We start from the raw sequence: 60,948 nt of genomic DNA on the forward strand, positions 1-60,948 counted from the left end.
TCTACAAGTTCTTCGCTCGAAGAACTCGCCTTTTCTTCACCATCAGAAGGTTTATATTCCTCATCATCTTCTTCTCCTTTCTTTTCTTTCCCTTTTCTATTCTTCTTCTCTACACTTCCCATTAAAGAAGTAGCCAAACTAGGCAACCTTAATGCTTCTAATCTCGCTTTGTTTTCTTTTATTCTTTCAATTCTCTTCTTCTCATACTCAGATACACCATTTTTCACTTTTTTTACCTCGTCTGAACTCGAATTTTCACTGCTTTCGGATTGATGTTTTTTACCCATTTTGAAGAATTAGAGGTGGGTTTGTTGAGAAACCTCAGATAGAAATAATAAAAATCGGGAATGGTTTGCTTTTCTTGTTTTCTGACCTTTATAGTTACGAACAAATGGGTAAAGTCCAAGCCCATTAAGGCCTATAATTTGGGCTTTGATTCTGGATTTTCAATATTCCCTAGGCCCAATATCAGTGACGACCAGTCGACCAGTTATGATTTATGACTTATGATTATGCTATTGAAACATGACTATTGCCCCACATATGCATTCACATCTTTTCTTCTTTTTCTAGCCGGCCAAAAGGCTAGTAATATGTTTTTTTAACTGAAGATGATTGGCTACAAATTAAAAAACAAATGTGTTACTGTACATGTTAGTCACTACTCGCCTGTTTCATATCATAATTTAACATTATCAAGCCAGTAACTTGGGAGAAAAGAGATTGAACACGACCTGTGTACAGTCTTTGTTTGTTTCTGAAGAGTACGTGGAAGGCAATGCCTTCAAAAATAAGGTGAACTATTTATTTGAGATGTCGGTAATCCTAGGATTATTTGATTCGATTAGTTTGGTGAAGTTATAAAAAGGTCATAATGGTGTTGCGGAAAGCATAATACACAGTATCATGTGGTTCATAAACAATTAAAACTTACGGTTTTCCAATATCATTCTCGTACGTACCATACCGAAATTAATAAACAAACAAAAATGGTATGTAAAAGAACAAAAAAATGACCATATCAGGAACCTTTCAAGAGCTTATTAAGATACAAAAATCCAAATCCATAAAGCAGGTAAGACAGCGAGGGAAAGCACAACGAAACTTCAATTGACGTCCCGACAATGCTTTTGAAATTTTTGTGAAACGCACAAGCGTTCAAATTAGAACCAAGACTCTAATTGCCACGCATTTCCAAAAAGGACACCATTGGTTGATCTTCAGTTCTCCACATAATTATATGTTCAGTGAGAAAGTGAAACTACGTTGAAATTCCTTTTTATTTTGCAATTGCAAGTTGCAGAAGATCATTTGATGATGCCTCCCTAAGTCCCTAGCTAGTGCTTGCGTAGTCAGTTTGTCTTATGTCTTATGGAATTAGTATCCTTTCCTCTCTTTTCCTTTCCATTTTGGCAAACTTTCCTATCACTTTTTCGATGCCACTAACCAAGTTGGATGGGGTCACTGAGCCACTCTGATAGAACAAAATGCTGCCAAAAGTTTCGATTTCTTGTGCAACTTCAACAAGCCGATAACTGAAATAAGTTAATTTCATTGATTTAGCAACTCTATTATAAGGGAGTAATATTCTCATTGAAGAATATTAAGCACGCGTTAAATTGAAGAATATTAAGCACACGTTAAACATAATCAGAGATCGTAGCGAACTCATGACACCGACCTCCAAGATCGATTCGTGAGCAGCTCGCTTCATGTAGGTAGTACACTTCAGCTCGCTCAAGAATACCTCAAGGCGAATGAGCGACCTAAAGCAGAACGCTTCGAATAAAGACACCATCTCTTATCCAGATGCAATCATCACAGTAGTCATACATGTACTTCCAATCACTATGATATATGAACTACTGCACCCACTCCCAATCATCGCACAATTCCAACCAAAACCAACCTAACACTCATACTCGATCTCCACCCTACATATATACAGGACAATACACGTGTCTCGGGGATCTAGACCTTCCAATGCCTATAAATACCACCTATATGAACTACGTGAAACCTTATTCTTCTCTCCCCCCAGAATTTAGAGAAAATACATAAGCAGTTAGCTCAACAACGAACTCGGTCTAAACCTTTTCCTAAATCCAATTCCATTCTCCTTCCACCCTTGTATGTAAAGGAAACCAAAACACTCATTTACATTGGCGTCGTCTGTGGTCTCGATTACTTGATAAACCACTTTCACACAAATCAAAAACCAAAAACCAAAAATCTCAAGCCCATGAAGCATGGCAAGCCTCGAAGCTCAAGTTCAAAGCCTCGCAAACCAGCTAGGTTTAACGAATAAGAGCATTTCCTTGCTCAGGCAGGAAAATACTGCTCTACGTGCACAAATAGACACACAACAACAACCAGTTGGGAACGTCACTGAGAATGGCATCAACGAAGTTAATCAACATATTAACGAGTCGCCGCAGAAAAGATTGGCGAGCAAAGAAGAAAAGACGCAACCCAGATCGTTCAGAAAATGCTCAAGACATATCGCGCATCGCCGTTCACTACTGAGGTACTCAGTAAACCCTCTCCTCAAGATTTCGTTCAGCCACGTTTTCCGATGTACGATGGCAACACGTGCCCTGGTCAACACGTGGCTCGTTATATTCAAAGACTGGCACTATATAGTGCACCAGAGTTCGATCATCTCCACTGTCATTTGTTTCCCGCCAGTCTCAAAGATGGCGCACTTGATTGGTTTTTCTCACTCGAGCCAGACTCGATAAAGACCTTCGAGCAGCTCACCGATTCATTTGCTAGTCAGTACATCCATAACAGGCGTAAAAAAGTTGATCTGGATTCGCTGTTCCAACTCTCACTTGGCGAAGACGAAACAATTCGTGAATTTCTAGGTCAGTTCAAAGCCGAACTACTGTGTATGGAAATAGGTCTGAAAGAGTCCTTCGCCACCCTGGCATTCTCCAACGCTTGTCGTGTGTGCAACACGACACTCGCCAGATCGCTGATGAAAGAACGCCCTGAGACTTTATCTGAGTTATACGCTCGAGTCGACAAGTACATTAAGCTACAAGAAAGCCTGAAGCGCCAAGGCCTACCAAAAAAAGAGGAGGTCGCAGCATATCCGAGGACCCCTCAGTCTCCAAAAAACGACCCCGACAGCAAGAACAGAAGCTGGCAAACAAAATGAACAATGACCATGAGTTCGCTATTCTCACACGATCTCCCAGTTACATACTGGAGAAAATCAAGAAAACTACCTATTACCGACCTACAGTACGACAACCTGAAGATCGATCAGGCAGACCTTATTGTGCCTTTCACAAAGCCAAATGTCACGAGACCGATGCGTGCTGGGGGCTAAAGCATTACCTTCAGGACCTCATCGAGGCAGGACATATCTAGCAGTACACTAACATTGCTGATGGCGATCTGCATCATAAGCTCATGGCTCGCAGAGTGCGCAGTCGATCTCCACCTCGCCATGAACGTCACAATGTCCAAGCTCGCTCCCGCAGCAGAGGGCGGTCCAAAGATCGCTCCCGCCACGAGCGTCATCAGCACTCATCAGATCGAGACAATGATAGAACCATTCACATGATAACGTTTCCTGATGATTCAGTAACATCATCCAGAGAGAAAAGACGGCGTGTAGGCACCCTTCAAGAAGTTTATCATTTTTCTTCTCAGGCTGCACCTGCCCCACGCAGTTTCGGTCACAGTTCAGGTGAGATCACTTTTACGGAGGCTGACCTCAACAAGGTCTGCCTCCCCCACACAGATACGCTAGTAGTCCACATCAAAATCAGCGACTGGACCGTCAAGCGCGTTTTGGTTGACCCCGGTAGTTCATATAACATTCTGTTCTACCATACCATTCAAGAGATGAATTTGCCCAAGTTAATCTTCATAGACCTCATCGCTCCTCTTTACGGGTTCAATAGCTCCAGAGCCGACCCAATTGGTGATATTATACTCCCAGTCTCGGTGGGGTCACGAGAAGACAAAGTCAGCTTCAATATGCGGTTTAGCGTTCTAGACATCAAGTCATCTTACAATGCCATCCTAGGACGACAGTGGATTCATCAAATGCAGGCTGTACCATCCACATTATATCAAGTTCTCCGCTTCCCAGGCCCAAGGGGTATGATGGAGCTTCGAAGCAATCAGCTCGAGGCTTATCATTATAATCAAATCCTCTCAGCGAACAAGACCGCCAACTTACATACCCACACAAGGAACGAGCCCACCAGCTACACAATGGCCAAAGACCTAGTCACTGAGGTCAGAGCCAAAGTACCAACATAGAACGCTGGGGGTTCCAGCAAGAAGGTCTATTCGTCTGTTCAAACCCCAGAAGTCACTCAATCCATTGTTGCTCCACCAGCCAGGACCCCAGAGGTCGCTTCAGTTGTTGTTGCTCCACCAGCCCGGACCCTAAAGGTCGCGTCAGTTGTTGTTGATCCAACAGTCAGGACCCCAGAGGTCGCTTCAGTTGTTGTTGCTCCACCAGCCCGGACCCTAAAGGTCACGTCAGTTGTTGTTGATCCAACAGTCAGGACCCCAGAGGTCGCTTCACTTGTTGTTGCCCCACCAGTCAGGACCCCAAAGGTCGCCCCATCATGTGTCGCACAACCAGCACTGATTCCAAAGGTCACTCCAGCCCCTGTTGTCATGACCACAGAAGTCATCCCTGATAGGGTTATATACTAAAAGCATTACTTTTGTATTAACTCTAATTCTTTATTTTTTGAATGAGAATCATATGGGTAAATGTTATGCATATTAGTTATATCCATGTGTCTAATACTTTATGTTGTAGATGATATGGTGTGGACACACAGAAGATCATATCATCAGTACCTTATAAAGTATAAATAATCGTTCACAACCTAGATGGATTTGGACAAACCATTGGTACGGTTGTAGTATAATCTAGTATTAGTCTATCTTGAATATAGGATTACACTAGTACACTTTGTGTGTATTGAACAGGACCAAGTGAGGTTGTTTCTCTTTATACTGATTATATAAGAGAACAAACGCCTCTGTTATTATGGATGTTTGTCCTCTTAATCCGGATATAATAACGGGTACTTACGTGCATTGTACATTGCTTTAAATCATCAATGAGTGAGATTCATTTGTGAATCAACAAACTCAATGGATTGGGTAATGACATTGTATGTAAGGTGTGATGTTGATTATATAAGGAATCTGTGACCCGCAGGAAGTCGGGTTAATGATGTCCCCTTGAGGAGCTCAAAAAGATTGTCATGTAAACCCTGCAGGTGGATTTATTTCGATATAACAATGAGGTTGAGTGGTACTACTCAAGGACATAAAAAGTTGATTAATGTAGTTGTCAGTAACTTGACTTAATCAACGGATATTCGATATCTTAAACACGGGGAGATTAACGAGCATATAATATGGAGCCCATAAACGTTGACACGTAATTTGGGATTAGGGCGGTAGTGCAATAATGGCCTTTAGTGGAATAAGCCATTTGTTGACGGACTTGGGTCGTGTGTTCTGGGCGAACATGGGAAGCCCAAGCCCGTCAGGAGGCCCAACCCTAATTTCTCCTCATGGTCCCTGTTGTAGCTTATAAATAGAATACTATTCACCTAGTTTAGAAAAAGGCAAGGAAAGATAGATCCAAAATTGGATCTAGCTTTGTGAGAAAGAAGGGGATTGGTAGATCGTTGTCCACACAACGTCCAATCTATTCTAAAGGAATACAACAGAAGATCAAGGGGTTGATTTCGGATTTCATAAAGATTCTCAGAGATTACATCTAAACTGATTCTCAAAGGTATGCTTTCTATCCAAAACCGTGAACCCCATTAATTCCGCTGTGCATGGGTTTTCGCGGTTTGTACAAATATTTGTTTTGAAAATAATGATTCTACAATCCCAGCTCCTGTTGTCGTCGCCACAAAGGTCGCTCCAGCTCCTGCTGCCAACTCAACTCCTCCTCAGGTCGACAAAGCATCTCCACAGCTCAATTCACCTGAGGACGCATCAGCGTCAAAAACAGCACCCCACCTACAGAAAAAGAGCGAGTGAACTTAGGAACAGAAGAAGACCCTAAATTTGTCTATGTAGGGGGCCAATATGGACCCTACACTTATGGCCCATCTTGTAAATTTTTTATCCATGAATAAAGATATTTTCACTTGGTCGTATGTCGATGTGCCTGGAATCGATCCTAATGTTGCATGTCACAGATTAAATGTAAACCCTAATGCTAGACCAGTTTGTCAACGACCTCACCGATTATCCCTGCAATTTTAGAAAGCTATCAATGATGAGGTCGACAAGCTCAAACAAGTCAGTTTCATCATAAAAGTAGAATATCTAGACTGGATCGCTAACATTATCGCAGTTCCAAAAAAGAATGGCACAGTTTGCCTTTGCGTCGACTTCACGAACGTCAATCAGGAAACGCCAAAGGATAGCTTCCCTTTACCTCGGATTGACCGACTTGTGGACCAAACCTGTGGCCATGAGCTCCTCTCCTTTATGGATGTATACAGTGGATACAACAATATCCCACTCACTGAAGAAGACCAGGAGAAAACATCATTCATCACTGAATAAGGAATTTACTGCCACAACGTCCTCCCGTTTGGCCTTAAGAACGCTGGAGCGACGTATCAACGGCTAGTCACCGACATGTTCCAGGACATGTTAGGAGATACCATGGAAGTCTATATTGACGACATAGTCGACAAAAGCAAGAAAGCAGGTGACCACCTCACTCACCTTGAGCAAGCGTTCTCTAGGTTACGCCGAACTCGAATGAAGCTGAATCCGGAGAAGTGCCTTTTTGGAGCATCCTCCGGGAAGTTCCTAGGGTACCAAGTATCACAGCGTGGGATCGAGGCTAATCCAGACCAAATCGGAGCGTTCTTGGACATGCCCGACCCTCAGACAAAGAAGCAAATACATAAGCTATTAGGAATGGTGGCAGCACTAAATCGATTTATATCCAAGGCGTCAGACAAATGCCGACCATTCTTGCAACTTCTTAAAAATGGTGAGCAGTTCTAGTGGAACGACCAATGCCACCAAGCGTTCTCCACCCTCAAGGAGTACCTGACTACACCTCCTGTCCTAGCAAAACCAACAGATGGTGAAACGTTGGGGCTATATCTAGCAATATCAGACTTCGCCATCAGCTCGGTTCTCTTCAAAGAGGAAAACAACTCAGAGAAGCCGATCTATTTTACAAGTAAGACGCTTACTCCAGCTGAAAAGAATTACTCTTATATTGAAAGAGCAGTACTAGCATTGTTATATTCTACACGAAAGTTCAGACCTTACTTTCAAGCACATCCAATCAAAGTACTCACTGACCTCCCGTTGAAGAAAATCCTCCACAAGGAGAACAAAACAACTCGCATGGTAGTATGGGCCGAAGAGCTCGGGGAGCACCACATCGAGTCCGTCCCATGTACCTCACAGAAAGGACTAGTTGTTGCAGATTTCCCTGTCGATGACATAAATTGGGAACCAGAAACTTATATTCCATCCACAAAAAAGAATGACAATACCGTCTGGTCTCTCTTTGTAGATGGATTAAGCAATCCTAGAGGAAGTGGAATCGGAGTTGTCCTAGTATCGCCAGATGGAACAATGATGGAGAAATCAGTTCGCATCGACTTCGCGACCTCCAACAACAAAGCAGAGTACGAGGCGTTAATTATGGGGCTTCGCATGGCGCTGCAACTCGGTGTAACGAAACTTCAGGTCTTTAGTGACTCGCAACTGGTTGTTCGCCAGATTGCAAAAGAGTACACTACCCATAAAGGTAACCTTTCTAAATACCTTCAAGTCGTTAATCAGTTACTTCCTTCTTTCAAGAAAGCCATTATACACCACTTCTTGCGTGATGAGAACCGTCACGTAGACAGTTTACCTTACTTTGCTACTCAAACACCGAACTGCGCCCCTAGACAATTACTCATTGAGGTAGTTGAGTGACCTGCTTACCAAGTGGAGCACATCTTAGAAATCAACGACCTATGCCCACTCTCTGGAAATCAGATGAGTCAAACATGGATGCAGCCCATCATAGAGTACATCCAACACGGCACGCTCCTAGAAGAGCGTACTAAAGCCAGGCAAATCCCATATCAGGCGCGCCGTTACTGCATGGTCAATAACAAGTTGTTTAGAAAGTCCGCTGGCGGCCCTCACTTGAGGTGCATAAGCCTAGAACAAGATCAATTGATTTTTGTTGAGACTCATGAGGGAGAATGTGGAAACCATGCGGGAGGTCGCTCTTTGGCCCACAAAGCGATTTCCCAAGGATACTTTTGGCCTTGCATATAAATTGATGCTAAAGCATATGTCCTCAAGTGTATAAAATGCCAAACATTTGGCCACAACATCATCCAACCAGCTCGCGAGTTTATCAACATCGCGAGCCCATGGCCATTTCACATGTGGGGCATGGACATCATGGGACCGTTCATCCCATAGAAAAGCACCGGTTTCCACTTCGTCCTAGCTGCAACTGACTATTTCACTAAGTGGGTCGAAGCAATTCCACTAGCACATGTCAAGGAGTCACATATCAGAAATTTCATATGGACTCATATCATCACCAGATTTGGTTTGCCACACACACTGGTGATGGACAATGGCTCCTAGTTCAAAGGCAAAACAATCAAAGAATTTCTGGCCAAGTGGAAGATCGTTCATGCATTTTCCACTTCCCAGTACGCCCAGAGTAATGGTCAAGCTGAAGCCAACAACAAAGCAATCTTAGAAAATTTGAAGAAAAAGATTGAAAAGAACAAAAGTCAATGGCCAAATCAGTTAGAGAACATTTTGTGGGCTCATTGCACTCTGACTTCTAATGCGGTGAATCTCCATTCTCCTTGTGTTGCGGGCACGTAAAACCGTTATTCCCCCGGCCCGACAAATACTACGACTCGGTCAAAACTCGTAAAGTCGGGGCACAATGACTCCGTCCTAGCACGAGAGGTCGACTTGTTAGAAGAACGGCATGACCTAGCCACCATCAGAGTCGCAACTTATCAACAAATTCTGAAGAAATCCTACAGCAAGCGCGTGCATCCTCGATCTTTTCAACACGGCGATCTAGTTCTGAAAAAGACTCAAGATGACTCCAAACTATCACCAACATGGGAAGGCCCATACATAGTGGAATGTGTTGTAGGCAATGGAGCGTACTGGATCAAAACCCAAGAGGGGAAATTATTGTCACGCCCTTGGAACACTTACTTGTTGAAGAAGTTTTATCAATAAAACTACATTGTTGTATATTCCATGTTTTCATTTGCTGTAAATTCAAGTTTAATTTACTTATGTTTGTTATTACAATCTACCCCATTCACTTGCATCGACAAGTCATGTAATTCGCACAGCAAGCACGACCAGTACACTTGCACTGTCTGAAGTTTCAACGCTCTTAGTGAGCAATACGCTTTAATAAGCTAACACACTCTCCGCGAGCAGCACGCTCTCTTGAGCTTACAGGCTCCATAGCCTCTCCGAGTCTCGCTAGTTGAGGACCTATACTTCTAGGATCGACTCAGCGAGAACGCTCTCAATGAGCAATACGCTTTCATAAGCTACCACGCTCTCTTGAGTTTACAGGCTCTATAGCCTCTCCGAGTCTCGCTAGTTGAGGACCTATACTTCTAGGATCGACTCAGCGAGAACACTCTTAGTGAGCAATACGCTTTCATAAGCTACTACGCTCTCCGTGAGCAGCACACTCTCTTGAGCTTACAAGCTCCATACTCCGAGTCTCGCTAGTTGAGGACCTATACTTCTAGGATCGACTCAGCGAGAACTCTCTCAGTGAGCAATATGCTTTCATAAGCTACCACGCTCTCCGTGAGCAGCACGCTTTCTTGAGTTTACAGGCTCCATAGCCTCTCCAAGTCTCAGTAGTTGAGGACCTATACTTCTAGGATCGACTCAGCGAGAACGCTCTCAGTGAGTAATATGCTTTCTTAAGCTAACACGCTCTCCGTAAGCAGCACACTCTCTCGAGCTCACAGGCTCCAGCGCCTCCCCAATTCACCCAGTTGAAAACCCTTAATTTCAGGGTCAGATCAACGAGAATGCTCTCAACGAGTCTTACACCATAACGCACTGGTACGCTCACCTAAGCTACCAGGCTTCACAATCTATAAGATTATTATAGGTGAGCAGCTCACATATCAAAACGTTGCTAACCTCCCTGTACTATCTTTAGTGTGGTCAGCCCACAAAACAGAACGATATTTACGAGCCAAACGCTTCCTTAAGCTAAGTCTCAGGCTCTTTAGCCACTTCACACCATAAGCATAATAAACAGAATACTGGCTACAAGCAATCAAGCAAAAACATGCATTCCATACAACTTACCAATGGAACTGCCCGACTAACGCCAGGAAACCAGTTCAAAAATCCACCGATTTGCTGGGTCTACCCAGGAAATCCAGATCGGTAGCTCGTACAATATTAGCAAATTATCGAACTGCCTCTTTCGTGGAAACCAGTTCTCTGTATTAAAGTGGTGAACTGCTCAGGCAAGCCTGAAAACACAGCTCTATTGTTTAACTTTCACACGGAGAGGAGAATAGACAAAATGCTCATAAATTTTCGACAATTACAAAGACAAGAGTAGAAATCACCATCAAGGACCAGCCATAACATGCTTATCTTTCGGGGCAGCACTAGTCGAGGGAGTGTGCCTGGCAGCTCTCAGCACCACATGTATACATGTACCCTGCTCCCCGCCATCACTCACCTTTTTCAGCTGGTGATATTTCTTATCCAGTTCGGCATATTGGGCACAAACCATGGTATACGCATCATGCGCTTTGCGTGCCACCCCCTGACATTGTTTGGCATACTCGGTCACTTCAGCTAGCTTCCCCTGCAGATCAGTCATAGTGTTAACTAGCACAACGTTCTCGTCAGCAGCATCCCAATACTTATTGGTCATCACCTCCAGTTTCTTCTTGTCAACTCCCCACACAGCTCGCATACATCCCAGCTCGACGTGCGAGTTAACATCAGTCCCAGCGTGTTGCATAGCATTCTTCAATTTATCATACCCATCAAGAAACTACAAGTACAATACCAAAGTTAAAGTCGCCCAATAAACAAATATAAACATATAACAAATGAGCGCTTACCAAAGCAAGTAGCCATATCCATAGTCCCCAACAGCGTCTCCATATCTTCATCTTCAACTTCGGCCTTACACCATCCAGCACAATCCTTTTCAGAAGACTGGTCGCTATGGGTGCTGAGTGGAAGCTGCAGTCAGAACGTTTCATAGCACACTTCTTCCCCGTCTTCCCCACATAGAAGAATTCGCTCCCCACTTCCCCGTGACGCTGTGGCGAATTCTCACTAGCGACGTGATGGCCTTGATCTTGGTTGCTGCGTTCCTCATAAGCCAAATCGGTCTCATTCATCCGCCAAGGATACCTGAATACAATGCCACCAGTCGAGCGACCTGAACTCCTGGGTCGCTTAGTGCCCTTACCTACTGAATCAACAGCTTTTCTCTTCCCACGGTCACCATGCACATGAGGGCGGAACTCCATCTCCTCCATTATCAGAGGGGATGTTTCCCTCAAACTCCCTTCCCCCTTAGTGCATTTGCGACACTTGGCCATAGGAAAATCTACAAGCAAGGCTAACATTACGTGAGTTATAAACCAAGACACAGGTTTTTGTTCAAAAGGTATAGCCAAAAATGGAAACAGACGTACCTGAGTAAGCAGCAAAGGAAATGGCGCACAAGAGTTTGGAGAAGACGAGAGGCAACAAGAAGAAGAGCAAATGTTTTTGGTCTTCTAGGAACAGTTCTACTCACTCCCAAATAACGTATCTTCCCTAGGCATGCCATAATTGTATCGAGACGCCAAACGTCAGGCCACATGGCAGCCATCATTACATATCTCTAACCGCTCATTTTCCTACATGTGTCACACACGTGCATAAATACTCCAGCTCTCTAGATTAAAGGGCACAACATACGTCCTACTGTATCCGTAGTTTATAACAGGTCACTAACCCTCGTCACACGCGACCCACAACGATAAGGACAAATTAAAGGCAAGACGTTCACTCAAGACCATAGGTTACTTAAAATCAACTACTTTCACAAAGAGTCGTCTACGCAACCACACAGATATAGCAATATCGCTACTCATACATTCAACCATGCAAGAGTTATACAAAGCAGAGCAGCAAGTAGCAAACATAGCATATAAGCAAAAGATGAACTAGTCGGACAAACCCAGACCACAGTTCGAATTTTAGCTGAGCTGCTGAGTCTACTCAGGAAATCCAGCTTGGCTAATGACCATTCATCATCATATTGGCACCCCAGACCAATACGAGGCACCAAGTCGTTCAACATGTTAACAAACAGAAACAAGAAAAACGAATTGCCCAGGTTACCCCGGGAAACTAGCTCTATTGTATCACAACTTACAGACATTAAAATCAAAAAACCAATCTCACAGATCGCCAACTTCAGGTAGCACAACCAAATCTCCAGCCACTAGCGAGTCTTCAACTTTAGCATCCCTCCCCTCGACCACAATGACACACCATCCACATCTAGACTCACAAGTACATCAGACAAAGCAGCTTCAGTTCGAGGTGCAGCAACCTCTTGCACAACAACCGCAGAAGTAGGAGCCTCACTCGCACCTCCCTATACCTGTACCACTGAGGTACAAGGAGCCCCGCATTCATGCTCCTCTCTCAAAGCATTGTAAGCGACCTCCAAATCAACAAACTCAGCATCCAAAACGTCATAAGCTTTTGTAGCTTCTTGAGCAACTCCCTTGCAGTGCAGGGCGTACTTATTCAGCCTACCAATTTCCACAGTCGCTACAACAGAGTTCTCTTCAACAGCCTGTAGTTTCAGCTTCAGTTCATCCACCTTAGTATCCTTCAGCATCTTCGCCAAACTAAGAGCTTGATGCGTTTTCTTCAGCTCCTCAAGCTCCTCGCGTTCCATACCGGTGGCGCCCACGAACATTCTTCATTTCGTCATTAACTTTACCACGGTCCTACTATCCGATTCAAATACGGGGCAATCTCCTTCGACCACGGAATCCACTCACAAGCTGCAATCGCACACATATATTAACAATCAGTTCGCAGCAATTTTCATAAGCGAACAAGTAACCAAAGCGGGACAATTTCACGTACTAGACATTGTGCGATCTCCATCCGCCTCAGGTTATCAGCGAGCCCCTTGGCATCCAGCTCCTTACGGTTGCCATCCAGAGCTATATGTTCAAGCAAACAAGCCGATACCTTACTCGACCTGAAGCTGCAATCAGTTTGCCTCACAGTCAGCTGCACCCCCTAGTCATCCAAGTACACTAGCTGCGACTCCAAGTCATCAGCAGTCATAGGCGACTTCCTACTAGCCTTACTTGGACCCTTTGCCTTTGCCAGCGGGCTAGGCTCTCGCAACACAGGGGACGAGCTCGGTCTAGCCCCAAAAGTTGCCAGGTCCAAAACCTATTCCGATCTCGACCGAGTACTGCGAGTGGATGTACTGCCAACTCGACCACCACAGAACCGCCCCCAGTGCTGGAACTGTCCCCAAGCGCATGCCGCAGCTTTGGCAACCTTTGCAGCATCTTGCTCGGACGCATCTGCTTTCCTCTTCATCGAATTGCTTTGCGCGCGAGGGTTGAAGACCACCCTTTCCAGCTCTACAGGCGCGTCCATCGACCCCCCTTCAGGTCGCCAGCCCGACCCACCAGCCCCCGAGGCACCAGCACATCCGGAGGGTCATCTAGAACTACCACGACCTCGGTTCCTATCCTCTCGGGTTACCAAGTCGCTTGTCCGTTTCTCCATCACTCCTCCCCTAGCTTAACCTCGAGCCCGGTCCTTCTGAACTCTTCTTTTCTCTCTGATTGTTGGACCCCCTTTTCTACAAAGAAATGAGCTACGCCAGGCGCTTTTCGCCGCTTCTCAAGCTCGAGTCAACAGCGAACCTCTCTATCTCCTGTCGATTCGGTCGTGTCTTTACAGAGAAATCTGCAAACAGAATAAAAGTACGGGTTAGCTAAAATAACAATAGCCCACCCATTAAAGCAACATGAGCAAAGTGCTCCCACCCACCGGAGATATTGCAAATCCTAGTTTGCAACCTTATATCCGCTAGCACAGTAATTGCCAACTAGCAGCAACGGCCTATTTTTCCAAGCCTCGTTGCTTACACCGTCCATCACACTGGAACGCTTCGTCATAGTTTGCAAGCTGAAATTGAAATTACCAGATCGCCTTACAACGAAGTGCTCAGTAATGTCAGATACCCCTATGTGGTATTCACCACTCGCATTCAGTAGGTCGAACACCTTGAACAGCCGCCAAGTGTTACCAACAAACTGACAAGGGGATTTCCAACATTCAACTAAAAAATCACAAACCAGCTTCGAGAACGGTATTTGCATATACGCTCTCAGCTGACCCTCGCAGATTATAATCCCACCGTTTGGAGGATTATATTCCTCGCTCCGCACATTTTCATGCGGCTCTAGTTCGTATATCTCCAGGTCGGGTACATCTATCCCGTAAGCTGCCCTCAGTTTGGGGAACGCACTCGCCACGAGCCGATCCACCGTTCTAGGTAGGGCTGTCAATGGATCGGTTTGGGTCGGGTTTTGGAAAATCCAAACCCGAACCGATAAGAAAGTTAGGAACCCGAAACCAAACCGACCCGATAAGAAAATTGAGAATCCGAAACCGAACCGAACTGATAAAAAATATTGCAAACCAAATCCAAACCGACCCGAGCCGAAAACTATAAAATCAATTAAATCTTAAATTAAATCAATTAATTTCAATCACATAATTGATAAACATATACAAAATTAATCATAAATATTACTAAAATGTCATCTTATCGGTTCGGTGGAGGGCAAACCCAAAACCAAACAAATATCTTATTGGTTCGGTTTAGTTTCGGGTCGGTAGAAAATAAATCAAATTATCCTAACCCAAACCGTTTTTTATCGATTTGGTTCGGATCGGTTATCGGGTTATCGAAACCCATTGACAACCCTAGTTCTAGGGGGCAACCCACTTGAAGACGACCCCTCGTCACGACCTGACGTGCTAGCCACAGCACCAACAGAGCCAGATCGTATACTACCTTCATTTTACCTAACTTCAACCTCACCATGCTCTGACCGATCGCCAAGACTCACCGACTCTTCCTTATCTTCTTCATACTCACCACAACTTAACGAGACCTCTCGAACCTTTTCAGATCGAGTATCGTCAGAGTTAGACATTTTTACGTTTTCTTCTTCTCAAATACCCAAGCTTAAACAATAAAACTTAACACCGACCTACCTAATAGACACACTGCACTTGAACAAGAAGAAAGAAAACTGAAAATGGAAAGGCAGCAGCAGCAGAAACACTCACCTGAGAAACCCTAGCTTGCGGTTTTGCTGAAGAAGAAAACAGAAAATAACTTTTCAGGTCTCCCAAATTTGATTTTGTGCAACTGCCCGTTCAGTTACCAAGGAGTCATGATTACAGCCTACGCCCTAGCCCATACACGTGTCTCAAGGACCTGTCTTTTCAAGATTCCGAAAAATGCGACAACACGTTTCCTTGCCAACTGCTATAATTCTGTCACGTGCCAACCGCGTTCCAACCTCCACTTCACATTAACTTGTTATACAACACGACTCGACCCTTATGGCAAAGCAGTTAGTTCCCTTCACACCAGCCCGCTCTTCCACTCATGCTCAACACGTACGACTGTTTTCTCTCAGCAGATCCCTTTAATGTACAACACAATCTACTGAGAGAGGGCTGTGTAAGGGAGTAATATTCTCATTGAAGAATATTAAGCATGCGGTAAGCATAAGCAGAGATCGTAGAGAACTCATGACACTGACCTCCAAGATCGATTCGTGAGCAGCTCGCTTCATGTAGGTGGTACACTTCAGCTCGCTCAAAAATACCTCAAGGCGAATGAGCGACCTAAAGCAGAACACTTCGAATAAGGACACCATCCCTTATCCAGATGCAATCATCACAGTAGCCATACCTGTACTTCCAATCACCGTGATATATGAACTACTGCACCCACTCCCAATCATCACACAATTCTAACCAAAACCAACCTAACACTCATACTCGATCTCCACCCTACATATGTACATGACAGTACACGTGTCTCGGGGATCTAGACCTTCCAATGCCTATAAATACCACCTATATGAACTACGTGAGACCTGATTCTTCTCCTCCCCCCCCCCCCCAAGAATCTAGAGAAGATACGTAGGCAGTTCGCTCAACAACGAACTCGGTCTAAACCTTTTCCTAAATCCAATTCCATTCTCCTTCCACCCTTGTATGTAAAGGAAACCAAAATGCTCCTTTACATCTATCATATAAGAACATTTCCATTACATGCAGCAAAATATTAAATCTTTATTGTGCCTTGACTCCTTAAGTCAGGCATTTTGTTCTGTGGAATTAAGTAATTTGGTTATAAATTTTAAAGGATCAACTAGTATTACCTTCCACTAGATGAGCCAATTAGGATTTCTTTCTACTAGATGAGCCAATTAGGATTTCTTTCCACTAGATGGCCAATTAGGGTCTTCTCTCTAAACACATGGTCAATTTGGATTGACTGTTAAATTTCAAGTCAAACAACTGAAAATTACACAAATGTCCTCATTATTTTCAAAAAATAAATGTTCAATTTTAATTAGGTGGGGGCAATTGTGTCATTTTTAGCCATTTAACTTAAAAGTTAACAATCAAACCAAATTAACTGCGTATTTGGGGGATCCTAATTTACCATATAGTGGAGGGAAAATCCTAATTGACTCATATAGTTGGGGATAATACTACTTAACCCTTCCATTACCCAATTTTAAATCCAATCAACTCAGTGACTTGAAAGCTATGTCATGGCTGCCTGTGACTTAAAACCGGAGTGAAATTCAACATCGTGATACTCAAACTCCAATATTTCTCATTTCTTTTACTTCCCGCAAAAGCCAATGACTTTGCCACTCTTCTCTCTGTGTAACCCCTTACATCACCTATAGGAAAATTCAGTTTACTTTCATTTTCAATTATGACCTCATGAAAAATCAATAATTTTATGTGTGTGGATGATTTAAATGACAATTGTCAATACCGACAGTACTCAATAGATGATCAAATAGGACACATATCATTTGCCTGGTGTAACCCATGCATTGACAATGGCAACAATTCAATGATAGCGCAAAATTCAATGACGCGGTGTGATTGTTTGCTTGACACCTGCTTTTGTTTGTTTAATTAATTGACGTTTACTTATCCACACAATCAGTTTGTTATACCAAAGGGGGGCCAAATATATTCCAATATCGTATAGTTTTGGCATCAGTGAGATTTGAGTTCCCATGCTTCCAATATCTTCTATTTCCGTTTGTCGAAAAAATAAAAAGATAGTCTTCTATTTCCGAAAGGAAGAAAAATAAAATGAAACTATTGATCATCATTACGTGTTATCCCAAAATTAGTCAATAGTATGTCGCAACAAAACCTCTTGCTCCATTTTCTTTAGACGTGATAGTGCACTAACGAATGCTATATGAAACCCCCGAATAGCAACTAGAAAAAATGTGTACGTAGTAACAAAATAACATGAGGTCTCGATGCTTAAACCATCGAACCAACGATAATAAATAACCAAAAAAATGTGAGGAAAGAACAAAAAAAAATTAGTTAACTTGAGGAATGAGGACCATTAGAATTTTGATGGTATATTCTTTCACATTTATTAAAATTCTAAATTTAGAATATTCTCACAGGATATCCAGAACGCCTTGGTAAAGTACAAGTTTCCCCACGTGTAACTGCTTTGGAACCAAAGGGTAAAACAGTAATCTACACATTCGAAAAAATGCATGGTGTCTTCCTCTTATTGTTAACATCATCACTCCTTTGACAAATATAAGAAAAAGAATCACCCACCCTCTTTTAGCTCAAAAAACGAGACCACCCCTCAAATTTACATTTCGTTAAGCAACCGAAATAACCAACAAACACACAGAGAGAAAGAAGGTAGTTAAAGGTATGCTCTTACATAATTACTTTACACTCATTCTGTTTTGTTTCATTTCTTTCTTATGGTATATTGCATTCTTCTTGTTCTTGTTTCTGTTTATCTCTTTCACTTTAAGAATGTTCCTTTTAGAATATGAAACAGTTGGTATGTCTTGGAATTTTGAATGGTTCATTATATAATGAGTAATATTGTTTGTTTCTTGTTGAAATATGGTTTTGTTCTGCTTGTTCTAATGATGTTAATGGAGATAAATGGTTTGAAATGTTTACATAATGGTTTTAAACGTTGGTTCTCTCTCTGATTTTCAAATGGTTACTTATGTAAAACTCCCTTTTCCTTTTTATTGATGTGTATTGTATGAAAATTGCACCAGGAAGATTACTTAGCTTCCAGTGGATTGATTAGACAATTGATTTTGAGAATGAGTAATTTTGAGGATTTAAGCTGTTGGGTGTGTTATGTGTGTGATTTGTGATTGAATGGAATGAAAATAGAAACAGTGTTCAGTGCAAATAAATTCATTTATGGATGATTTTATTCTATTTTTATAAAGTCAAGGTTTTGAATGGTTGCTGCTTCAATTATTTCATCTTCTTGTATTATTTTCAAACTAAATGGGTGAGTCATAGCAAACTTATGAGCTAATTAAAGTGGTTGATAGTTGCTTTCAAATAACTGTATTTTGCACACACACACTCACAAAAGAAAAGAAATGGAAGTCATGTCTTGACATCAAATGACTGGTACACCGTACACGGCGTACACTTGTAGTTATACCTGTTTTTTGGCACTTCCCCAAAAGAGTAGTTTATGGTTTTCAAGTGGTGAGGTTTTCCACTCTTTAACCGTCGTTAGTATCTTTAACTTTTCCTTTGTATCAATTGTTTTCCCTTAGTTCTGCGATATTGAGCCAAAATGAAGTGTTGAGCTTAATTGAATATACATTGAAGGTGTAATTTCTAAACACTTGTTATGACTTCAAAATCATGTCTTTTGCTAGGGTTTTCCTTAAACAATTCTTTCAAGAGTTGGCTTCCTCTTAGTTTTAATGTTTGTGACCGAGTTAGTTTTCTATCTAGTCAGTTGTATTCTATGTTGTGAACAAGAAAAGAAGAATACTCAAGTACATTCCAATGAATGTTACTATGTTTCTCAATCTATTTGTTGTTTACAAATTTGAGATCTGTGACTGATCGAGTAGGAAAAATATTGGTAAGGAGAAGGTGGAATGTACCTTGGAAAAACAGAACCCCTCATGGACCACTACCCCAGCGGCCCAGCATGAACATATAAACTAAAGTTATAGTTTTCTATGTTGTATGTTTTGTCATATTCCGAGTTGAAAAGTCTATTGTTTAGTAGAAAGTTGAGAGGTATCCGATTTAAATGCTCAGCGTCAAATTGGTTTACAACCAATATTATGTTGAGACATCAGACATATAGTCCCACGTAGGGCGTATAAAGCCCTGTATCGTGATGTATAACGTCATGGGGCTGATGCACTCATTACCAATTGGTTTTCAGTTGGCTGCTCCAAATTTGAGTTGGCATCAAGCAGGCTATTGTTTTCGATCACTTTTTTTTATTGAAATGGATATACCATCAATCTTCCTTGGTTAGTAATACAGAGTTTGAATCATCTGACAACTAATAATGCCGGTTACTTCTGATTTACATTGGATAAAATTTGATTTTTTTTATTTTCCTTGTTCATTCTTTCTTTCTTTTTTATCTCATCACTTCGAAATTAACTTTTACTGGATTCAGATAGTACGTGTACCATAAGCTGAAGACGGAAGGATTCTCCCCTTAACCTTCTTTCACAGTAAGAAGCTGCATATGGGTTCGCTCGAGGAAAAGACACCTGAAACAAGATGTTCAAAGCCAGTTGGAATTTGGTTTCTTGAATACGTAAGGAAGTCTGCACTCTCCTTCAGAGCACATCAAGCTATTGTCCTAGTTCTAACGTTTTTCGCATACGCTTCTTATCATGCCACCCGAAAAACCACGAGCATAGTCAAGAGTTCTCTTGACCCTGAATCATCACAACTTGGTTTAAGCTTGAGCTTTTCCAGTTGGCCTAGAAATCCCTTCCTCAGAGTGACTGAAGAGAGACATGGTGTGGAAAAGGGTTGGGCTCCATTTGATGGATCAGATGGAACTTCTATACTTGGAGAAATTGACCTGGCTTTTCTTTCGGTGTATTCTTTGGGCATGTATTTTTCTGGTCACTTAGGCGACCGATTGGATTTAAGAATATTTCTTACCATAGGGATGGTAGGAGCAGGTCTGTTCACCATGCTCTTCGGATTTGGATACTGGTTGAACATCCATAGTTTCTACTACTTCTTGATAATTCAAATGCTTGCTGGCTTATTCCAGTCAACTGGATGGCCTTCAGTTGTTGCAGTCATTGGGAATTGGTTTGGGAAGAAGAAGCGTGGTCTGATTATGGGAATCTGGAATGCCCACACTTCCATTGGGAACATATCCGGCTCCCTTATTGCTTCATATTTTTTGGAATATGGTTGGGGTTGGTCCTTTGCTATTCCTGGTCTTCTAACAATAATTCTAGGAATGATTGTGTTTCTTCTATTGCCTGTTAGTCCCGAATCTGTGGGAGCCAGACAAGAAGAGGATGAACCTAACCATCTCAAGCAAAGCAATAAGGATTTTACAAAGCCTCTACTGGAGAAAAAGGAGGTCACCAAGGAACAGCCTGTTGGGTTCATACAAGCTTGGAGAATTCCTGGGGTTGCCCCTTATGCTCTCTGTCTTTTCTTCGCCAAACTTGTGGCTTACACATTCCTCTATTGGCTTCCCTTCTATATTAGCCACACAGGTACCGTACTCTAACAAATTAATACTTTTGTTTTTCTTTGAAAAAAAATGCATAATTGGGTAACAAACCTTACACGAAATTTGAATTTGGGGTACAAACCTTTTTTGAGCAATTTTGGGCAACTTTCACTTTTTTGCAAAATTAGGTTCTGTTTGTGTTCTGTCCATTATTTTCACGTGTTCATGTTTTCTAAATTATTTTTATTTTATTTTAATTACGTGGATATTCAAAGAAACATGCCACATGAAAATAATGGATGGAACACACACAGAACCTAACGTTGCAACAAAGTGATGAGTTGCTCCCCAAAGTTGTTCATAAAAAGTTTGTACCCCAAATTCAGATTTTGTGTAAAGTTCGTGACCCGTTCTTGCATTCCCCCCCCCCCCACCCCTTTTTAGTTTGAACTGCAGTCTGGTAATGTTACTATTAAACTGCCAAAGTCCTATATGTAAACATAAATCATTGAAACATTTCGATATGATCTCTTGGTTAGAGAGCAGTGTCCCTAATTAGAACTGGTCCTTCAGGATGGAAGAACTGAAGAAAGTGATAATATTTTGTGAGTCATTTTAATTAGTAATGGAAAACAAGTAATTTACGATTCTGTCTCAAAATAGGAAACACAAATCATTCAAACATTTCGAAATGATCTCTTGGTTCTTGAGCAGTGTCCCTAATTAGAACTGATCCTTAAGGATGGAAGACCCGAATAACCATAACCAACACAAAAAAGTGATAATATCTCGTGTTTTCATTGGTAAGGGAAAATATGCTTAGCTCTACCTGTTAGAAAAGCTAAAAGAGCAAAATGTAATTGTAGTTGCAAAATCTTTCTTTGCGTCTGTTGCCAAGGTAGTTATGGATATTTTTCCTGATTTATTGTCATCTTGCAGCAATAGATGGCCAGTATTTATCTAACGAGACAGCTGGAAACCTATCAACAATGTTCGACGTTGGAGGTGTACTTGGAGGAATTCTAGCAGGTCACATATCTGATCGTCTTGATGCCAGAGCTATAACAGCTGCTAGCTTTATGTACTGTGCCATTCCAGCTCTGTTCTTCTACCGAAGCTATGGTCATATCTCACTATGTGTGAACGCAGTTCTCATGTTTATCACTGGTGTGTTTGTAAATGGGCCTTATGCCCTCATAACAACGGCTGTGTCGACAGACTTGGGTACCCACAGTTCATTGAATGGGAACTCACGAGCATTGGCTACTGTTACTGCAATTATAGATGGTACAGGTTCAGTGGGGGCGGCACTTGGACCGTTGTTAACAGGCTACATATCTTCAAGGAGTTGGAATGGAGTGTTTACAATGCTGATGGCAGCGGCTCTGGTGGCAGGGCTACTTTTAACTCGACTGGTAGTGGCAGAGGTCACTGCAAAAATTGGGGTATCAAGGTCACAAACTAACGCTACTTCGAGGTGTCCGCCTGCAGACCTTGAGGTGTAAACCCTTCTAAAGATAAAGAAGGAAGTTTTTGTATGTTGTATATGTATCATCTGCAATACTGGGTTAAAGCCTGCGAAGCAGAAGTCTGCTTCTGCTCAGAGATGTAAGGTGTTTTCCCTTTGTTTTAGTGAAATGGGGAAAACAGCCGTTTTCTTTAGTTCCATGTACATATATCTTTTTTCTTCCCCCACCCCCCAATGTAAGTTTCCCATCCTATGGAACTAAATGAAACGGATAACTTGATTACCTGTCCGGCCTTTGTAACTGTGTGTGTGCACTTGGTAATTTGTAAAATGAACTCTGCAATGCAAAAGAAGAAGCACCTAGCCAACATTGTTGTAACTGTTGAGGCACATGTGCTCTGCAGCCTCTGCTGCCCGTGTTTTTCTCTATCCCAAACATAAAAAGCATGTCCTTCATATTTTGTTTTTGGTCCACCAAATAGTAGTATATTCGTAATATAGCACTGCGGTTTGAGGGACTTGTCCTATTTTCAATAAGAACGGTCTGCAGTAATAGGAATTTTCCTTCCTCTAACGTTTTCTTGTTCACTCACTTATTTTGCTACTTGCTGCCCAACTTGATTCGTGAACAAATTTAAGAATTAAGACTTTGTTCATGACCTGGTAGAAATCTCACTCCAAACTCGTGCCATGGATGCCAAAATAAATACAAATAATATCTTTGTAGCTGCTGAGTTGGTGGCAAAGTTTTGGTCGAATCTGGTTCATTTTTGAAAAATCATTTGATAATAAGACCACCCATCAAGGCACACCAAAATATCAAAACTTTCATGAAAACACGCTCTACTTGTACTTTGACTAGCATTCTCTTACCCATGCTGAATATATGTAGGTGCCAGTTGCCATTTACTTGTGCCTTTGACACACTGCCTTTGACAATGGTCTAACTTGGTTCTAGACATGTTTATTTCATACAAATACCTGTGCGTCGAACCATCGCATGCATAACTACTTGAGTCTTATTTGTTCACAAATCATTCTGCACCACAAGCGTAGGAAAAGATTTACCGATGATTGTTTAACACTTGCTGTTTATTATGCTCAAGAATTCACCAATTAAGGTTAACATTCAGCAGGAAGAGTTGGACAAGCCTTTTGACTCCCTTGAGATCAAATGCAGAAGTTTAAATAAGCTTGTTGTTCGTCAAAAGTCTCAATTATTCAACATGAGTATTCTCGATATATCACTATGACATCTCAAAGAACATCATTAAGGAAACACACACAGGCGCACTAGCACAAGCACGAAGAAGAAGAACGAAAGATGTAGGAAATGGATTCAATTAATTTTGATTTACTATTTGTATACTTCATACAATTTTGCGCAGCCTCTCATGCTGGCGTTGGCTCTTATTGCTCACAGTACAAACTTTTATACCAACACAACCCTCGTACAGGATTCAAAATATACCAATCAAGACAGCTGGACTGTGATCTAGTTATGGACTGCTCAAGCTTCCTCCGCGATATGATGCAAGTTTACTAACAAGAGCAAGAGCGTTGCTGGTCAAGTGTGTAAGTTTTACCACCTTATTATGGATCACCATGACATGCTTCCCTCTTCGGGCGTTGAAGCCATCTAAACAAGAATCTTCATCAGATAACGCGGCACTCACCCATGTCTCGACATTTCCCATTTGTAAATTGAATGTCCTTGCGTCCAACGTCCTGAGCTCACCAAGTGAATCATAAAGACTGTCTGTTGTATCTCTTAAACATTCGATGCAGTCTGAAAGGGCAATTCTTTGTCTTCTACGGAAAAATGCTTGTTCTTTCATTGTATTCAAGAGTCTTGAGACATTCTTCGCCTCATTCATTGTGACGAACACAGCTGCTAATGCCCATCTACGAGGGCTTCGTCTTGCTGAATTAGAAAACGATCGTAATGAACGGATGCATAGTTTACGATAACGAGTCACCCTACATGCATCCCTAACATAAGAATCACCAATGCTAGACATAGAATATCCCCCACATTTCGTCATGGAAACAAATAATATCAACACTACAGAAGCGAGCACGCTTTTCATTATCGACAGCCTTAGATGATTAAATGGGTCTATATAGATCAACTTGCACTGTCTAGGCAAAAAGAAAAGGAATGTTGTAGAGAAAACAATTTGGATGTGGATTACATAAATAAGCTGAGAGCCAGAGCCATTCTAATGGTTCTAGCATCTACCTAGGGGCTTGTGGTTTGAAGCATTAAAAGAGTCCAAATAAAGGGTAGCGAGACTTGAGAAATGTGGGGAAGTTTTAAAGGGTAAAGAGACTTGAGAGATGTGGGGAAGTCTTTACAGCTTGTATTCTCGCCATGCCCCAAGAGAGAGGTGAATTCAATAAAGATGGGGAAGTTGGGAAACGCCGAAGGCCTAAAATAGTTGGAAATATGTGATTAACATGTGATCGGGTAGGTCATAGGTGCCTGTCCTACGAATGGGCAAGTATGTTCTCTTGATAAAGATAATTGATCATGGCCTATTCATAATCATAGCATCACTTGATTATGGTAGTTGAAATGCATTCATAATGTTCATAGATAACTCGTACATTGGTTATTTTTAGGCCAAGCAAGGGACTTGCACGTTATGTTAACAGAACGAAGAACATGTTGAGAAATTATATAGTGCAAAGAGACTACATTGGCAGAGTAATATTAGTTCTGGCCATTTTACAAGTATTTTACAGGTTATCTCATCTTTGAGGTAGTAACTCTTATTTTGCCGTAGTTTGTGCATGGCTCAAGTAAAGGTATAAAAAAGTACGAGCTATTTGTTCAGTATATAGCAGTTCCGACTTGATTAAACGTAGCTACTTTGGCTGCTAGGCTAGTTGTTATTAAAGGATTCACCTAATTTTACTTTCAGTGGACCACAATGTACTAACCGCTTCATTTATAAACGCCTATATTCTTGATTTGGTGCACCAGAAAAGGGGGCAATTTTTCATGCTTTTAAAGTTTGAACAATCCAATTTCTGAATAAAGCACCAGTATACAAATTTTAATGAAACCTCTAAGATATTGATGGATCCTTAAAGCTTTGTACGCAAAAGTTGAACGTCACTTGGTCAATCTACTCCATGTTTCTTAGCTTTATAGAGCTACCTGTCCAAATAAGAAGCAACATTGAAATTAGTTAGTTAGTATAGACTCACAGCAGATAGAATAATATCAAAACTAGACCAATGTGAAATAATCAACTCGAAATGTGACAATAAGGATAAACAAACACTATGACAGAAATGACAAGGAAACTGAAGATCAAGTGGGATTTTTCCCATTATTTTAAGGACTGAGCGACTCACAAGAACCACTGATGTGTTTGTGGGAATTATTCCCACACTTACCCCAGAGAAACTTTAGGCTTGGTTAGTTGATTTTAGTCGCAGTTTTTCCTGATAAGAGCTCTACTCTCTTCCAGACTTTCCTGCTCCCCCTACTAATGGGAACTTTCCAGCACAATTACAACTGTTAAGTGGTGTAAACTTCACAAAGCTTAAGGAGCTCAATCCAAATTTTACCTAATAAAAAGGAAGGCACAAAGCAACCACACTCTACATATAGTTCTGACAATACGAAAAAGGAGAAAAATAAAAGTATTATTGAGCAAAAGAATCTCCTTCAACACAAACCATAACCTAGTAAAGTGATCAGACCAAATGAGCTGAATTATTGCATAGTAGATGAGCCAAAATAGGTAAGTCCTATTCTGACGCAGGTGCAGTATAGGGAGAGAATCGTAAACAAACTACTCACATTTGTTAAAAATGTTTCACCACAAACTGACTCAACGAAAACCACTTAACTGGTGCCAGCTTTATTCATGCATCAGCAACGATGACATTCAAGTTGGAGTACGACCACGCAACAGTGAGATAATGATAAATCAGCAAAGAAGTCTTTTTGCTAACTACAAGGCATAAACTCCATACAGAGTAAAGAAGTTTCACCAGATGAAAAATCAAGAACTAACAAACAAAAGTCACCATACAAAGCCAATAAGCACTTCCCTTGACTTAGTTTATGAGCTCCTCAGATATTCTTGAAACTCTCCAAAACGCCAAGCATACTTCACAGCATATGAATACAAATCCAGATTAGAATCCCCAAACCTTTAGCTCTTATCTACTAATTTGCAAACTATTAATATAAGGAGAGCACTCAGTACCCATTTAAATTTAACCAAAGCACCAAGTGCTAAATGCCAATGAGATCTCCTAATACCTCTGTTAAGCAGATGGACATTGAGCAAAACCACTCTCTCTCACAAACATCCAAAATGATTTTCTCTGGATAGTCACACATCACCATTGAAATCCAACCAAAGCACCAAGTGCTGAATCCGCATAGAGTCAAACTGCAACCTCAAAGATCTGCTTAGCAGATGAACATCAAGCAAACCACAGGAAATGGAAAATTTGGTTGGAAAACAACAGAAACATAGAGGAGCAGGCCAGAGATACCCATATGATTATAAACAGTGGAGCAACGTGGAGAGGATACCATTTGAGCAGTTTTTCTTGTTTTAGATTAATTGTTGCTTGAACCATGACGAGTTGTGGCATACTTTGCATTGCATCTCTTTTGTAGTCTGGCTATTTCCTTTTCTTACAACTTCCATATACCACCTCATCCTACATTGCACTTTTTTTTTCATTTTACATTTACACGATTGGGGCTTTACGGACAAACAAATATAACTTCAGCTTTACCAATCTATAACACAGCTGACACCTGTAAATTTCATGCCCTTCCTCCAAAGGAAATGTCCACCATCAAAATCTTAAAGAACACAGCTAAGGAATTTTGAGCCTTAAAGGGGAAACAGACCAACCAAACCAATTTGCACAAAAAAGGATTATGCTGAAACAGTCACCTCTCATATTCTTCCTGTACTAGATGCACGTTAAAGAACTTAACCTAAAAGATACTTTAGGATTTCCAGCTATGCTCTCCCACTTAGCTAGATTCTTGAGATCAACCATGAGAGCAATTAAGTAAATCTTCCAATTATTTGCATTACACCTACTTCAACAGGTTAGAACTTAGAACTGACCAAAGCCCTTTCGTACACATCTGCGCCTCTAGTAGACCTCTAATGAGCTTCCAAACTTAACGTAGCGGAAGCGATAGAAGTTTAAAGATGAACCAAAGAAGATAATTTGAAAGAAAACCTATAATTTTGTGAATGAAAGTTGATTGAATTACAATGGTTTCTCTAGTGTTCACATTTCTAATTAGCCTGAATTACAAAAAAGAAACTTCCCCACATAAAATAGACTCGAAAAATTAACGACTAAAACCTGAGTTATCACCTTGTCGTAACATGCAAATTGGATTCAAAACAAAAAAGAAAAACAAAAGAAAAGAAAACTTAAAATATTGGCAAAGAATCCAAAAAAGATACTAATGGAGTTTGGGAAGTTTCTCAATTTCCGGATAAAACTTCCAAACCAAGCCTTTCTAGAGAGCCACACCATCATCCAAACCAAGCTGCACAGATTCGCAGGATTTTAGTAGTTTCAATTTTTGATTCGTTGCCAATTTCTCTAGTATTTTGTTCTAGGTCCAATCAGCATGGTGTGACAGGAATACAAGAACTTAGGCTCAAGGCATTACTTATCTAGATTTTAAACTCAATTTAGGGATATTATGTATTTCAAGTTAATTTGAAGTTTGAACTCTCTTGCAACTATGTAAGAGAGAAGCCATTGTTTAATAAACTGTTACGAATAAAATTACCTTTCTCAAGATATCTTATTCTAAAATCATTGAAATAATTATCACTAACATATGTCAGCTAATACCTTTCCAAAGTTTCTACAAAATGCACCACTAGAGAGGGAAATAGGTAACCACTCAAGCGTCTTCCACTCCAACCACAACAACAACAACAACAACAACAACAACTCAAGCGCCTTGAGAATGTCATATAGATAAGTAATGCCTTGAGATATAGATATGTTACTCTATATGACATTCTTTGTCTCTTTTAAGTGCATAGAGCATCTCAAGTGGTGCAACAACAACAACAATCTGTATACTTTCTAGAGCTCCCTCCTCAAAGTAGTGTAAACATTTTCGATTTTGCGCTTCCTTAAACGGAGCATCTTACTATGTGGATACCAAGTTATCGCTTAAATACTGGGTTTCATATATATCATGTAGTTCATTTAAACCATGGCCCAAAATATCGCCGAGATATCCGATATCTCGCCGATATATCTCGGTAAATTGGTACACCGATATCGATATTTTCGACATATATCCACCGAATATTGAACCCTTTTTTTTCCGAGATATATTGGAATTTCCGATATGAAAGTTTATATCGCCGATATAATCGATATTTCCGAGATAATCGATATATATCAGTTGACTTTTTGACCAATTGTTAATAACTTAATATTGAAATTTCCGAAATATCTGAGATATATCGGCGAGATATCCGAGATATATCGGTGAGATATCCGATATTTTAGAAACTTTAGACTGGTCACCAAAAAAACCGAGATATTCGATATATCCGAGATATCCGATATATCTCGGTTTTTAGTACACCGATATATTAACCGATATCGAAATTTTGGGCCTTGATTTAAACAAACATTGGACCTTTTTCTGATTCCTATTGATCTTAAATAAGTAGCAACTTCGTGCAAGGGAAACCTGCCTTTCAAACCATAGAGATGTATTTCTACTTGAACTCTTCCCGCCCGTTCTGAATATCGTTCTATGCGGAACCCCTTTTCCTTGAACAACAAGAAATTCTCTTTAGGGCCACCCTTATCCTTCTTTTGGAGAGAGTAAACTTCACCCCAACTACACGGTGGTATAACAGACATTGGTCGTACTTTCTACACAGGAGGTTTCTTTTCTAAACGTTGTTTAGGGTCAACATTTGCTCCAAAGAAGTACATGCACACAAAGAGGAACACTCTTATTAGGGAATTTTTTCATCTTCCTGTAATTGAAGAAACTCTACTATTGGAACTTATATCTCTTAGTTCTTAGAGACAGCACGATAGGAAGACCCAAGTATAGTCTTTGAAGCTAGCAAAGGTCGCTTCAAAGCTGTTACCAATTCATCTATTCATTCCATCGCTACCACTATATTCTTTTACTTCCATTTCTTAAGAACACTAGAATTGTCAACACACACAAACCAAATTAACAATGATAGTAAGGATATATGCATGTAATGACACCTAACTGTCATTCCGAACACATTTCTTCCATCAAAGTCCTAACGATCTAATCCAGTCCTAATTTACTTTAAAATAGAAGCACCCAGTCCAACATAGATGAAGAAATTCTCAACTGGATATGTTATATCTTTCCCCCCCTTTTTTTTTATAGTTAGAACTTTTTGTTCCCTAAACCCCCTTTAAAGTTTAAACCCCTTTTCCCAGTGAAGGTGGGAATCGAACCTAAGACCTTGGGCTAAATCTTGCAAGCCTTAACCAGTATTCACAACAGTTAATCACCAGATCAACACATCCATAAAGCCGCAATAATAATATAAGTCACAGAGTTAACAAGTAACAAATGGTTATGTAATCCCTTAGGTATAACCATCACAAACCCTTTGGAGCAGTAACAAGAGTACATAATACAGACAGACATCAATCATATCTTATAACAAGGTAAATTTTTCGAAAAGTTATTTTGATCACGTATACGATGCAATATAATAAAGCAAATATAAGCACAAATTCAACTTCAAATGAAGTAAAACAAGTAAAGATAAAAACTTTCTTCAATACTAAGTTCCATACCAGTGTCCCCAGCTACTAATCATCATCCCTATTCTTCTTGGGCTTCCTATAATTCTCCTCAATGTGTTTAGCCATCAAAAGGCCAGTATCAGCAAGTTTCTTTATATTGGGAACATTGTAGTTCTGAGCCATGTATACTCCAACAGCTGTTCCGAACAAGAAGGAAAAACTACTTTTTATAAAACCCATCTCTCTCTTTTATTCAAATTCAACTCTTTTTTCTTGATGTTTTTATATCAATTTTAGGGAGAAAAATTCTTCAAGTTGACAACTCAATTACTTGTGAATGAAGTTGGGCGCGGGCGCATTTGGGTGGGTTGGGTCGGGGTTTTTTTTTTGAAATACCGGGCCCATTAGCCCAAATCCAAGTCATCTGGGAATCTGGGATGGAACCTGTTTATTTGTGTTTCCAGGCTTCCAGCCATTTCATGTTAATTACCAAAAATATTTGTGTGAGATCAAACAAAAATTATTCTTTTCAAAATATTCTTGTTTACCATTAATAACCAATCGCCATGTTTGTTGAAGTTCTTAAAGAAATATGAGTTTGTTTTTTCCTTCTAGCTTATTCAACGTTGAAATGTGGAACTACCCATAAAATTTTTGATCAATAGACAATTTCCTAATTGTTTAACCTTTGCAAAGCCATGATCACCACGCTTACAAAATAGGATTCTCTTTCTAGATCATCATCCACATACGCCATATATGCAAGCAATACTACATTCTCTAACTTCAATAGACTTAGTAGACTTCAATAGACTTTAGTAAATTCATCATAAAGATGGCAACCAATTAGAACACACCGTGCATATTTTCACTAGAAGCATATTTTTGGTCTAGTGATGCTTCCCTAGACGCATATCTTCACACCACTTATTGACACCATCCTCAAACTTATTTAGATAATCTTTATCTGTAAGCACACCGTGCACTCTTATATATACTCTTATATATAAACTTAGTGATGCTTCCCTTATTCACTCTTTTTATGGGTCTTCCTTCAAAAATACAATCCAACGCAAGTCCGGATTGAAAGATTGATTAGGAGAATTGTAGATTCAACAACTGCAATGTCTTGGAGGAATCACAACATCTTTCACCTATGAAGTAGAAATATCAAATGTCATAAATACTTACACAACTAGCAAAAATTGTATACGATACATAAAAGCATCCACGACTTTAATATTACACATTGGCATTGCTCAAACGACAAATACGACATTCAGACCAAACATATGAAATGTAGCTTTAGAAATTTAAATTACTGATGAGCTAAAAGCATAGTAAAACCAATTGTTATAAAATAAAAATTCAATAAGCTGTCTGGAAATGTCACAAGTGTCAACATTAGACTTGTGACTCATTTTCGACATTAGAAACAACGAATCATGTATGCGCCAAATCAGAAATTTCCATGCATATAAGTTTAGAACCACTAGAGCGAGCTTGGATTCACAACAATACCACGAAAATCGAATTTTATATGAATTAAACAATATGGCTAGTACATAATTTCAGTATCTGAAAACAATAGAAGAAAACAAAAAGTTAACACAGTTCTATTGATAAATAAAACCACAAATTACTCACATAAATTCACAATATGAACAAACAATATATAAAATCAAATCCAAGCTTCAATTGCTCCAAAAATTGTCAACTGCATCTTGCACTCCTTTTGAACCTTCTTATTCTTGGTCTTCTTCAATTTCACTTTTTCTATCTCTCCCTCTCTAAAATTTCATTTCTATCTTCTCTCTTCATCTTTCTTTTCTCTCAACCCTCCTGTTTCGACCAAATATGATCAAAACACTAAGTGGTGACGAAAGAGTAGTTAGAAAAGTGATGGTGCTCGGGAGAATGATGAGACTGTACCTTGCGGTTGCCTACGTATCCAAATTATCGATAGAATCAAGTCTCAAGAACATATATAGTTCTGTATAAAAAATAGTTTGATATTTATATAGATAGAGTAAAGACTCCTTGTAGCTTAAGTAATTGTGATTGAATACAACTCTCAACAGATAATTATCTCTTTGATAATAAACGAATCTGAATATAAATTAACGTACATTAGTGGCAAGCCATGTGGCTAAGGTTCAGCCTTAGACACATGAGTTAATAGGCCTGTACATTGATCCATGGTATTGCAAATTGGGATTTAGCCCTGTCGATTAAACAAATAAAATAGAGACCCCTACTAATTGAAACACCGCCCCCCTCTTTGGCATGCGAACAAAGTTCATATGGCAAAGAAGAGAAAAAAAAATCAAGGAAAAAATGGAATAAGAAAAGAGTGAGCGGAATGTATAACAAAGTGTCGTGTGAACGTAAAATATAAGAAAATGGACAGTCGAAAAAAATTTGCGAATTATCGGGGACGAAATAATGGCAAACTAACGTATACGGGACGCAATATAATTAAAGAAAAGATGGCTGAAATGGACAGAAAAAAATAAAAGATGCACAGAAAAAATTGCAAAAGAAATTGATGGCCGAAACTGTACCGAACGCATTACGTAATAATACGAAAATTGATTTCGACGATGCATGCCAGCGGAATAAATTGAATGTAGGGGCAATTTCGTAATAATAGGAAGAAAAGGAAGTTAAATACGAATTGGACTCAAAGGTTTCAGAGTAGATAAGAATATGAAATAGATTAGACTTAAGATTAGAGACGAAGTTGGATTAGGAAAGAATCCCACCAGCAATGGAAAACCAGCTCGGAAACCCTATATAAGTGTTGGCGCAGCTCCCGCATATCCCAATCCAGGAAAAAACATTCTTACCGTTTACGTATCGTCAAGGCTCGGTCAAGGCTCCCCTGAGGCATGTACTCGTAAACAAGTATCGTCACTTCATTGTTGAAACAAAAACCCAACAACCTGATGAGAGTTCTAAAACCCAACAACCTGACGAGAGTTCTGCGTGGAAGTTCAGCAACCAACACGACCTTACTTCAGCAGATACCAAAACCAGGGGTTATCAGTGTTAAGTGCTGCACGTCCTTACCCTGAAGTCATAGAAAGTTATAGCACAGCAACGTGTTTCGCATCAACCAACTTAGCCATGTACACTGACCCAAAACCCCCCTCGCCAAGTTTAAGTGAGACAGAGAAAGGAGTCGTAGCAGCTCGAAGGGTGTGCAAATAAAAAACAAGAGATTTGGTGCTGTCGGCTCCGTCTTCTACAGTATCGCCAGTACTGCTGCTTTACAACTCGGTGTCTTATTCGGCTTATATATAGACTTGCTTTGGTTTGTATCGATTTAGAAAGTTGCATGTGGAGGAAGCTCTGGACGTGCAAAAACACGAAGGCTGAGGAAGAAACGCTGTGATGGCGCCCATATTCAAAACTGATATTAACAAACATGATACGGTGCAGCGCCAGTAAAGGAAGGGCACCGTACCTGTGCCGCATTGATTTGGCCCAGTGCACCCTTTTGGATAAAGTGAACCCGGTTTTTGACCTATCTGACCCGATTTTTTTTTTGGTACCACAGGTAGAAACGACCGTATTATATGGGCGAAAGCTAATCGAGAAGAAAAAGACTCGATGACGATTGTAGACTTGGTGATGTGGAAAGAAGGTGACTGATACAGCGAATACACGAAGCCGTGGCGATGGTCACTTAAGGAAATACAAAAAATATTACTACTCGAGAGATTTGAGATGGACGAAGTGTATGACTTTGAAACGAAAGTCGAAGAAGATGAAGTAGTAATGGCTTACTCACAATTAAGTTGCGGGAATGCAATTCCGTTGAGCAAAGAAATTGCGCAATTATTGGAGTGGTGGCAAATTGCACCGGGACAACTGCCAATTTCGTTCTGGTTAATCTTTACGAGAGCGCACCGTTTACAAAATGAATTCAACAGAAGGTTCGGGGCTCAAGAATTCTTCGTGTTGATACAACCGAAGGCCATACTTATGAAAAGGTATATAAAATTTGAAGTTGAATTCAAGAATCCAAACAGAAGATTTAAAGGGTTCCCGAAAATATATACTGGATGGGATAGATTTCTATATCGCTTGCGAGGGAACTAGAATCCGACAGAGTTTAAAGTGCCGAACAAATTTCGAGGTAAGCTAAAATATTAGTATTGAAAATTGTACTACGAGTAAATTGTTGACTAAGATGAGTTATTTTGTGTCTAACAGAAAACGCGAGTATACTACCAGAAATTGAATTGGACAAAGAAGTGGAGAATAACCTTCGTTTCTTCTTTAATGAATGTTCCGACGAAAGATTGGTAGATCTGAGCTACTTTGATGATATTGTTGATTTCAAAAATTATGGGGGTATCGAACGACGGCCTGATAGGTCAAAGGAGACACATATTGAAATGGAGAACAAGAGTAAGAGACTCAGAAATGCAATATTTGGCAACGAAAGTGATAGTGAAAAAGAAGATGGAATGGAATTAACAAAGCAAGAATTAGTACTGAGTTTGCCAAGCACAAATAGCGAATTGTACAAAAGAAAATGTTTCACAAGAAACAGGGCGAACGGAGACCAAGAGAGACAAACGACGCGACAATGTATGATGCCCCGAGAGACGAGACTACAATACACAAAACAGCCCATACGAAATATAAGACGTTCTCAACACAAAGAAGAAAAGGCATGTACCGTAGAAAAACATAGATATGTAAGATGGCCGGGGAGATATAATATATCGTTCTGCTTTGGTATATGCAGTTAAAGAATAGCTGGGAAGAGAACAAAACAGTGATACTTGCAAAAGATAGTGCAGCGAAGAACACAAAGTTGGTGAGAGAAAACAAACGACAGAGCAAAATGCAGAAGCAAAAGAATCCCACGACCACTGGCAAGTACTGTCAGAGGTAATACTACTCACGGAGGAAAACCACATAATCTGTTAACAGTAAGTTGACCGTTGAATTTTATTATTGTGTTTGGACAGTAATGAAATTCATGTCCAACACTAATCTAATGAAATTGGTAGATGAAGCAGAGATGCTCAAGTCTGGAAGACGAAGAGAAGGTATCGCCAGGGACCACGTCAAGTACCAAGGACACTAGCAGAAACTCAGAAAAAAAAAAAAACAACAAAAAGAAACTATCCAAGCCAAAAGAAAATCAAGAATCGTGGTAAAAAGAAAGAATGATGAAACGAGTGAGATATTGTGGGAGAATGTGGGGCAGACAAACCAAAGAATATGGGATAAAGACAATGTGTCGTGCCTAATGGAGGGGCTCAAAAAATATCGAAAATGTGACCAAAACACGGAGAATATGACAGAGTAGTGTCAATGATTTTCAACAGTATGAACCAAGTATGTCAGTATTTTTTATCAGTTATTGTAAACTTGTGATTAAATTTGAAAAATGGTTGAAAAACTACATATCTTCTTGCCGCAGGTTAAAACGGCGGTAGTACGGGCGAAAGAAATTCACGAAAAGGCCGCGAAGAAAAGTTTCGTTCCAAATGAAGTCAATGCCCTAGAAGAAATAAAGAAAGTGAAGATACGCAACCGAAAATTGGAAGAAGCAAACAAAGCATTAAGCGGAACCAATAGAGAGTTAGAAGATGAAAACAAAGACTTAATCGAGCAGACGGAAGAAGCAGAGAGGAGATCGTACGAAGAATTCGGGAAGGCCTATGAGATAATGGAAGAACACAAACGCTTAAAAGCAGAGGTGATAGAATTGAAGTCACTCGTGGCGACCAAAGATCAGGAACTTAAACATGCACAAAAAGAAGTGGAGAAAATTAACAAGTGGATGATAGATGTAAACGAGCGGCTCGGCCAAGATCACGTGCAAATGGCACATTGTGAATCGACCGTAAGATAATTGACAGAGAACCTAACAGAAACGGGAGATGAACTAGAATGTGAAAAGATGAATTACAAAGATTTGTATGAGTTGTATAAGTGAAGAACTGGTAAGGAACCATTGGATTTTTCCAAACCAATTATGATGTGATTGTGGGAATGTAATACCAAAGAGCTGAAAATTCTGTTGATGAAAATAAAAATAAAGTATGTGTTGGCAATTAAATATCGTTGCGATGTCAAATAACATACCTGTGGAAAACTGACAATGTTGTTGAGTTATGTAGATGAAACGAAATAGAATGAAACGCCCCCAATGCTAACTTGAACTTTGCAAAATTAGACTAAGCGAGCGTAAAAACGTTCAAACTCAAAACCCGTAAAGCGAAGCGGGGTAATTTCGGCCGATTATTGTAAATAGTGATAGTAACGAATTAAGCGAGCGTTAAAACGTTCAAACTTAGACTGACGAAATTAAATGTGATAACTTCGTCAGATTTTGTTGTAACGATAGTAACAGACTAAGCGAGCGTAAAAGTGTTCAAACTTAGACTGATAAAGCTAAACGTAGTAACTTCGGCAGATTTTGTCGTAGCAATAGTAACAAACTAAGCGAGCGTAAAAGCATTCAAACTTAGATTGACGAAATTAAACGTGGTAACTTCGTCAGATTTTGACGTAACGATAGTAATGGACTAAGCGAGCGTAAAAACGTTCAAACTTAGATTGACGAAATTAAACGTGGTAACTTCGTCAGATTTTGTCATAACGATAGTAACGAACTAAGCGAGCAAAAAAACGTTCAAACTTAGACTGACGAAATTAAACGAGGTAACTTCGTCAGATTTTGTCGTAACAATAGTAACGGACTAAGCGAGTGTAAAAGCGTTCAAACTTAGATTGATGAAGCTAAACGTGGTAACTTCTTCAGATTTTGTCGTAACGATAATACAGTTCGCTAGAACCAAAATAATACCATTGGAACTGAAGTTAAAGAACTACTTCTTTATTGATTATCAAGTCTTGAAAAATGCAAAGATAATAACGGAAAATAAATGACTGAACTGGAAACAAACTAAAGATTGTATTTTTTTTTGTTTTCAGGATAACGGGAAAAAAACAACTAAAATCTACTTATAGAATTTGCACAGATGAAACGCATTCCACGGCTTATCGAGAACAGTCCCATCTAAATCTCAGAGAAAATAAGATCATTTGGTGGCGGGGTGATCAATAATGTATGGACCTGTCCAGTTTTCTCCAAATTTACCGGAATCTATCAATCTCGTCTTCCGAAAGAGCACCCAGTCATCTTTCTCAAATACTTTAAGTCAAACTTTCTTATCATATTTTTGTTTCATATCAGCTTGATAACGAATTAACTATTGAAGACCAACATCTCTTGTCTCATCTATCAAGGCTTTGGTTTGAGCAAGTGCTTGATTATTCAACTCCAATTCCACGGCAGAAGTTCATGTTGTTGGAGTCATCAATTATGTAGGCAAGACCGCTTTCGTAATGTAAGCAATATTAAACGGAGAAAATCTTGTTGAATATTTAGGTGTGGTTCGGTAAGCCCACATCACCGCAGGAAGTTCCTTAACCTAATTTCCTTTGGCCTGTTGAAGTCGTCGCTTGAGCATTGCAAGAATGGATTTGTTAGTAGTTTCAGCTTGTCCATTAGTTTGAGGATGGTACGGTGCCGAGAAATTGTGACTAATCTTCAAGTCAGAACAAAATTGTCGAATTTCTTCAGCATCAAATTGTTTGCCATTGTCGGAAGTCAATGATGTTGGAATACCAAAATGACAAACAATGTCATGCCATAAGAACGTTTTAACATCTGAAGCATGGATCTGAACTAAGGGCACAACTTCAACCCACTTGGTAAAATAATCAGCTGCGACGAGTAAGAAACGAACACTGCCGGGAGCTTTCGAAAGAGGACCGACAATGTCAAGACCCCATTTCGCAAACGGCCAAGGGCACAAGATTGGATGAAGTTCTGTCGCTAGAAGAGTTCCCATATTAGCATATCAAAGACCATTAATACTAAGTAGTTGAGAATGCTTTCATTGAAACACGTCAGTCCCCTTTTTACTCTAAAGGAAACACGCACCCTCCGCTGAAAAAAAGGCAAATCCACGCTCTTTTCAATTGTTCGTAAAAAAAAACCCAAAAACATAAAGTCCAAAATAAAAACCTCTCTCTTCCTCTTATCTCAATTCTTAAACAAAAGGAAACTTGAAAAGTTAGAGCTCTCCAAATTAGTAACTCAAAAACCCGTGATTTCAAATTAAAGTATTTCCAGCACTTGATTAGTGCAGTCGATTTCTATAAATTATATAATATCCTTCAATTCACTGTTCTCCATTTACTACTATCAGTTTGACCAGTTCTAAATCAGAATCCTTGGACTACTTTTTAATTCATGTACTTCATCGTGTAACTTCTATTCCCTCTCTTTAGATTCCTTTAACAAGTCTCTTAAATGATCCAACTCAATAAACAAATCACGAGAAGTTGTAGAAGACTTATTAGTCTTTTGAGAATCTAGCACGTGGGGATAAACTTGGGCTAGATTACCCGAACATGGTAAGTCACCAAGAATCGTTCTTTTAACGCGAGACGGGTTGAGAACAATGGGATGGTTTTTTTGAATGTTGTAAATACTAGAGCTACAAAGTGGTGGTTTTTTTTATAGATCTGTTGATTGTTGCTGTTTTGTTTTTTTCTCAACTGAAAATCCTTTAACTATGTGTGATCCCCAAGTTGATGCTGATTTTAGTCTCGACGTATTACCGCCCCCGTTGCTGTTTGATTTAACATTACTAGACCTGAAAGTTATTACCTGGTTTTGATCAGAAAACTTGCAGGAGAATTTACTATTAGATGAGAATGAGAATCTTAAAATTTTAGATTTTGGATCGTCCGTTTTACCGGAACAGCTTCGTTTATCAGATTGAAGTTCATTTGCCATCAGCTTCTTCACTAACGGGAAGAGATTTATCTATTATTTGAGAATGAGTGGTTGGTTTTCTGTCATCAGGCAAGTTTTAGCCCTGTCGTCGGTCGTGACGATGGTGTTCTTGGGTAAGTTGTGCTGGAAGGGATACATTACTACTTCAATTAATGATGGCCCTGGATGTTTAACAATGAGATGCCCTGAGATTAAGTGTGTTGTTGCTGTGGGTGATGAGTTGGTGAATAAATTAGTTTCTGATGAAGAGTAGTGGAAGTACTTGCGTTTCCTGCTCCGATCATATATTGAAGTTAAAAAAAGAATTAAGTGGTACCCAGCTCCGGATTGTGACAATGCAATGGAGTTTGTGGGTGGGAGTTATGATGTTTCCTGCAATTGCAAACACAACTTTTGCTGAACCGACCTATCGACCCCGCTGCTGCTACTATTGAAAAAGACGCCAAGGCTCTTCAATTCATTCAAGAAATTACCAAAAATGCTGATTCCGTTCAAGAGAAGGTGTTGGCCCAAATTTTGACCCAGAACGCTCACACTGAGTTTCTCGGAAGATACAAATTGGGAGGAGCAATTGACCGCAATACCTTTAAGTCAAAGATCCTTATGATCACTTATGAGGATCTTTAGCCAGATATCCTACGAATTGCTAATGGCGATCGATCTCCTATCCTCTCCTCTCACCCTATCTCCGAGTTCCTCACCAGGTGAGTTTGTATGTAGTTCATTTTATTATAATGATCATCAATATATGGCTTAGAATTTGGAATGGTAATATGCACCCTATCTAAACGACGTTAGTACTGATCGATCAATCTTAAGAAAAAGGAAAAAAAGAGACATAATATATATGAACGACAAATGCGCAGTACTGAATCACTCGATCAGTCAAGATTCAAGAACGTACACGGACCTCAATGCAAACCTTTGCTCACTTTAATTGCTTCCTAAGTTAGGTTTCTAAGCTAAATATGTGCTTGGATCATGCCTTGAGGTTTTGGCTTCCTCAGTTTGCATTTAACCCCTTGCAGATTGTGTAGGGTGAGATGTGCTAATGGTTGCAATGTCATTTCCTAGAATAATTGAATGACGTGAATAGTCTTACTAACATAAACGTGCTTCTCGAGAGTCCTTATGACAAAAATATAACTATTAGTTATTACACTATTAGTGCATATGAATTTTTATGAACTTATAGTTATAGTTATATTGTTGAAGCTCTAATTAAAGATATTATCTTAGGAGTGATAGAAAGGCAGCTTATTCATTGTTAGAGATCTTCCTTTCTCTGGCCTAAGTTAGGCCATAACTCACTAATCTAAGACTTTCTAAAGTGTAAACCTATCATATTTAGGATTGATATTAATTTTTTGCTCACTTAAATAGTTTACCAATTTGGTACTGACACGTCAAGTTCACTAAGCTGAGAAGCATTAGTACCTTCTTTTTGAACCGAGTTTTTTGTTGTCTCGGTATAGATTAACTCAAGCTAATTTGAATGTTACAAGCTAATACATTGGTTACAGATACCGAAATTTATAGTTTTAAAAAATATTAGATAGAAGCAATGCCAGGAATAATGGTTGAGTTTCAAAAAAAAAGAAAAGAAAGGCAAAGTCATGCAGCCAAGATTTCGTTAAGGATTCATCTACATTTCGTTACGAGATCCAAGATTTTTTTACTGTAAACTTGGGATTTTTATTAAACCATATCAAACCCTGTTTATCTATTATGTATTATTTTGGAGATATTTGGACCTGTTTTGATAATCGTGAAAACTATAGTTTCAAACTATCTTTTGGACTGGATTGTCTTTTTTCATTTTGAGGGATCTCTCTCGCTTTCTCTCGCTCTCTCTCCCTAAGTACCTTAAGTTTAATGGATACTTGATTATAGCATGTTAAGATATTATGTAGTAACCTACTGGTCGATTTTGGAAGGTTGGACCCAAGGTCTTGGGTTCGGTTCCCACCTTCACTGGGGAAAAAGTGGAAGATAGGGATTTGAGAATGAAGTCCTAAATATAGAGAAGATAAAGAGTAAGTAGTGACCGGAGATACTGGGATCCTATTTGATGATTGTGAAAGCGATTTTAAGCCTTCTAGATTTCACCGTCTTCTCACACTGAATAATGCAAGTTCAAGGTTTTTTTTTTTTTTTTTTTTTTTTTCTGGGTTCCGACATTGGCCAATAGTTTGAGCTATATATGGAAATCATCAAATGACACCTTGAAGTCTCTGGACTATTTAGTTATGTATTGGTAACCAGGGGTAGACATTTTTACAGTCTACAGTTGGCGCTCTTATTAGTCTTATATTTCCCATATTGTTTCTACATTCAATTTTCTCTGAGATATGCCAGTCTGGTCACTGGTGGTTATGTTATGTTTGTTGATGCTGTGTGCAACCTTCGCATTTCAGGTTGAACATCAAAGTCATTGAAATCTACTAGCAATTTCAGCTGGTATTAAACAGAAGGAAAATGTTGACACCATTGTTCAGAAGGTATTTCTTTAATCAGCGTGCTGGATATTTAAAGCAAAATATCTTTCATCTAATCTCAGAAATTTTAGTTCTTTTCAGAAAATTTCACTTTTATTCTATTCCACTATGATTGCAATGTGGACGGGTGGAAAGATCTTGAGTGGAGTAACAAGGCCATACATATCGTTGCTCATAACCAAACAAAATGGTAAAACTCCAACTCATCTGTAGTACTCCTTGGGGAGATGAATATGAAAGGTTCAGGGCATTATGCAATTAGCGTTATGCCCAAACCATTTTGATTAATGGTCAACTTAACAGAACAATAAACCCTGATCTTGCATACTATGTTTCTTTACCAGGTGATTCACAAAGCGGTTTCTTCACCCTGATGTAGTCTCCATCTATGATTACATAATTATATGGGATGAAGATCTGGGAGTCGAGAACTTTCACCTTGGGAGGTACATATTAAGAGTTTGGAATATTTTCAATGTGATATTGAAACATTTTCTTATCCTAAAGTTTTCTATCATTGGATCTCTTTGTCAAATACATGTGTTTTAAAGTAGCATATGGGTTTAATATATAACCAACTCCATTGTATCTGAAAGTTCAGTGAGAATTCTCAACTCAATAAAAAGAGAATTACCTCTATGCCTTGGCCATTTGAAGAGATCCAATGCCTTGAAATGTGGTGAACTTCTTGAAACGAATTCATTGTCGGAGAGGTATGATATAGTGGAAATTCAATTGAAGATTTTTAGACAAGATAAATCTATTTTATTTGTTAAATAACTTTGATAAAAGGACGCCTCACAATGTATAGAGGAACTAACAGTCATGATGTAAATTATACAATTTTTTAGTACATTTTAGACGCGCTAGAGAAACTAATGTCTTCTTAGGGAAGGAATAAAATTGTCTCGAGGCGTAAGAGTTATTTAACTGTTTTGGCATTCGTCGAGACGGTTAAGTAACTGGATTAAACAATGAGATATCTATATTGTTATGATTTTCAGGTTATGACAGGATTTAAGTTTATAAAATGTTGAAAATACAGAGGAGACTCTGTCGAAATTTTTGTAAGATTATATTGTCTTTGTTTAGTTTGGGTTTTGTTTAGTTGGTCTGATCACGTCCCGAGTTTCATAATGACTGGAGATGCCACGTGTCTTTGGTAATCAGTCATTATAAAATTTGGGGCGTGACATAGTTGATGGTAGATGACATTCACTTTGGTATTGTCTTAATATGGTAAAATATATAAGTAGGAAGCTAGGAGTTACATGATTCATCATCGGTTAGGGGGTAACGAATCAAGCAGTAGCTAGACTTGCTAGCAATGTTTTTGAGTGTGGTTGATGATGCTATTTTGAACTTTGCCCCTCCACTGAATGTATAGTGGAAAAAACTCTCTGGGGTATTTATGATACAAGTCATTGAATGCAGCTGACAAGGTGTTCCTCTCTACCTATATTTTGGTACATTTAACGTCCAAAGTTCCTATATGTTTTGGTGATGAAGTATGTTGGCTACTGATGATGCATGAGGATGATAATATATCGAGCAAGTGTGTGCACTTGCTTAGCATTGTTCCTAGATTATTCACGTTTTTATGTTATATTATATTCTAACATGGTATAGGCAATCTCTTCAACTTGTAGTTTTCTCACATGGATTTTTACGGTTATATGTACATGTTGTGTGGTAGTGTTGAACTTGCTTCTTTATAAAAGAGATGTGAAGATTGATGTGCATTGTTGGTAGTGACTCGATGGTATATAGATCTACAATGATTTTTTTTAATTGCTTTGTTTTTCTATTAGGTCTATTTGAAGAAAATTTGAATGTGGGGGATTTTATCGTAGTTGTCTTTTTTCAAAGTCAATTGCTTTGGTTGGTTGGTTCGAAGTGGGAATTAACCAAGGACTTGGCATGTTAGAGATACTTTGTAATTGATCGATTTTCCTTCAAAATGGAGAGAAGTTGAAACCTGATACGAGTGGTATTGGCCACTGATTGCTGCAAGACATGACATTGAAGGAAACTTCAAGTTTCTTTGGTAGTACTGAAGCCAACAAGCCAACAACTGCAGAACACATTCAACTATAAAGAAAGAAGTGGAATAAACACATTGCTTGGGAAAAATAAAATACATAGTAGAAAACATTCTTATATTAGTTAGTTTAAATTGGTACTCGCCTCTTGATATTGTTGTGTTAAGGTTGTAGTATTATTCATTTATATTAATATTATTCTTTTATATTAATATATGTATCTATCAGGGAACATTTGTATAGGTTTATCTTAGTTTTGCCTATAAAATGTTTTTGCTACATTTTGGTATACATTTCAGATATTCTATTACTATCTTGAAAAACAACGCATTAAAATCAAACAAGAGAATGAAGAACCAAATGCCAAGAAATAATGTCTAGGAATTCAGGTAATTTACTAATTCAATAATGGTCATAAATAAAATATTGAAATAATAAATAACTGACGCTTAAAATTATTCTTATTGCAGGACAGATTGCGATTGGCTCATCAATGGACTCCTGACATAAATAACGAAGCGCTAAAAAATTTACGTTCTTGGACATACAAAAAATGCTCAAGTTATATGTTGAAAGTTACTTTTATTAAATATTTTTGTTATTCCAAGGGATAATATACCTACATTAAACTCACTCTTCGGTCATTGTTTTTCATTTAAACTATTTGTGATGAAGCTTACTGCAACAAGCACACTTTGTTAATTGTCTTTCCAATATACAACATATGTTGGTAGTCAATTTCACTGGAGTCTTTTAGTCGGCTGTTCAACGAACATATCATATTCTATGTTGGGCTATATTTCCATGGTGGTTATAGAAACATTCTTACAGTGGTGTTGTTTTACCTATATTCTTTGAATTGATTGTGTTCAGCTCATTGTCTCATATTCTGCTACATGCTTTCTTTCAGTATGATTTACTGATTACTGAGTAGCTTGCTTAACTTGGTTGTTGAAGCTCAACCTTTTAGCTAATGTTGCACATTGTTTGATGGTCATATGATTTTGAGTTTAATGTTTTAAACCTTGGTGAATCTGTGGACTCGGTAAATGTATCTATCGTTGAATCCTCTGGAATAGGCTCTGGACAGAATGTCATGTTGCTAGAACTAGCAACATTTGAACAATAATTGATGGGATCAGTACAACTCCCAATCTTTAGGTCTAGAGAAAACCCGCGACACAAGCATTCGCCAGAAAGTGCTGCTAGGTCCCATACTCCTTCATCGGCAACCTGACAACTTATTGCAATAGGAACAATAATAACCCAAAACTATAAATAAAACCCCTTCAAAAAAAATTAGAAAAACATAAACCCTTCAGACAAACTATACATATATTATAAGCAATGAATCATTAGCTATCAATATACATATATTATTTATTCTAGTAGACTTTAGGCTTTTGAGTCATTAACTATCTTGTAGCAAGTCCGGCCATAGGCCGGGACAAATGGCTAGTTTCTGACAAGGAACACACTTCTTAGACAAACGCTTAACATCTTTTTGCATGTATGGCCACCAATATTCTTGTGTCATTGCTCTATGAGAGAGACTTCGCCCCCAGGAGTGGTTCTGATAAGAGCCCAAAACTGTAGTTTTAACCCCTTAATAATCATACTGTTAGACCAATTATGTGAATAATAAGTAAGAGTTAATACTGATTACGTGTTTTTATGCATTTCGGGCTTCAAAGTCCATTATAATGCGAGAAATGTGCCACTTTAGCGAGATAAAGGAGCAAAAGTCGTGAGAACTTCGAATGCCATATCTTTGGACTCGGACACCGGATTGAGGCCTACCTTATGTCAAAACGACCGGCTCGGAAAGAGCTTCGCAATGGTCCAAGTCTTGACCCAATCAGAGGAGCAGAAGTGGACGAAAAGTCTGTGGAAGCCAACTGCAGCTGAAGAGGCCTTTTTGGACTGAAGGAATTGGGTTTTAGGCCTGATTCTCTGGCCCAAAACATGGCTCCAAGCCCATGCACGATTTTTGGATCTGGATGTATAAAAACAAAAGCTTGACTCAGTGTTAATGGCAGTCAGGAGCAGTTAGGTTAGGTAGCTAGTTAGACCTAAATTAATATATAGAATTCTAGATCTAGTTTTAATTAATTAATTAAGTTTTAGTTCCATTACAATTCTTGTTTTAGATTAAATTCTTGAATGATTGTTCTTGATTGATTAGATAAATAAAATAGTTATTATTCAATTTCGTTCTTGTCATTTCCATTCTAGATCTAATTTAAATTCTTGTTCTTATTCCATTCCAGCCATTAAATTAGATTCATTATTGTTAATTAAGTAAATTTCAATGCTTTATATTATGTTTAGTTTTAATCTAAATGGGAATGATTGCGGAATGATTCAAGGCTAAACTCCATTAGAGGGGGTTGAGAAGCCTTGATGAAAGCTTGATCCCGTTTATCGTAGAGTCGTCGTAATTTATATTCCCGCCCGGAAATAATTAGTTCACCATGAGAATGGGTTTAATTGTTCACATGCTAGTTATAAATTGGTAGAAATGCCATGTGTAATTAGGGATTAGGAAGAACCGATTGTTACGTGTAGCAGTTCAATTCGGATTCTTGACGACTTCGTCCGCTAGTGGATTAAGTTGAGTTAAGGTGGAATCAATCCCCTCTAACTCCTTATCATCGAATCAACGTAGCATTCCCTTAGTTGTCGATAATCGACTAGTTGCATTTAGGTGGGTAGTTGCATCGTAGTCTAGTTTGTAATTCGTAAATCTCTCATTGACTTAAGAACGATTTCTTAGACTTAGAAAACAATCCATGCTAGGGAACTAGGAGTGGAACGAACTTCCTACTCCACTTAGTGCAATTCGCATTGAGAGTAGAAGCTTTGATAATTAAGAGTAAGAGTCTAGTTTTAGTTTACTTACGTTGTGAATTCATCGTTCATTTCGTAGGTAGACTATTCATTTTTTAGTTATCAAATGGCGCCGCTGCCATCTTTTACAGTTATCAAATGGCGCTGCTGCCATCTTAGTTACACTTTAGCATTGTTTTCCTTGTAGAAGTAGTCATTTTTAAGTCCCATTAAACCCACCCACCCTTGTTTGTTTCATACTGTGGTTGCCCAGTTCAGCGTTGACAAATTCCGCGAGAAAATACCGGGCGTGCCAGCTAGCAAGGAGCGCGACCAGCTAAGTTCTTGGAATTTCGTCTTTACCAGCGCGCCAGCCCCATACCAAGAGCGACCTGCGCTCAAACACTGGAACTCGACTTCACACTGAGCGCGACCCGCCCTAAAAACACTGTAATTTGACAATTACTCGGAGCGCGAGCGCGCCCTGTGTTAAATTTTTCGGATTTCCACAGTTTTGATTCAAACTTTGATCTTTCATATTTTTTAGTGTTCTAATCTCTTATATACACTGAACACGCGTACACAAGACGCTATTCATAAGCGAAGCAAGGACACTATCAGGTATTCCTTTCTTCCATACCTCGCATCTCCAGTTAGAGGTTTATACTAGTATATCAGAATTGTTTGGAGTGTTGCATGTTTAGTTAAGTTCGACTTAGTCTTGCATGAGATTAAGGTCCGGCCGAACAAAAACACCGAACGTAAATACACAACAACATCAACAATCAAATCTATCTAGTATACCACCCACTACACCTCTAACTACTATTTCACACACACCACCGATATAATGGGGAAGAAAAGAGACTCCTCTCTCGGACTTCTACAAAGCCTTGGCGATAGCCCCAAATCTTGCATCGTTCTAGCGGACCAGTGGGGATTTGAGAATCCCTCCAAATATTTTTAATTTGTTACCCGTTTTCATAGTTTAGACCATGAAAAACCTTATCGGCATTACATCGTAGGATTGAACAAGTCTTAACAACATTCCACCATCCTACGGTTTGGTGCGGAACAAATTAAATTAAGGGTATTCCCTTTCACCTTAGCCCGATAAAGGCGTCTTGGTTAAGCGCCAAAGCCTAATAATTGTGGACTCGTGGGCTAAACTTGTTCAAATTTGTTTATGGAACATTTTACCCACCCCTAAAGACGGATGAGATGCTTTCCAAGATTCATTTCTTTTCGACAAAATCCTCATGAATCATTTTGAGGAGGCTTGGAATCGTTTCACCGATTTGCTTATAGAGTGTCCACACCATAACTTAGCTTAAAGACACGTTAGTTCGTGCCTTTTCAAAGGACTTCTACACCACCATAAAGAAGTCCTTGACATAATGAATGGGGTAGTTTCTTAAGCAAAGGACCCTCGAGGCTTATAAATTTTTAGAGGATCAAACTAAAGCGAAATAATAATTGGGGGTAGTGGCGATTACTCCCGCTCCGCTAGTTCTTCTTCAACAGATTAAGGCGCGGTATGTTTGAAATTAAACACGATTCGAGCTTAAAACTCTAATCGAATCACTCACTAAAAAGGTCGAGGCCATTTACGTACAACAAAAGCCTATCTCCGTCATGAATGTAAATTCAAACCCATGTAGTTTCATTTGGAGTCCCGAGCATCCCGACTCCCATTTGTCCTATAGCCTATGAACAGGCTTGTTCCATTAATAGTGAACCTAAGCGCCCTTGGAGACAAAATCCCAACTCGGTTGGAGAAATAACCAACAAGTCACACCTCAAGGGTACAATAATCAATATGTTAGGCCAACGAGCGGCTTTAACCAAGCTCCACTACGACAAGGGCGTGGTCGGGGTAATTTTAATAATTATAACAACCAAGTGCAATCTCGACAAGGTCAAGCACAAGGTCAAGGTAATTATAATAATTATAATGCTAATAGAGGTATCGTTCGGTCAATAATAATTATCAAAATCCACCCATAAATAATTCACGGAAATAGCTCGGTCCACCACCCGTGACTACTACACCCACACAACCGGATCGCCTTGACACCTTCATACAAGTGAGCCAAAAACTTTTTCCAAACCATGGCTCAATCTAACAGCGGCTTCTACAATCCGTTAATAATTTAACCCAACGGTTGGCTCAAGATAAAGCCCAAACCAAAGGTGTGTTGTTGCAGTCACGCAATACCTAATCCTAAAACAACAAACCACGACCTTTGAGGTAACCGATAATACTAGTAATGAATATGAAAATGTAGGTGAGATAAATGCCATCACCACTCTCCGTTACGGCAGAGTGGTTGATAACAAGGTAACTATGCCTATAGTTACCCCACCAAGATAACCCTACACCTACTATTTTACTAGGGTACCGCAATAGAAACTGAAGAGCCTACCCTTTGTAGAGGTACCAGTTACAACACAACCTAAGAAACAGAAAGCCACGGTTAAACATCTAGGTGATACCATTGCTAAATATAGACAGAAACCACCATTTCCACAAAAATTAGCCATGTTAACTAGGGATACAAATTACGAGGAGATTAGGGACGTTTTTAAGAATCTAACTATAAACCTTCCCTTCCTCGAAGCTATTAAAAAGCTACCACATCATGCTAATTTTCTTAAGGAATTGTGTACTACTAGGCGTAAGACAAATATACCAAAAGACGCCTTTTTAACAGAACAATTCCTAACCTTATCTGAAAATAATGGAATTGTTAAGTACAAGGACCCGGTAGATCCTATTGCACAATGCACCTTAGGAGATTCTATATCTGACGACAGCGTTATTAGACACGGGGGCTAGTGTTAACTTACTCCCATTTTATTTGTATAGACAAATAGGTCTAGACAAGATGCAACCCACTAAAATGGCGTTGCAATTAGGCGATCGGTCTATTAAGTATCCTAAGGGTGTAGTCGAAAATGTGTCTTTGGTAAAAGTTCGGGATTTCTACTATCCGGCTGATTTTGTAGTCCTCGATCTGAAGTCGCTAACGACTCTGTCCGATCATTTTAGGGCGTCCTTTCCGGCAACTGCCAATGCGCTCATTAATTGCCGTGATGGTTCAATGTCCATGTCTTTTGGCCATCTTTGTTGAAGTCAATGTTTTTAAAACAAGGACGAGTTACCCGATTCGATCTATGGATGGAGAGGTAAGCATGATCGAGAGCTTCGCCGAGATTATTTCAACAACACGTTCCACGATAGTCATATGCCCAAAATTCTTTCCTTTGGAAAGTCGGACTCAACATTTTCATCCCTACACTAGTCGATACACATATTATTGATGATGAGGGCGGGATAGATGACTTTCTCAAAGATGTAGAGGACTACCATAGTAATGTGGATATGACCAATCTAGATGAGGAATTGATGAGTTTTTTCGGTAGGTGACAATTCACCCTATCAAGAACTAACTTGCACAACATCCACCTCGATTCCCCTCCTTCCACCCTTTCAAAGGAATCTCGAGTTTGCACTTTCGATCTTTTGTTTCTCCGTGCTTCATAATTTTTAAATCCTCCTAGCAAACAGATACTTGAGGAAGGACAAACTATTTGACACCTTCATCTTTGAATTGAGGCGGTCCCTACACACACAATGAATGAGTTCGGTACTAAAACCACATCCTCATTGTGTACAGGCTGTCTTTCTACAACTTATCCATATCCACCATATTCTCCACAACCATTCACTTTTCCACACTTAATTACTAAAACACCCACTCATTCAAAAATTAAAAAGAAGGTGCATGATAGGTTACACAATAGGGTAATCCGACTTCGTTTGGATTCCACTAGGCTGCGTCGTAGAAAATCTTGGTGCTTGATTGTGTTTGGATATGTTTTCTGTGATATTTATTTATAGAATGATCCACAACTATTTCGGTTGTTGATATATGATCAACTGCATGTTCATACATATATTTTAGATAAAGTCTCGAGTATCTGACTATAAACGACTCAAATTCTGTGTTTGGTGCACTTCCTTTCACTTTAATATATTGGTGAGTGCACCATTAAGGTAACCGGGCCCTCCCTATGGAGTGTGTGGTTGTAAGTACCGGATCCTAAGTCCACGGTTCACATAGTTCACGTTTTCCACTCTTGCATGTTTTTCTCGGATTTTTGAGTCATGTTTCTCTATGGTGTGAATTATGTCTTTATTGCTTATTGTTTTTCCTTCTAAAAATAAAATAAAAATAAAAAATAAAAAAATAAAAATAAACATAGTAATCTAGAAAGTCTCGGGAATCTGACTGTAAAAGACCCACTGCTAAAAACAAATTTTCTAAGCTTCGTTGTAAAAAATTTGTTTGGGGGTGGGGTGTTCGTGTTTCCGTACTAATTGTTTATGTCCCATTACAGTTGCTTAGGCCGTTTTATTGTATTACGACTCGGATTGACATAATCTATTAATTTAGAGTTCATTCGTTAAGCGATAACTTACGTCATGCACGCACTTCGAGGCGTTTTCCACTATCTTGTATGTCATCCGAAGTCGGAATAGAGTGTTTTATGGATCATTGGATAGGAAATTCTCTCCTGATCATTTCCATATCTCATTTAAAAAATCGGACCCGGTAACGAAGCGGGAATTTTGATTTGAAGTTAGCGAAAAAAAAAAAAAAAATCAAAATTTCGATTTTTTGGGGCCCCAACCAACCGCCCAACCCACCGGCCTTCAGCCTTTACATTCTCAGCAACAGTTCATCGTTTTTTCATCTTCCACCGCCATTAACAAAGCTCCAAACCTAAACAAAATAAAAATTAAAAAGAAAATACCATAAACCCACGCCAAAAATCAAATCCTAAACCCAAATCTTCTCTAAAACCAAACCACCACAACCCCCACCGATTTAAATCACAAAAAACCACCGAAATTTACAAATTTTGGTGCTGCCGCGCCACCACTCCTCCACCACCACTGTTCTTTCAGTCGGTCAAGTTAAACCACCACCACCACATCATATTTAAACCCTCACTCCATTCCAAACACTAGATGGCTCAACAACGCCGAATTATAAGAGACAAGTTTTTCGCTCGCCGACCACTTCGGCGCCGTTTTCACGGTGACGAAATGGCTAGTAGAGACTGGGGTAGTTTGTGGTACTTTCGACCGAAGCCTTCTACCACGAAGACTTGGTCCGACGGTTCTACAACACCGAGGGGAGTTGGAGGGAGTAGGATTTTTGTGATGGTAAGGAAGAAGAGGAGGAGTTGACTCATCGATTGTTGGTGAGATTCTAGGCATTCGCCTAGAATCCATCTGATGTCACTTTACGAGCCCCGGTTTGACGGGTAGAGAGCCTCGATGGGCGTGGATCATCAATGGGAGCTACAATACAAACTCCCATTGTATGCGCCAGCATCCCTCGGGACCAACCACCGGTGGCTTCTATTTCGGTGGATTCGGGTCGGAATGTCCTAGGGGGAAGAACAAGGTCGGCGACATCGGTCCGACCTGCCTCCCGTCTTATGGGTACTCCGGGGAGGCGTATACGATTTCGTATCTTGGACTTTTCTTTGAGCATGATTAGGGGGTCGGAAAGTCTTTGGCACCTCTTCCTGTGTTAATCACCAAGATCATCTTTGAAGATGAAAGCGACTCCGTCGATAGGATTTACATTACCCCTGCACCGTAACACGCCGTATCTATAGGGAGTGTGTCCAACAAGTTTGGAGGAGGGCTGAGGATAGAGAAGAAGAAGAAGAGGATGGTGGAGCTGAGAATGAAGAGGAGGTGGGGGACATCGGGATGCCTCAGGGATGAGGAAGACTTGACTTGCTTTGATCGGATGCCTTCAGAGGTGTTGGTTCGATCGCGGAACGCATGGCTATGCTTCATAGGGGCATCGTTCACTAAACACTATCTGTCTGGACCTCCGGACTCGACGGCGACTATTCATCACAACCGAGATCCGCACCCGCAGAGAGGATGAGAGATGGGGAATGCGAAGGGTGAGATGGAGGCCCAGCCAATTTAGAGTGGATATGCTTGCACGCTTCCCACCTCATCTGGGACGACCTCGAGGACACAGCTACGAGGCATGGCGTCGTCGGCGAAGGACGACTATCTCTTTGGACAACCGGGGAGCCCAGGAGCCACCACTAGAGAGTGTGCCCTCGCCACCGCTGATGGCGAGGTGTTTGAGAGTCTGAGGATTGATAGTGGTTGTTGTGTTATTCTATTTTTGTTGTTTTTATTGTAATGTAACTTTTATTTTCGTATTTTGAATTTTGTAGTGAAAGGTACTCCGAATGAAATTTTAATATAAGGGGTTATTTTTAGTATGTGTGGTTGTTTCATATTGATCCCACCTTCCCAACTTGTTTGGGGGTGGTTTTATCAATTCAAGCTTATTTTTATATATAACCCTAGTGTTAGAATTTATTGCGGAGTCAAGGTGAAAATATGGCCGTTTAGGCATATCTATGAGTGAGAATCATTGTAGGATGAAATCTAGATTAAATAGGTGCATTCAATCATATAATCAACCTAAAAGATACTGGGTTTGAATTAGAATCAAGAAAATGAGTTGTTTCCGTTTTCGGGTTTGGAAATTTTAGGATTTCCGGAAACTGCCGTAATTAGTTTTGGCAACTTTCCGACCCATTTTAGCAACTTAAAACCTATATAAACTTGATACAATCTATCCTCACAACTCACACTACACCTAAACTCCATCATGCACCTTTCACACCCGCGATTCCCGTTGCGTCTCCATTTTTGCAAATCAGCTTCGGTAGCGCGCGCCCCGGCGCTCTACACTACACTTCGACAGAAAATTTTAGTCGAGCGGCCGCAAGCAGGCAAAAGCGACTTCGCTAAAACACTGGAATTCAAAATACAAAAGCGACTTCGCGCCCTAGTTTGGCCTTCGGCGCTACCGACTTCCGTGGACCCGAAATTTTCCGTTTTTTTAGCGTAGTACCGGTTGTTTTGCAGCTGTTCGAGGCGTAGTTTTGAGATGACATCTCCTATAATAATACCGAACAGTCTTTCGAAGATTTGTTCCAAAGCACTACTTACGGTGCTTTGGTTTTGAGGTGATCACATACGTTATCGGGAACCTCTTATGGTAAGACCGGCTGAACTTTATTCTCCAAAGACTTGCATCTTATTTTTATAATAACTGCATTTTCTTTGAGAGACCGGACGGAGAACAAGTGTTCTCCATCAACATTGACGATGAACCAATGGAAATTACCGGGTTCTTGCTAGCATTTGTTCTTGGACTTGCTATGCCCGAGATACAAGACCCATGGTGCTATTGGATTCGATAATATGCATGTCTACACTTATGAGTCTTTGCACGAGGCTTATGGGGCAGGCATTTTCCGTATTGAGGACCAAGGGGACTATAACGTTGCCCTTGGTAGCCTGTCCATGAACATAGGAACTGTTATGTTTTGGATTATGCTAAACATTTTAGGGGAATGGCATTTTTCTTACGTGAATGGCGCCACTTGCGGCGTTTTCCTTGCTTTAGCCACGGGGCCCGGTTTATGACCTTCCCGAACTTTGATGTCTAGTTTAGCACGAGCCCATACCATGAGGCATAAGTACCTTCTTATGCCTGTTCTAATTTCACGTATTATGCTATGTTTCTTTCCTGTTTTTTGTACACGTTTCACGGATTGGATTAGGGTAGACACGGTGCGACCCACCAATAGTATTATTCGATCTTTTCGTGCAATAAATGACTTGGCAAGGGTGGCGGATACAACCTCACGGGTTGCACCCTACACCCCATCGGACCAAGTGGCACTTAATAGGTTAGCAACCATAGATGATAAATGGCGTGAAGCCCGGCAAATTATCATAGCATGGCATGGGGGCCTTAAAGGAGCCTCACTTCTTTATAGAAGTGGAGGATGATGAAGATAACGAATAACAAAGCGGGAGTGGAGGTAAATTTTAGTTTACGCTAAGTGTGCGCTTATGTCCCAAGCAATTTAATTTGTTAACCCCATAATGGGTGGAACTCTTATAGAGTTCGCGTCGGTTTTTATTTCCTATATTAGTGCGTTCTAACTTTGTTTTGCAGATGTTCCGAATTTCCGCGCGTTTCAATGGTATTTTTACTACCCTCTTTATTTAAATGCTTTGAGGGACGAGCATGCTTCTTGTTTGGGGGCATAGAAACACGTGTAATTAAGACATCCGCTAGGATATAAATATGTATAATATGCATTTGTTTTCTAGTTAAAATTTCAAAAATTTAAAAAATATAAATAAATAAGTTATGCTATACACTTAGGAATATTGGTATTGTTTCTTTCTCCATGCTCTTAACAATCTAGAAGTCTCACGTAGCTGTTGCGTCAGAATAATTGTTAGAAACTTAGGTTAATACATAGGTAATAATCTTTACATCTATCTATAAATATATGACATGAGTATCTATGATTGTTAGCGATAAGTTTTCTGAAATCTAGGCTAGAGTACTTATTCTACAAATCCTGTGAGAATATAGCCTAAAAAGCCTTATATGAGTGAAACATTTGAGAAATGACACAAGGGAGAAGTAAAATCCGGATAGAGAAATCACACGTCCACTTGCTTGATCACTAAACCATATCCTAAGCGAGAATTTAGGCCCTCTTTGGATCGATATAGCCAGAAATTCAAACCTATGAATTATTATTTTCCGCTAGTAAGCCTTAATCGAGCCTTTCATTAGCCCTTCCATAAACCATAATTCATTTACCCTGTTACAAAAACAAAACAAAATAAAAAAAAAATAATAAATCAACCTACCCAATTTAGAATAAGTCTGAGAATATAATGATGAAGAAAGAAGAAGAGAAAAACCTGTGTAAACAAAAATTAGTTAGTGCTTGAGGAAAATAAAGAAAATAAGTTTCCATCCAAAGAAAAGAAAAAATAAAAATAGAAATAAAATAAAAACTCCAAAAATAGAATAAAAGGGAGTCAAAAAGCCAAAAAAAAAAAAAAAAAATATATATATATGGCTAAGGATGGAAACAAAGTGTAGAAGCAAAAAGTAAATAACAAGGTTTTCTCTAGTTACATAATATGAAGACTCTATTATCTCGGACTTGTCCTTTTGAATATCCATTTCCTTCCTTCTTAAACCATCTCCTAATCCCGTAACACCTAATAAAGACCTCTAGCTCAATTAGGAATAGGTTAGTGTGATAGTAAGTGGCGGATGTGTTTGATCGACTCAGAACTTCCTGTGTGTCATTGAGATTGTAAGGTAAAGTGTGCCCACTGCATTACCTTTGGAGTAGCTTAAACTTGAGTGGAAAAATCGAGTGTTGTTTCTTGACTATTATCGTGAGAACCTACTTAAGGACACTATTCCGAAGTTCTCGAGAAACAAACCCCGCTAAACATTTTATAGTACTACTCATTGTGTATATGTTTATTGTAGATGATAGATTATTATGCATATATTAGCTTAGGTTTCTGACTTGGTTATTCTTATTCAATTGCTAGAGAGATGTATAGATAGTTGAGCATGAATAAGGAAACAATAGTTTTATTTTCTTAGTCGTTGTGAAGCACGGATGAAGTTTGTGAGTACCTTCATCGAAAAACTCTCACGAGGCTATAACTTCGTCCACTAGGGAATTCCTAGTGGTTTAAGGCCTTGTTGCATATGGTCAATGCAATCGCGACTCAGTAAACGAGTAGTTAGAACTCCATTTTTGGTCACTTATTCTAATTTCTCATCTTTGCTTGAGGACAAGCAAAATCTTTGTTTGGGGGTGGTTTGATAAGAGCCCAAAACTGTAGTTTTAACCCCTTAATAATCATCTTGTTAGACCAATTATGTGAATAATAAGTAAGAGTTAATCACCGATTACGTGTTTTATGCATTTCAGGGCTTCAAAGTCCATTATGTGCGAGAAATGTGCCACTTTAGCGAGATAAAGGAGCAAAAGTCGTGAGAACTTCTGAATGCCATATCTTTGGACTCAGACCTCGGATTGAGGCCTACCTTATGTCAAAACGACCGGCTCGGAAAGAGCTTCGCAATGGTCCAAGCCTTTACCCAATCAGAGGAGCAGAAGTGGACGAAAAGTCTGTGGAAGCCAACTGCAGCTGAAGAGGCCTTTTGAATTTGAAGGAATTGGGTTTTGGGCACGATCTACGGCCCAAAACATGGCTCCAAGCCCATGCACGATTTTTGGATCTGGATGTATAAAAACAAAAGCTTGACTCAGTGTTAATGGCAGTCAGGAGCAGTTAGGTTAGGTAGCTAGTTAGACCTAAATTAATATATAGAATTCTAGATCTAGTTTTAATTAATTAATTAAGTTTTAGTTCCATTACAATTCTTGTTTTAGATTAAATTCTTGAATGATTGTTCTTGATTGATTAGATAAATAAAATAGTTATTATTCAATTTCGTTCTTGTCATTTCCATTCTAGATCTAATTTAAATTCTTGTTCTTATTCCATTCCAGCCATTAAATTAGATTCATTATTGTTAATTAAGTAAATTTCAATGCTTTATATTATGTTTAGTTTTAATCTAAATGGGAATGATTAGGAATGATTCAAGGCTAAACTCCATTAGAGGGGTTGAGAAGCCTTGATGAAAGCTTGATCCCGTTTATCGTAGAGAGTCGCCGTAATTTCTATTCCACTTAAATAATTAGTTCACCATGAGAATGGGTTTAATTGTTCACATGCTAGTTATAAATTGGTAGAAATGCCATGTGTAATTAGGGATTAGGAAGAACCGATTGTTCGTGTAGCAGTTCAATTCAGACATTTACGACTACTTCGCCGCTAGTGGATTAAGTTGAGTTAAGGTGGAATCAATCCCCTCTAACTCCTTATCATCGAATCAACGTAGCATTCCCCTTAGTTGTTGTCGATAATCGACTAGTTGCATTTAGGTGGGTAGTTGCATAAGTAGTCTAGTTTGTAATTCGTAAATCTCTCATTGACTTAAGAACGATTTCTTAGACTTAGAAAACAATCCATGCTAGGGAACTAGGAGTGGAACGAACTTCCTACTCCACTTAGTGCAATTCGCATTGAGAGTAGAAGCTTTGATAATTAAGAGTAAGAGTCTAGTTTTAGTTTACTTACGGATTGAATTCATCGTTCATTTCGTAGGTAGACTATCCATTCTTCAGTTATCAGGTTCCCACATAGGCATGCATGAATTTCCGCGAGGAGGAGTAAACCTTCATCTCTGCTGAGACAACAAAGCATAGGGTTAAGACTTGTGCCTTTGTGATAAAGTTGTAAAAGACCGTCCGAAGTCGAGATGAGACAATATTTCCAAGCATCGCGTTTGACACGATCACCCACTTTATAATCGGGAGGCAAGATGTGATCATGTAAATATGTGATATAAGGAAGACGCCAATCATCCTCATCACAAGGCGTAAGCGGAAAACTTAGTTCTATATCAGGAACTTCTGGAGCATTGTCAGCTTCATGATCATCGTCGATATGGACTGAGACAATATCATTGACAGGATCATTGGGGTTATCTGATAGCATAAGTTGTGGATCAAGTGTTTTCTCTCCAACAATAGCTTGATTATCAAGATCACGCTTATGCTTCCGAGTCAGCACAGGAGATATCAAATTGGCATGACGTGATTCGTCAGAAAATGTCTGAACGAAAAAAGAACTCAGAGTGATGTACATATCGCGCAAATTCTTGATGGACAGATCGATACTCGGCTCCTTTTGAAAGTCAATGGTAATTTGGCGAGGCTCATCTGACTTAACTGCCGCAGATAAATATACGAGAGAATCAGCATGTCGCACATCATGACACGGACGTTGCACAGTCCAAATAAGCTGCCATTCTCTCGTCATGAGCTGTATACGATCCTCCAAACTGGCTAGCGACTAACTTAGAATCTGTGAATAATTGTACCTTAGTCGCCCCTAGGTGAAGAGTAGTGCGCAAGCCGCAAATGACAGCTTCGTACTCGACCTCATTATTTGAAGCGTCAAAACCCAAACGCATTGACTTCTCAATTTTTTCTCCATTCGGCTACAAGATTACACACCCAATACCAGAGCCAAACTTATTATGCGAACCATTAGTGTAAACAATCCAACAATCGGTAGATACATCTGATAAGTGTGGCAAGTCATCGCCCAAGAGGTAATGGCGTGTTGTTGACGACATTTTCTTCGTCCAGTAATGCATCTGACATAGGAATATCATCAATAGGAAAATCAGCCATTAGCGAAGCCAAAGCTTGTCCTTTCTCAATTGTGCGAGTTTCAAAAACAATGCTATAAGCGCTAAGATAACTTTCCCATTCTGCGAGGCGACTTGATTCCTGGGCATTGAACCAACTCGACCCTAGAAATAAGGCTTAAGGCGTCAGCCAGCATGAACCAAGGCTAATGCAATTTTTTCCACTCGAGAATACCAAGTTTCAGCAGTTATAAGAGTCTTGCTAACAAAGAATATAGGACGACCATCGTCACCATTGACAAATAAGACGGCGCTTACGACATGATCAGTATTGGCTAAATACAGACCTATAGGCTGCCCCGTTGCTGGACTGGCAAGAACTGGAGGTTGGACTAAGTATGTTTTCAAGTAACAAAATGCAAGTTCACAGTCCTCCGTCTAAATCGATGCTTCTTTTAATGTTTGGTAAAAAGGACGACATCGATCAGAATACCGAGAGATAAAGCGATTTAGGGCAGCCAAGAGTCCTGTAAGTCGTTGAATCTCTTTATTTGATGTCGGAGAAGGCATTTCAAGGATAGCCCAAACCTGATCCGGATTTGCTTCAATTCCGCATCTAGTCATCATGTATCCTAAGAATTTACCAGACGATAAACCGAAAAAACACTTAGCCGGATTCAAACGCATGTTGACATTGGAGAGTCTGTCGAAAATAGCTTTCAAATCAGTAAGATGATCAGGTGCTTCTGTAGATTTGACAACCATGTCGTCAATGTATGTTTCGACTGTCTTTCCAAGTAGATCAGAAAAAATGGTGTTGACTAGCTTTTGATATGTGGCTCCAGTGTTTTTAAGACCAAAAGGCATTACCTGGTAACAGTAAATTCCTTGGTCTGTAATGAATGCAGTGAACTCTTGGTCCTCAATGAATAACAAAATCTGATGATAACCAGAATAAGCATCCAAAAAAGACAAACGTTGAAAACCAGATGTGGCATTGACTATTTCAGATATACGAGGCAGCGGATACGGATGAATCGGACATGCTTTATTGAGATTCGTGAAATCAATACAAACACGTAATTTGTCGTTCTTTTTAGGCACTGCGACTACATTTGACAGCCATGTTGGATAAGTCACAGGCCTTATAAAATAAACAGACAAGAGATGGTCGATTTCTTCTTTCACTTTCATCTTTCTATCGAGAGCCATCCTTCGGGGCTTTTGTCTAACTGACTTTGCATTAGGATCAATGTCAAGTTTATGACAAGCCACAAAAGGATCTATACCAGACATTTACTCTATTCGCCAAGCAAAAACATGACTATTTTTTCTCAATAACAAAATAAGCTCTTGTCTCTCCACGCGCTTCTGGAAGTTCGACTGAAATAAAAGTTGTCTCTTCAGGGAGTTGGCCAATTTGAACTTCTAAAAGTGGATCGATGGTCGGGGGTCCTTCAACATTTCTATTGGCAGAGTAAACTGAAAGTCCCGGATGCTGTAATTGCTATTTGACGGTGTCAGAACTCAAAATAGTTCGTTTAACAACTTCAGACTTCTTGTAATCATTACGAATATTGTCGTGGCAAATTAGAGATGCAAGTTGATCGCTGCGCACTTTGCAGATTTTACTATTGAATGGGAACTTGATGGTTTGATGATATGTTGAGACGACATCTTTCATATAATGAATCCAATCGCGACCAAGAATGACATTGTAAGGGGATTTACAATCCATCAATAGGAAATCAATATTGACCTCCTTGTGCATAAGAGTGACCAGGAGAGAAACATTTCCAATGCAATGAGTAGCGGTACCATCAAAACCAACGATAGGCGCATTTTCAGGAGTGACCAAGTTATCAATAAAAGGAATACTGTGATAACACCCAGAAAATATGACGCTAGCTGAACTACCAGTGTCGATCATTATACGTTGTACGGGCATACAACTAATATACGCAGTTATCACGACAGCATCATAATGAGGAACATGCACTCCCATTAGATCTTGGTCAGTGAAACACAATGGTTCGTCTTCAATAGTCTGTGTGTGAAAACCTTCCACGAAATTGATCCCGTTAACTTTGTAAAAATTAGAAAGATATTTGACTTTAGAACGACGAGCATTTTTTTGCTAAGTATTGGACAATGAATCAATGACGGCATGTCCAACCTTAATGACATTGTGATTGGTTACAGTTAAAGCTTGAGTTGTCACTTTTTTCTGCACATATTGATCAAGTTTCTCATTCTGCACAAGCTTTTCAATTCTTCCCCGCAAAGACCGACAATTCTCAGTCTCATGACCATAATCATTATGAAATTTACACCATAACGATTTATCGAGAGTTGTTTTAGTGTCGTCGTGCAGGGGAAACGACAGAGTGAGCAGACTTTTATCCT

At 39.6% G+C, this 60,948-nt stretch overlaps 5 protein-coding genes across 6 annotated transcripts in view; 1 reads left to right on the forward strand and 4 right to left on the reverse strand.

The window, feature by feature from the left end:
- LOC147494653 (uncharacterized) overlaps positions 1-356 on the reverse strand; it is a 12,317-nt gene extending 11,961 nt beyond the window's left edge. The window contains exon 1 of one of the 2 annotated variants that reach the window (XR_015200116.1): positions 1-355. This exon is cut by the window's left edge and continues 64 nt beyond it. Coding sequence is in view for 1 of the 2 variants with exons in the window: in XM_086569175.1 (XP_086425301.1) it covers positions 1-287 (287 nt within the window). In the remaining variant the exon portion in view is untranslated. The other variant, XM_086569175.1, reaches the window with a different exon arrangement.
- A 17,283-nt stretch (positions 357-17,639) lies between these two features.
- Positions 17,640-22,637, forward strand: LOC147494654 (putative glycerol-3-phosphate transporter 1). Its single transcript, XM_086569176.1, has 3 exons — positions 17,640-18,091; positions 19,853-20,927; positions 21,824-22,637. The coding sequence occupies exons 2-3, from the start codon at positions 19,925-19,927 to the stop codon at positions 22,387-22,389; spliced, it is 1,569 nt and encodes a 522-aa protein (XP_086425302.1). The 5' UTR covers positions 17,640-18,091; positions 19,853-19,924; the 3' UTR covers positions 22,390-22,637.
- Positions 22,638-23,851: 1,214 nt separating this feature from the next.
- On the reverse strand, positions 23,852-24,397 carry LOC147494655 (pectinesterase inhibitor 6-like). Its single transcript, XM_086568199.1, has one exon. The coding sequence runs from the start codon at positions 24,395-24,397 to the stop codon at positions 23,852-23,854; it is 546 nt and encodes a 181-aa protein (XP_086424325.1).
- An 894-nt stretch (positions 24,398-25,291) lies between these two features.
- LOC147494656 (uncharacterized) lies at positions 25,292-30,467 on the reverse strand. Its single transcript, XM_086569177.1, has 2 exons — positions 30,192-30,467; positions 25,292-25,518 (listed from the first exon to the last, which is right to left on the reverse strand). Exon 1 carries the CDS (start codon positions 30,378-30,380, stop codon positions 30,207-30,209), a length of 174 nt encoding a protein of 57 aa, XP_086425303.1. The 5' UTR covers positions 30,381-30,467; the 3' UTR covers positions 25,292-25,518; positions 30,192-30,206.
- Positions 30,468-60,049: 29,582 nt separating this feature from the next.
- On the reverse strand, positions 60,050-60,547 carry LOC147494657 (uncharacterized). Its single transcript, XM_086568200.1, has one exon. It carries the CDS (start codon positions 60,545-60,547, stop codon positions 60,050-60,052), a length of 498 nt encoding a protein of 165 aa, XP_086424326.1.
- Positions 60,548-60,948: the final 401 nt, after the last annotated feature.

The sequence above is a fragment of the Coptis chinensis genome, chromosome 6 (genome assembly GCF_015680905.1).
Source record: "Coptis chinensis isolate HL-2020 chromosome 6, ASM1568090v1, whole genome shotgun sequence".
Classification (NCBI taxonomy): domain Eukaryota; kingdom Viridiplantae; phylum Streptophyta; class Magnoliopsida; order Ranunculales; family Ranunculaceae; genus Coptis; species Coptis chinensis.

Bases quoted from the DNA above. Each gene is read 5' to 3' on its own strand.
- LOC147494657 (XM_086568200.1), bottom strand. From the start codon at position 60,547: ATGGGAGTGCATGTTCCTCATTATGATGCTGTCGTGATAACTGCGTAT.
- LOC147494655 (XM_086568199.1), bottom strand. From the start codon at position 24,397: ATGACGAAATGTGGGGGATATTCTATGTCTAGCATTGGTGATTCTTAT.
- LOC147494654 (XM_086569176.1), top strand. From the start codon at position 19,925: ATGGGTTCGCTCGAGGAAAAGACACCTGAAACAAGATGTTCAAAGCCA. The intron at 20,928-21,823 runs GTACCGTACTCT...GTCATCTTGCAG, and splicing joins CTTCTATATTAGCCACACAG to CAATAGATGGCCAGTATTTA.
- LOC147494656 (XM_086569177.1), bottom strand. From the start codon at position 30,380: ATGGGTTTTATAAAAAGTAGTTTTTCCTTCTTGTTCGGAACAGCTGTT.